This window comes from Solea senegalensis, linkage group LG15 (genome assembly GCF_019176455.1).
Source record: "Solea senegalensis isolate Sse05_10M linkage group LG15, IFAPA_SoseM_1, whole genome shotgun sequence".
NCBI classification, from domain to species: domain Eukaryota; kingdom Metazoa; phylum Chordata; class Actinopteri; order Pleuronectiformes; family Soleidae; genus Solea; species Solea senegalensis.
In genome coordinates, this window is record NC_058035.1 from 2,973,371 (window position 1) to 3,032,608 (window position 59,238).

General features: G+C 40.9%; 3 protein-coding genes and 1 non-coding gene across 6 annotated transcripts; all 4 read left to right on the forward strand.

Moving 5' to 3' along the window:
• The first annotated feature begins 3,919 nt into the window (after positions 1-3,919).
• Positions 3,920-9,703, forward strand: minpp1a (multiple inositol-polyphosphate phosphatase 1a). Its single transcript, XM_044045140.1, has 5 exons — positions 3,920-4,529; positions 5,132-5,326; positions 5,748-5,845; positions 6,403-6,533; positions 7,307-9,703. The coding sequence occupies exons 1-5, from the start codon at positions 3,959-3,961 to the stop codon at positions 7,689-7,691; spliced, it is 1,380 nt and encodes a 459-aa protein (XP_043901075.1). The 5' UTR covers positions 3,920-3,958; the 3' UTR covers positions 7,692-9,703.
• Positions 9,704-11,604: 1,901 nt separating this feature from the next.
• Positions 11,605-25,900, forward strand: LOC122782259 (bifunctional 3'-phosphoadenosine 5'-phosphosulfate synthase 2-like). Its single transcript, XM_044046546.1, has 12 exons — positions 11,605-11,797; positions 16,138-16,252; positions 16,664-16,899; positions 17,238-17,376; positions 17,508-17,626; positions 19,884-19,997; positions 20,598-20,709; positions 21,164-21,369; positions 21,492-21,627; positions 23,011-23,279; positions 23,927-24,156; positions 25,011-25,900. The coding sequence occupies exons 1-12, from the start codon at positions 11,771-11,773 to the stop codon at positions 25,150-25,152; spliced, it is 1,845 nt and encodes a 614-aa protein (XP_043902481.1). The 5' UTR covers positions 11,605-11,770; the 3' UTR covers positions 25,153-25,900.
• trnaf-gaa lies at positions 23,445-23,517 on the forward strand. The gene has a single exon. It is a non-coding gene; the product is annotated as a tRNA-Phe (tRNA).
• A 2,392-nt stretch (positions 25,901-28,292) lies between the features above and the next one.
• LOC122781753 (phosphatidylinositol 3,4,5-trisphosphate 3-phosphatase and dual-specificity protein phosphatase PTEN) lies at positions 28,293-44,625 on the forward strand. Of its 3 annotated transcripts, XM_044045736.1 has the most exons (11): positions 28,293-29,133; positions 36,155-36,239; positions 36,377-36,421; positions 36,510-36,553; positions 36,692-36,930; positions 37,820-37,961; positions 40,494-40,562; positions 41,159-41,325; positions 43,006-43,182; positions 43,213-43,377; positions 44,395-44,625. In XM_044045736.1, exons 1-11 carry the CDS (start codon positions 29,055-29,057, stop codon positions 44,578-44,580), a joined length of 1,398 nt encoding a protein of 465 aa, XP_043901671.1. In that variant the 5' UTR covers positions 28,293-29,054; the 3' UTR covers positions 44,581-44,625. The 3 variants fall into 3 exon arrangements, with proteins under 3 accessions (XP_043901671.1, XP_043901670.1, XP_043901672.1); XM_044045735.1 differs by having other exon boundaries at positions 43,006-43,377; XM_044045737.1 differs by lacking the exon at positions 40,494-40,562 and having other exon boundaries at positions 43,006-43,377.
• The last annotated feature ends 14,613 nt before the right edge of the window (positions 44,626-59,238 follow it).

Below are 59,238 nucleotides of genomic sequence, written 5' to 3' on the forward strand. Positions count from 1 at the left end.
TTAACAACAAAAAAGATAGAAATCATCGTTAACAACATTATTTCCTGAAACTAAAGGATCTTGTTGGAGAGGCAGAAGCATCTGGATGTAGCTGTTTCGACTTTACTTTATGCAGATTATTTTATTTCACTTTGCTGATTATGTGATTTTTATCTTGTCAAATCTTTTATCCTCATGAGGGACGTCAGAGGCGGCGGGTGGGGTCAATCCCTGCTGACGTGTGCCACATTCCATTTACATCGGAATTAGGAAATTGGACGTCAACCTGCCGTTGAGAAATGCAAACGCATGCAAAGGTTAGTCATAGAAACCTGACGGACGTGATATTTTTGCATTAACAGCTCAGCAACATCACGTCCAACATGTCAAAAATTAAAAAGGTACTGTGAATCAGAATAGTGCAAACTCAATTTCTGAGAAAACCGCATGAATTCTGAGATTAAAATCAGGGAGTCAGTATTCTGAGAAAAAACTTTGTATTTGTACAGAATTCCAACTTTAATCTCAGAAATCTGACTTTGATCTCAGAAGTCCGACTTTAATCTCAAAATTCCGACTTTCGATTTTAAATTATGACTTTAATCTCAGAGTTATGACTTTAATCTCTGAATTATGACTTTAATCTCAGAATTATGTCAGAATTATGACAATACAATGAGTTAGATTTGGTCAAAAAGTAAATAAAGTGCTATTTCGTACTTTGGAGACAATATAAACTCAAATTAAAGACATAATCTGTACAGTATGAAATGAAATATTTGTTCACGTCAAAAGTAAAAACATAGGAACTGTACAAAAGAGGACAGACTCTGGTCTGACTGAGGATTTATTTAGTGAGGACTTTAAAGAAGCAGCACCTCCACAGAGGTTTGTACCGGGATTATAATTCTGTTCAGGCTAAAAATGACTGTATCGGTAAAACATGACAGGACAAAGAAAGCAAACACTCAGATATACCATTATTTGTGTGTGAGGCAGGGACTGAGGGGATTATTCACATTATGAACAAGTGTTAATGTGTCTTATGTTACAAACTGACCCTGAAACATAATCCTCTTTCACACCTTATAACTACATGAATGATGTGCACTAACAGGTTATGGTGTGCATGCAAATGACCACAGGCGCTGGATATTATATCAACAGCAGGTCCAGCTGCATTCTCCCCTCTATCCTCTCCTGTCTCCTCTCTCCTCTCTCCTCTCCTCTCTCCTCTCTCCTCCCATGATGAGCTGACATGGCTCTGGTATAAAATGTACTTTTATGTTTTAGGAGTCAACTATTGATTATATATTATTATAGATTATACTACTAATTATATATTATATATACTACTGATTATACATTGTAGTATTATACATAATACTATTGATTATATATCATATTATTATACTAATAATTATACATTATATTATTATACTACTGATTATATATTATATTATTATACTACTTATTATACATTATATTATTATACTACTGATTATATATTATATTATTATACTACTGATTATATATTATATTATTATACATTATTAGACTTTTCAACAGGAAATACCTGTTGAAACACAAGAGTAAAAGGAACAATGAAGGGCAATGTATAAACAATAATAAAAGCACCTGTCGTGTGAGTGAAAGGTTGTTGACTTTAATTCTCTCTCTCGAGGTTTATATTTGACAGATGTAATAGTTCTTTATACCCATTGAAGAACCTTTAAAGGGCCAGTACAACTAATAAAACAGTGCTTACAGCTCCTGTCGTGTGAGTGTAAAGTTGTTATGTTGGATTATATTTGACAGATTATATCTCACTCTGTGTTATTTCAACCTGCAGAAATATTCTCCACTATTGTAACTTAAACAGACTAAGAGTGAATAACAATATTGTCAGCGATTATAATCATGTTTTAGATTCTAAATATGAATTATTACCATCAACTACCTTAAACTTAATGAAAAACTTAATTAAAGGTCAAACAGGAATATTTTATCATTATTTTTCATTGACTGGCCACATGTCAATTTCCTGCGGCCCCCTAATTTATATCAAGTTATTTCTGCATGTTTTTTTTAATCAAAGGATTAATTTGGCACCATAAATATGTTTATATTATAAATGATGATTTTTCCGTATCAAAACATACTTTTATTTTGAAATTTTGAGATTAAACAAATAATTAATGTTAATTTCTGCATGTTTTTTCGTTAATAGATTCATTTTGTTATCATAAATATGTGAATATTGAGAACTATTTATCATTCCATATCAAAACATACTTTTATTTTGAAATTTTGAGATTAAACAAATAATTAATGTTAATTTCAGCATGTTTTTTCGTTAATAGATTCATTTTGTTATCATAAATACGTGAATATTGAGAACTATTTATCATTCCATATCAAAACATACTTTTATTTTGAAATTTCGAGATTAAACAAATAATTAATGTTCATTTCTGCGTGTTTTTTCATTAATAGATTCATTTTGTTATCATAAATACGTGAATATTGCGAACTATTTATCATTCCATATCAAAACATACTTTTATTTTGAAATTTTGAAAAAACATTTAATACTTTAGTCACCTTACGTCACACTACGATACAATGATAACATTAATAAATACAAGTTTGCGGAGTGTAAAATAACCATAAACAGATGGTGATTATTTACGTCCGGCCTTTAATCTACAGAAAGTTTCTCTGCTTCCTTTTTCAAAGACCAGGGTCATGTGACTCTGCAGATTTGTGGACTGTGTTGACCTGGAGTAACCCTGAGGCCATGTGGCCCCTCTGAGCACCTGTAATAACCCAAACCTTAGTCAATGTTCAGAGTCCACGAAATTTGCTGTGTCACTCCAGTGTGCACTTTTTATTTGGCTGCCAACGTCTGTTTTTATCTGCTCAATAGTTAAAAATTAAAGATTAAAGTCATGCTGTTTTATTATTTTTGTCTTGCAAAGATTGTATTGTGTGTTACCAAAGGACTACAGCTCTTTTGCTAACTCATTTAAATTGAAATGCTGATTCATATGCATTGTCTCTTTTAAATAAACAAGAATTTTTTAAAAAATAAAATAAAATAAAAACATGGCTGGAGATCAATTATGTCAACAATATTGTTAGAATGTGTTAGCTGCTTTATCTCACGATTAGACAGACTTTTCTGACCAGAAACTTGACTTTGTGTCACTTGGTGTAAACTGTCTACTCCCACACCAAAGTCCACAGAGAGGAAATCATTGATTTCATCACAACAGCAAATAAAATGGACTGTGTGCTGTTGGAAGTTTAAATAATTGTTGGAAATGTTATTACAAGGGAACGCAAAATATTACGAGGAAACGCCAAAAGTATTGTGAGGGAACGCAAAAGTATTTCAAGGGGCCGCAAAATATTGCAAGGGAACGCAAAAGTATTTCAAGGGCTGCAAAATATTGCAAGGAGCATAAAGTATTTCATATTGCAAGGGAACACAAAAGTATTTCAAGGGGCCGCAAAATATTGCAAGGGAACACAAAAGTATTTCAAGGGGCTACAAAATATTGCAAGGGGCTGCAAAATATTGCAAGGGAACGCCAAAAGTATTATGAGGGAACACACAAAGTATTGTGAAGGAACGTCAAATATTGCAAGGGATTGCAAAATGTATTGTGAGGGAACGCAAATGTTCAGTCTAAAATATTTCCAACCATGACTCTGATTTTCATACCACTGGAGGAAGCTTGCGTACCACTGGTGGCACATGTGCCACAGTTTCAGAACCGTAGCCACTGGATAAAATAAAATTAGTCAAAATGATGTTGAAGACATCTAAAACGTTCATTCCAAACGTTAGCTGTTGAATGTTTTCCAAACTGTCTTTCTGAGTGGACATCCTCTCTAACTGTCCTGTCACTGTGACGTTACAGTGTCTCTTGTTTGCCATTCGCGGACACAGAGCTGTTTGTCCAGCTGCATCATGTCGACCACAGTGTGGAGACTCGTTATTGTCCACTTCTCCGCCATTGTCGGTTTTTCCTGCTGTGTCCCGAACAGCGGGGACATCCCAGCCATCGCCAAGTACTTCACCACGAAGGGGAGATACGAGGAGGTGAACCCGCACCTCATCGAGGACATACTCGCGGTCAACAGGTCCGTCCTGCAGCCTCCATTTCCACGATGCCGAGAGATCCATCTGACCGCCATCATACGACACGGCACCAGGTACCCGACCTCCAAGAACGTCAAGAAGATGCAGACGCTCTACGACATCGTCAAGAGCAGCGCCTTGGGCAGAGAGAGCTGGCTGCGTGAGATCCAGAACGAGTGGACCATGTGGTACACGGAGGACATGGACGGCAGACTCGTCCAGAAAGGCGTGAGCGACCACAAGAACCTGGCGGTGAGGCTCTCGAAGCTCTTCCCGTCACTGCTGACCGAGGAGAAGTTGCGAGCTGGACTCGTCAAGTTCACCACCAGCTCCAAACACAGGTGTGTCAACAGCACGCTGTCCTTCAAGGCAGGACTGACCGAGCTGTGGGCCATCAAAGGTACGACCACGGTCCACCACGCTGTCTCCACCGGCGTCCATGAACAGGGGTGGTTCAAGGCACTTTGGGGGCCCCTCAGGCTGAAGGGACCTGGGGGGGGAAGTGGAAGGGATTAGCAACCCGCTACCGGCTAACTAGAGCAATGTTCGACACAGTATTTTGTGAATACAAATTTGAATCAAATGAGTTAATGTGAATTAACTAAGACAGAAGTGAAAGTGTTTTTATTAATGATTATTAATAAAGTGGCAGCCATCTTAGAATCCCAATGTTGGGATTCTAGAGATTGCTCCGACTTTTGAAGATCATAATCCGACTATCGGAACTTGGAAACTCTGTCTTCAAACTACAACTGGAATGCACCATATTCTCCTGAAAGGAATAGTTAAGTGTGGTTTTACTATTAGGCAATAACAAGTAACAATAAAGCGTGCATTTAAGGCGAAGTTTACTTTGCGTCATGGTTCTCATAAAACTGTTTTTGTTGTGGATTAGTGGGCCCCATCTCAGCTCAGGGGGCCCCAGACAGTTGTCTGCTTTGTTTGCCCTGATGCAGCAGTGCCCCTGGCGATAAGCCGTGTTTTCTCTCTCTCTCACCACAGACATGGAGTTTGACCACACGGTGAACGACGCTCTGATGAGGTTCTTCGACAGTTGCCCCAGGTTCGTGGAGGAAGTTGATAATAACCCCTCAGCTCTGACAGAGATGGACCGGTTCAGACAGGGACCAGAGATGAGGAGGGTCACGGAGAAGATTGCAGACCGCCTTAGGGTCTCATATGAGAACATCACAGATGGTCAGTGGTGGAGCGAGGATCCAGATCCTTTTTAAAACTGTTGGGCTCAAAACATTAAACTGTGATGATTTGCACCTGGATCAGTAAATAGACACACTAGACACATATACACTGGTTTACGCATGAAAAAATGTGGTTTGTTACACTTTAGTATTAAATAATATGCCTGAAGTCTTATATGTCACGTTCCACAGTGAGTTATCTTATGCCCGCCCAAGATTTTGGACCCAATCTGGCCTTTCCGACAATTGTGGGGGCCCTGAGTAGATTATATGGCCAAATGATCCTGTAGTGTGAGGGGTTCCGAAGTCACGTTAAATCATGCGGGTTTCTGCGAGATCCCAAATCCCTGGAATGTCCTCCCTGAGGTTGTTTGATTTCACGACGCATGAACATTTTAATGTGTCGTTTTCTCCCACAGATATGGCCGAGGCTGCCTTTTATTTGTGCGCATATGAGTTGGCCATCAAAACTGTGAACTCCCCCTGGTGTCGGCTCTTCGATGAGGTTGATGCACAGGTACAATAGTTCTCCCACCTACTGAATCAAATAGCTGTGGCATTGGTTTATATTATAAGTTGTGGACAAGTCGCTTGAGTCAATAGAGCTGTTGTGTGAGTGTATCGCAAGTATTTTGCAGTATTGTGATAATATCGTATCGTGACCTATTTTTCTCTATTGTCTCTGTTGTGGGACCACTAAAGAACTATCTTATCTTATCTTTAAGTACATTTGAATGTATTGTCATTTTTGAGATAAAGCATTTTTCACCCTTTTCTGACACTTTATGAAGCAAGCAACCAATTAACAAAATAATCAGCAACAATAATCAATAGTGACAATGTTGGTTAGCCATAAAGCATTGCATTATAAAGTTAGAGAGAGACATTAGTACTTGTTTTTAGGCATAAGTAGTAGAAAAAGCTTTGGTATCATCCATGTCACAAAGAGTCTTTTGTGTTTTTTGTGACTTCCCTCGTCTCAGGTGTCGTGAAAAGACCCTTCGGATACGCCCACACTTTTTACCCTCTCCACACCCACAGCAGCAACAATGTACATCTTATCTGTTTCAACAGGTTATGGAATATTCAAATGACCTGAAGCAGTTCTGGAAAAGAGGCTACGGTCATGATATTAACAGCAAGTCGAGCTGCATTCTTTTTCACGATATGTTCAGCCGACTGGAAAAAGCAGCCAATGAGAACAAGTGAGTAAAAACCTCATTCAGGGGTTTTCTAAAATGTGGTTGGGATTTTGTTGTTGCTACTACTATTATTTGGTTTGAGTGTTTTTTTTTAAGTATTAAAACAACATCTCAAGACTTTTCAGCTTCTTAAATGTGAATATGTTCTGCTTTCTTTGCTCCATATGACAAATAAATCATTAAAACTGAATCAATTTGGTTCAAGACACTTTCAGAACATCATCACTTTCAGGTTTGAGAAGCACTCTCAACATTTATCGGCATTTTCTGACATTTTATAGACCAAACGATTACTTGATTAATAAATTGAAAATAAATCGACAGAATAATTGGAAAATAATCGTTATTTGCAGTTCTACTACGCTGTTAACTTAAATACCCTTAGCTTTGCCCTCTCACTCTTGGGTAGATGTTCTCCAAACTTAACAACTCACTGGATCATTTACTTGAATATTTAGCAGACACTTTTATCCCAAGCGACTAACAAAAGAGGAATAAGCTACATAGAAGTAGTGTTGGAAAGAACTTCACTAGATAGAAACAGTGGACTGATAGAGAGAGTTGGATCCAAGTGTAGAAAGAGATTGTGCAGGGTAGCGGGTAAAGGTAAGTGCTAGGACAGAAGATGCTCTTGGAAGAGCTGGGTTTTCAAGAGATTCTTGAAGATAGACTTGGACGCCCCTGTTCTGGTAGTGCTCGGTAGGTCATTCCACCTACCTGGCGCTACCAGACCTCAGTCCGAGTTAGACCTGAAACCAGTGTGTTGTATGTGTCAGGTCTGGCCAGCAGGTGACTGAAGCTGTGACAGTCCAGATCGGACATGCAGAGACCCTCCTGCCGCTGCTCACCCTGCTGGGCTTCTTCAAGGACAGCGAAGCCCTGACGTCAACCAACTACGCCACTCAGTCCGGACGCTCTTTCCGCACCAGTCTCATGTTGCCCTACGCCGCCAACCTACTCCTGGTGTTGTACGACTGCGGGCAAGGCGACCTGAGACTGCAGCCGCTGCTCAACGAGAAGGCGGTGACTTTCCCTGGTTTAGGTGACCAGCGGGCCTTGATCCCACTCTATGTGGACGTTAGAAATCACTACCGAGCACTGCTCAATGGCTGTGACTCTGAGACTGAGTGTAAGCTGGCCGATCGTCCTGCTCACGGTTAGGCAGACGAGACGGATTGTGGGAAAGGTGGCGATATATTGGCTTTATTGTGTTTTAAGTTTTTTACCTAATTAATCAAATTTGCACCTGTTTGCTTAATACCAAAGAAAAGGTAGTTTTGACTTCCAGGAATGACATTTAAATTTAAATTCCTTTTTCCTGATAATTAAACAAATACTTTTGCTGTGTCTAAATATGTTGTCTTCTAGATATAATATGCACTATATGTATATGTATGTATATATATATTCAAAGCATTTCAAGGTCCTGATTTGTGCTGACTCATATTGAACCACACCCCACTATTTACTTTTTTAAATATCTACATTTAGATTTACTTCCCCGTAAAAAGAGCAGGCATGACACTAAATGTGGACAAGTGTGAACTCTCAAAAACAGAGGTTGCCTTCCTGGGCCACATAATCACAACCGCAGGCATCCGCCCCGACCCCCGAAAGACTGAGGCGATCTCAAAGATGAAGGAGCCAACAAATGTGATTGAGTTGAGGAGTTTTCTTGGAATGGTCAACCAGCTGGCAAAGTTTATTCCGCAGCTGGCAGAAAAAAATAAGCCACTTTGTGATCTTCTCTCAAAGAAAAACTGCTGGGTTTGGAACGTGGACCAGGTTACAGTGTTCGAAACACTGAAGCACTGTCTTCTCCTCCTGTGCTGGAGATGTATGACCCGAACACAGACACCAAAGTGTCAGCTGATGCATCATCTTATGACTTGGGTGGTGTTCTTCTCCAGAGACACGAGGAAGAATGGAAGCCTGTGGCGTACGCATCTCGATCACTCACTCCCACAGAACAACGGTACGCTCAGGTAGAAAAAGAGGCCCTGGGCCTCACATGGACCTGTGAAAGGTTCCGGGATTTCCTCATAGGGAAACATTTCTGATCAGATAACGGGCCTCAGTTTTCTGGTCAAGCTTTCATCACCTTTGCAGCTTCCTGTGGCTTCTGGCACATCACCAGCAGCTCGAGATTTCCACAGAGCAATGGTGAAGATGAACGAGCGGTCCAGACCGTGAAAAACCTCCTGAAAAAGGCGGAGGATCCCTATCTGTCTCTACTCGCTTACAGGGCCACACCTCATCAGAGTGGTTACAGCCCGGCGCAGCTCCTCATTGGGCGACGTCTTCGCACCACAGTGCCAAGTTTTTCTTCATAGCTTGAACCTGCTTTGCCTGACATCACCATATTTGCTTTGAAAGAAAGAGTGAAGGGACTGTCAGATGCTGAAAATTACAACAAGCGACACCTTGCCCGAGCTCTCAGTTGCCTGCCACCAGGAGAGCTGGTGTGATTGGTGGATGCAAGAGCATCAGGAAGAGTGCTTCAGAAACACTCTGCTCCATGGTCTTACTTGGTGGAGCTACCTCAGGGTGTTGTGAGACCCAACCACCAGGACCTGATACCTCCACACACACCTGCTCATGACAGTGGTTTTTCATCACCGCAACAACCACCAGAGCCATTGCCTACACATGCATCCATGCCACCTTCCAAAGCTCCCCTACAGAGACTCCTGCAATTAAAACTAGATCTGGGAGAGCCATCATAAAACCTAATAGGCTTAATCTGTAAATTAGAAAATGGGACTCTGAGAACTGATGTTTAGTTATGATGTTTTATTATGTTTGATAAGTTTATAGTAACACAGGTGGGTTAAAGATACAGTTACCTGATCACAGTATACTGAATATTCACCAAGTGCCTATGGTCACACTGTTTTGTTAAAAGTTAAATAGGAACAGACCTTTCAACAAAAGAGACAGAATAATCCTCTAAGGTCTGAAGAGACAACGGCAGTCTACCCTTTGTTCTCTAGAAAGGGGAGACGTGGTCTTAGCGTTTGTGTTTTATAACGCTTATTCAGCGGCACATTTTACACTGGTTGGAGGTCTAGCAGGGTGGGACACACAGGGGCGCTGTGAGGCCACCTGGGACAAGGTTAAGGTTGACGAGTGAGAACGAGAGGAGTTGAATAAAGTTTTTCCTGATTCAGACATCGTTGGTCTCACGCTTGTGTTTAATATCAAGGAACACGACAAGAAGAAGCAGCAACACACAAACAAGTTTGGCGAGGGCAGAGCACAGTAGTATCCGTGACAAGTGGTGGATTAGTGTAACAGGCAGAATAGAAGGTCAGCAAAAGATAAAGCAATTCATATGTATTGTAATAACATTATTACTTCGTAGCCAAGCACACGGGATGGGGTAGCTCAGTGGTTAAGACCCTTACCCTTTGTGCAAAAGATAAGACAAGTTCAACTGCACCCCTGGCAGGTTGTACTCAATTCCCATGAAAGTCGCTTTGGATAAAAGCATCTGCTAAATGAAATGTAATGTAATGTAACATGGAAAATGAAAATCTATACTCGTGTAATTGACTTGAATTTAGTGTATTAATCTAATCACACAATTGTTTTAACTTATTTACTTATTAAGGCTAAAGATACTATTTACTAACCAGCTGTAAAATTGCTATCACAGCCATTGTTCGACTGTGCGACACATTTACTGGAGGCTGTGCACAGAGGACTGCATCGGTGCTCTTGAATTCCTCCCACGTTCCATTGGAGCTCGGAAGTCGGAACTGGGAGTGACATTATCTGCAAGTTCACCGGGTTCTAGTTAAGATATCGGAAACGCAAACCGTATCTCGAGCTAGCCGTCGTTAGCAGTACCAGTCAATAACAGCGCTCTCCGTGTTATTTTGCCCACACAGACAGTGTCGGAACATGTATGTTAAAAATGTAATATGTGTACGACTGATTCACTGTGAATGACGTACTGTTAACGCATAAAGTTGTAGTGTTTGTATGGTGGCAGAATTCCTAAGTTCCAACTACACACCATTAAAGACTACATGTTTTCAATCAATATTGGACATTTTAAGGCCCATTTATAATCTACGACAGAGCCCTTTGTACTTTTTTGTGTTCATTTTTAGGTTACAAAGACGGACATGTGAAGAAAAGTCATGTCCGATTCGAGGGGCTATCCGGCAAAGCATGTTGTCAAAAGTCATGGTGGACATACGGAAATATTTAAAATGACACCCGTCGTCGATCTCGCTCATCAGCAACGCCAACTAATAATATTCCTGATTAACGGGACGACTTAGATTCAGTGGTCTTACTTTCCACCGCTGCAAAATCCACTATTTAGGATTAATTCAATAAAAGTATAAAAATTGAGTATTAATTGGCCTTTAATCACTGAAGTTACCTTAAAAGAATTTCACATTAGCGACAACTGACAGGAAGTTTAAGAACTGGTTTTACATTTTAAGTGATGGATATTTTAATTGTTTTGTTCAATTTGACCAGTAATAACTGAATTGTGGAGACCTGTAATTACATATCCATAAAGCTATTGAATGTGGAAACCACTTCCCACTGAAACACACAGTGCTTCCCTTTAACTGCCGTGTTCACCCACTCTACTGTGGGTGTTTAACCCAGCTGAATATCATGTGAAGTGTCAGTCTGCCATTTATGCTTCGTCACAACTCAACTAGCTTAAAACTAGCTTAAAAAGTTACCGTCAGAGCGCTTTAGCTCGCTAGTGCGGGGCAGTGATTATTTTTAATGAATGGGTTTATAACGCTTATAGGCTTCGGACCGGTACACTGGACCGAGTTGGTGGTGACGTTGCTGGGTAAACTGCCCCAAACAGCTCGGTTCAGCTCGGCTTAACCCGGGGGAAAAGCTGTCCTGCGCAGTGAAGGCGAACATTCTGTGCTCCAGTCTCCGACAGAAAAAAACGACAAAAAACGCCGATGTCGGTTTCAGCCTGATCCAGGACTTTTACGCTGAGTATGGGCTAGTATCCGGTAAATTATGCAGATTTGTGGAGGTCGGAGGAGGAGAAGGCGGAGGAGGAGGAGGAGGAGGAGGGAGGCCGGGCCAGCGGAATGCTACGTGTCTTGAAAGTGTCTCATAAAAACCCTCCGTCTGCCTGTGCGACGAGCACCGCAGCCGAAAGTTTGGAGCCTCGAACCGCAGCAGCGTGAAGCAGGACTCGTTCCCCTCCGTTACCCCCTCAGTGTGTGTGTGCGGATTTACACGAAATGTCCGGCGTGAAAAAGCTTCGTACGGTAAGCAAATAGTGAAGAAAGAGGCGTAGCGATAAGTGTCAAAGGTGGCAGCGTTTACACGACCAGCGATGTGGACAAAACTGCTGTGTCGCTAATGTCTTTTTCATGACTGTAATTTCATTGACTATTGTCAATGTAGTGATTCACACATAAGTACATTCAGATGCTTGCATTATTCACAATTAAATTCAACCTTGTTTTGGTTCATTTGTACTGAACCAGCGACTACCCAAACCATGATTTTATAAAACATTAATCTAGCTATTATTTTTGGGGGGGTGTTTTTGTACAACTATTCTAACCCTTGTACATTTTTTAGCACTCAACAACAAATTATTATTTTCCCATTACTTATCAATAGCATCTATGGCTGAAATTAACAATTATTTATTGTAAAATCTGACCATTTTTCATGCAAACTACCTAACTTCACAGGTACATATCACTGTCTTGCTAAGTTGTACTATTGTAACAGTACATAAAGCAGAACAACTCTTGTTATGTACTATTATAACAGCAATTAAAGCAGAAAGGACTCTTATTTTGTACTATTAAATCATTATAACAGGACATAAAGCAGAAAAGACTCTTATTTTGTACTATTATAACATAGCAACAGAACAAACAGCAGAAAGGACTCTTATGATGTAACGACCATCAGCTCAAGTAGATTTTTTGAAAAGTAAACACAGCAGCGACCCTCCTTGCTCTTCAATGTCAGCCCCTTTTAACCATTTAACTCTCGTTTTTTGTTCTCTTTCATGCCTCTTTTTATTGTAGCTGTCGCCTTCACTGAATAAGCAGCTCGTTGTAGTAATTAATATTGCTAAACACATCAACATGTGCCATATACAGATATACTTTACAGTAGCAGAAAATGTTTTTATGGGAGGCAATAAGACCAGTAAGTTGGAATGGAAATAATGCTATTAATTTGAGTGTCAAGTTGTACTCTTTAGAAAAGTAAAACTTTAAACCCGTCAAAGTTGTCATTTCTGTCCACTTTTATGCCTCTTTTATTTACTGTGTCACTCGCTGTAACGGTTGCCTTCACTGTGAATAGGCTGCTTGTTGTAGTTACGTCTCCATGTCTACTTATTTAATGGGTCATTCATAACATAGTAGTGTGCCTTGTGTGGCGGGGTTGATGTCGGGCAGAAAGAAGAAGCCAGTGTGAGGCGGCTGGCTGACTCAGCGAATTGCCTACTGAACATCCACTCACTTGATGAGGTATAAAATGTACTTAATGAAGTGGCTGGGTAAGGTCTTCTGCTGCTGTAGCACATCTCCATGTTGTCGTGTTTTCAGGTCCTTCTCCTCTGACCCCCTGGTGTCAACAGGGCGTTTTCATTCAGAGAACTGCTGCTCACTGGAGATATTTCTCTTTTTCAGACCATTCTTCATGAACTTTAGAGAAGGCTCTACATGATATTCTTAGTAGATGAGCAGTTTTTGAAATGCTCCATGCCACATTCAAAGTCATCTTTATTCTCCATTCTGATGCTCGCCTTGGACCATGGACACCTTGACCATGTCTACGTGCCGAGATGCATTGTCAAAAAATTAAATTCATGTAAAAATCACAATTCCTGCCCTTGATTCAAAACTTAGTAGGCCCTCAAATTAGCAGCCTTGTGTACTGAATCAACTTTGAATGAAAAAGGCTTTTGAATCGGACACCAAGCAGTAGAATAGGTGCAGCTAATGATAAAGTGTCTTTATCCTGCACTGTAATTTCCCCAATTATCATCTTAAGTGGTTGATAGTAACAATGATGTCTGGTGCAGGGAAAAAAAGATATTCACTGTCATCTCTGCAGGATCGTTGCTTTAAATGCATTATATACCTCTCTCTCTCTCTTGCTCTTTTTTTACTGTATCAGGGGTTCCTTTCGTTTGTGAATAGGCTGCTTGTTGTACTTATGTCTCCATGTCTACTCACTCACTTTGTCATTCATAACATAGGTTGCCTTGTGAGACCGGTTGAGCGGGTGGGGGGGGAGAAAGAAGAAACCGTCCATGGCCTATGTCCACTTGTACCCTAAGTGGGTACAAGGTGGGCATGGGGCAAGAGGGCAAACAATGCAGGTCCCATATGGTTGTAGTAACATGGGTCGGGCCACCATGGAAACCATGGACAAACCCTCTTGGGACCCTGATTGTCAGCCCGAATATGACCCTTATGGGGCCCACATGGAAACCTCACAAACCTGGAACTCGATTCTCAGAGGTGACATTATTTTCCAATTCCGTCTTCCGATGTAAATGGAATTCACCATTAGTCTGAGCTGAGTACTTCACTTTGGCACAGTTAAATATATGTATTGTGGTACAGTTTTGATATAGCTGTCAGGCTGCGTCATTCTCCGTTTACACATATTCTCTATCCCAGTTTGCTTTATTGTCACCCATTCTTTGACGTTGTTTTTGTAGTTAATAATAGACGGCGCTTTTGTCATTGGCTAGTTATGTAAATGCCACCAAACAGGTTAGACGTGAGTGGAACCCCAGAGTTTTTTGAGACCGCAGACAATTCAATGCACGTCACTGATATGACACGTAAAACAGAATACACTCGAGTGTCTGTGGATATTTATGACTCAACAACAAGACCGAAATTACGTTTTTGAGTTTTTATGTTGCGTTACAAAGTGATCCATTTAAACAGGATTACAGTTGGGGCCTCTTAAATTATCAGCTGTTATTGGAGCCATACTGCTGGTCAGCACTGTCTCGCAGGAATTTCACAATACTCCCCATCCTCATAGTTTTGTATTATCTGGTGTGATTTCCTGCGAGAGAGAGAGAGAGAGACAGTGAGAGAGAGGATGTAGGCAGAAATGAGAGCAAATGGGAAGAGTTACACAAGTTCTTTCAGTCAATTTCTTACACAGGAATTCAGCAAACAGAGCTTTCCAACATGTGAGGAAAGTGAGGAAAATTCGGGGCGAGATTTATTGTAGTTGAAGTAGTTTGGCAGTTTTGAAGGAGGGAGGATTGAAAGAAGAAGGTGTGCTTGGAATAACAGTCACACCAACATAGTCTGGGTGTGCTCATGCACACAATGCAGTGCGTGCCACGAGTATGTTTGGATAACCTGACCAGTCTCACCACTGGGTGTCACTAACACTTACATAGTGGACCTTTAACATATATATTAGTTTGTTAGTCTTGTCAACTTGCATTGGCTGACTGATTATTATTTTTTTTTTTCATCAAAACATTGTTTTTTAAGTTTTTTTGATGACCTGTTTCATATATTTAATATTTAGTTTAAACATGTATACGTGTACGTTGGAGAGACAGACCATTAAGTTAAGTAATTCTTATTCTATTTGTTGTCATTAAACACTTGGCTGTAAAAACGGCTGCAGTAAAACTCGTATCAGTCGACCTCTAATGTATAGCTTGGTATATAAACCCAGCAAGTTTATGGAAGTTTTTGTCCACAGTGGGAGTAAAGTCATAAAGTAAAACTTTATGTGGTAATTTTCCCTCACCCCTTGACTGAAACACACCCTCTATGTGTGAGACGTGTCACAGAGCCATCACATTTTACAGTCACCGCATTACAAATTTTGAAGAAATGAAGCCACTGAATCGATGCAGGGAAGTATAGTGGGAGTGGGTGCAGAGGGCAATTCTGTGGGCACAACACTGCCACATCATCACTGGGCTGCAGGCACTACACTGGACACATTGTCCACAGTCAGTCCTCTCCCTCCCTTCATCCCTTCCATGTCCCCCGCCCCTCCCTCCCCTCCAGATGTCAATACAGCCCCATTCATCCTCATAGGGCCACATAGTCACTTTGAGCAGGACATGTAGAACCAGTCGTGCTACGTGGAGTGTCATGATGTGTCACATTGCAGGATACAGTAACGTGTCCTATCAGAGTGATAGTTCAGGTTTTTTTGGCACGTGGTTCCCGGCCCTGCCTGAGGCATGGATGTTCACACAAGGAAAAACAAATGCTTGCTTAAGTCTATGATATTATATAAGCTCAGATGAAAAATCATCATTTTTAGCTCATGGGGGATACAAAGCTGCTGGTTTACTTGTGCCTTGTTTGGCAAGTTTGTGTCGGTTAGAAAATGTATCAAATGATTTTAAACACAGTCACATGTAAAATCGCAGATTTTCTCAATGGACTTTGGTGCAAGAGAATATGTGGACTACAAAGCGACGCAGACTTAAGTTTCCAGTCAGAAAAGACTGTCTGTTTGAGCCATGAGTTTTTCCTGGTGTCACGTCTGGCAGCCACATTTCAAGCGATCTGTATTGACTTTAATTACCCTCAACCACTTCAGTTTGTTCCAACTGTCTGACTTTCTCTTACAGGATTTCAACAGGTCGACGAATGTGGTGTACCAGGCCCACCATGTCAGTCGGAGCAAGAGGGGTCAGGTTGTGGGCACCAGGAGTGGATTCAGAGGCTGCACTATCTGGCTCACTGGTACGTCTTTATGCTGTCACATGATTTCTAGGGCGGCAACTGACAATTCCTTTCATAATTGATTAATCTGTGGATTATTTTCTTGATTGGTCTGTAAAATGTCAGAAAAGTTTGTTTAAAATGTCGAAATGGCAGTGTTCTTAAATGTCTTGTTTTGTCCACAAACCGAAATGATTCAGCTTTAATCTTTCCTTTGTTATATAGAGCAAAGAAACACACAGTCTCAGTATATGCTGATGACACTATTATAAATATGCGTCACTACGTAATAGAATATTCACATTTTGGAAGCTGAAAAATCAGATAAACTTGTTTCAGTTGCGGCTCTGATGATATCCACCTTCACGACATCCACCTTCGACCCAGTGTGATGCTCATGCTGTATGTTTTATCACATTTTCCCCACATCAGGTCTGTCCGGTGCAGGGAAAACCACCATCAGTTTTGCCCTGGAAGAGTATCTCGTGTCCAAAGCCATCCCTTGCTACTCACTGGACGGGGACAACATTCGCCACGGCCTGAACAAGAACCTGGGCTTCACGGACGAAGACCGCGAGGAGAATATCCGCCGCGTCGCCGAGGTGGCCAAACTGTTCGCAGACGCTGGGCTCGTTTGCATCACCAGTTTCATCTCGCCCTTTGCCAAGGTCAGAAAACATCAGTGGTTAGTTAGATGCGTTTGGCTCAGTTTTGGCCATAAAATAAACCAAAAATTCTCATGAAGGTGAGAATGAGACATCCCGGAATCGGCATTCTAATGGCCTGTGCGAGTTCAGGACAACTCGCGTATCAGCTATTAATCCTCACGTAAACCGGTTGTTTTGAGAGCCCTAAAAATACACTGATATGCAATTTAGTGACGTTTTGTGTGCTTGAAATGATTCATTTTAAGAATGAAAAGGAAAAAGATTGTGTTGGGAAAGTCCTCTTTCTGTGTGGATAAGGTCTAAAAATTGTATTTAAGTGAAATGGTTCTCCTCCACAGGATCGTGAAGAGGCAAGAAAGGTCCACGCGAGTGCAGGCCTGCCCTTTTTCGAGGTGTTTGTCCACGCTCCCCTCGATGTGTGCGAGTCCAGGGACGTAAAAGGTCTTTACAAGAAGGCTCGCGCCGGAGAGATTAAAGGTGTGTGTGCGATAACTATTATCCGTCCAATAAAGCCGTTAAAAACTGTTGTTTATGTTGTGGATTTCATCAGTGAAATGGAATTTCACTTGTTGTGAGGTTTCAGTGACTGGACATTTCATGTTTCTCAGGATTCACTGGTATAGACTCCGACTACGAGCGTCCCGAGGGACCAGAGCTGGTGCTGAAAACTGGAGAGCTCACGGTGAACGAATGCCTCCAGCAAGTGCTGGAGCTCCTCAAGGACCAGGTGGGTGGGACAGATGTTCCGGATGACTAGAAAGAGAAAAGAGAGTCACAAACATTTGAACACAGCAGAACAAATAACAAAAGACACGTGGACACGTCAGGAGAGCCATTATGAGAGTTTGTGTAGCCGTGAAGCGTAAACAGCTTTGAGACGCTTTAAACGCCATGTACACATTGTCTCCTACGTTAAGAGGCGTCTTTTCATAAAGCTGAGTTATTTGTTGTCAAGGAGGGGCCACGGTGACTCTCTGATCTCAAACCAAACAGTGGTTTAGATTAAACACGCAGAAGATCCTGGATCTTTTATTTTAAGTCCTGATGTTTGGTAAACAGCGGTCAGAGCCAAAGAACATCATCACGTCATCATCGCGTTTGGTTGCTTACAACGGGTGGAGGATCTTCAGGGGAATGTGACTTTCTTCCGATCTTTGTGGCTCCGATTCCGTAAGACGTCGGAAAATTCAGTTCGATGACACGGCGCAAATTTAGCAAACCTTTTAGACGTTATTTATATGCTTTCATTGCCACATCCCCATGCGACAGGGAGTAGGAAGTGCTTAAATAAATAGACACAATAAACAGAAATTAACTGTTAACTGTTAACGCTTACAAACTTGTACCACCAATTGGTACACAAGCTCCCTCTGGTGGTGCTACTTAGCCGTAACTAGCAGTTATGGTGTTCCGCCATGAGTTTGACTGCACTGTCCGCAAATTCCCATCATGCATCTGTTAATGCAAGGAGTTTGAGAAGTTGGTCAGCTCTTCTCTACAACGTAATTGACCCAAATAAAAAAAGCCAGACAGTAACAGACGCACATGTATCTGAAAGCAGCTGTTGTTAGAAGAAGAAATTCTGTTTGTTTTTTTTCTCAGCAGCAGTAGCTGAGTGTCTACTAATCTAATAATCATACACCGACTTGTGTTTGAGAGAATTCAAGTAAAACCCCCGTCAGTCTGTGTAACAGACTGTGCAATTCCTTCCTTTCCAAGGAATTGCACAAGTGACACGCTTCGTCACCAGTTTGTGTTAGATTACATTCACGTTATGACGTGAACGTAATCGCGAGTCATGACAGGAAGATCACTCACTCATGAGTGTTTGTCAGGCAGAAATAAAGTGTCAAATATTGAACTTACTGTAAGCCGGCCCACGCTCTGTGAACCAGGAGTTATGTCAGCCTAAGGATGACGTAAAAAAAGACCAGTTCCAGGAACTGCTTTTGTCTCTGAGAGCAAGTCAAGCCAGACTGTGTCACCTTAGGCTTCAGCGGAGTTGAAGAACGTGTTCCAAAACGAGTGGAGTGGTCCAACATTTAAGTCGTGCCAATATGTGTCCTCCTGAGATAATTGGCGGTGTTAATATGTCGAATCACACATGTAATGATGCATTGTAATGTAAACAGAGTGTAGTTAGTGTGGTATGTGGAGGAAAGGAAGAGGGATTAGTGTCTCTCTCCCTCCCCCTCTCTGGGGGCCTCATATCTTTTCATCACCACTCCCATCTGAGCCGTCTCGTCTTTTAGCAGTCGCCCGTTTACATCTGATGTAACTGGTACATTTTTTTATAGTGAACTGTAGTAAAAACTCTGGAGGACAAATGAAGTAACTGATACTACATAAAGACAATGTTCTGGGTTTTTTTTTACATGACAGGTGGATCTTCAGGCGTTATTGAAAGGCCTCTGGAATTGCTTTATTTGAAGCACGTTCAGTCGCCTTTAGCTAATTCCTGACACTACCTTGACCTGGATAATGAAGAATGCTCTCAGACATGTTGAGTGTGTGCGATATATCATTCTCATGGAGACCCATACTTGGTCCATAATGAGGCAGAACCTCATTTTCTGAGGAACTGGTTAGCGTTAGAAAAACCAAAAGGAAGTGAGGACATTTTGGCTGCTTTTCATATTCAGTCACACCTCAAAAGAACTGTTCAATGGTTTAAGTTAACTTTAGATTAAGCCCATGATCCTCAAAACCACCATTTGTGCTACAATTCATACTTGATTGATAAGAAAACATCTGTAATACTTCTTTTTATGGACATACCAAAAATAACCTGGTTTCCATCTTCTGTAACATGAAGAGTTGACACTTGTTCTCCATCACCCGTGACAGTAAATCAGATATCTTTAGCTGTCACAACTGCTTATTTCCTAATTTTTCTCTCCTCTTGTCAAAACAAAAAGATAACCTGGGAGTCGCTCAGCTTCCTTCTAACACTTCTTTTACCCTTTCCTTCTTTTCGTGCGCAGAGCATCGTACCACATGAGATCACGGAGGAGGTGACTGAACTCTTTGTTCCCGAGAACAAGCTCGAGCTCGCTGTGGCTGACGCAAACACGCTCCCCACCATCAGCATCACCAAGGTAACCCCACCACTCCAGAATATAGGCTTCTGTTTTTTTTTATCCCACAGCAAATCGAAGAGGGTGGGGGAGGGGGTTCGATACTGAACATGGCAGTGAGAGAGGCTCATGATGAGCCCATAAACATCCCGTGTGCTAATGAACTGCACTGTCTTCTTCCCTGGGCGCCAATAAAAGCCCACCATGCAAACACACACACACACTCACACTGGCGTCTTATCAAATCAGCCTCCAGTCTGTGAGGATTTCTACCAAAAGTAGAATGCCACTATACCTCCTTGTGGCCCACAGAGCAACAGCTGTATTTCGATTGGGTTACCTGCTTTCCCACCATTACTAGATAACCATTGCTCGGGTTTCGGGGACAATATTTCTGCAGAAAAGACCGATAATACTGTATGCGTCTTGCGCAATGATAAAGAACAAGAAACACAATATTGACACTTCTTATGATCATAAAAATGTCAACAGTGATATCTTGTTCAAACAGCGCAGTGGCATGTTTGTTTGAACGCTGAAGATCTAGAGATTAGAAAAGCTGTTGATTCTCCCAACCGTCCAGGATTCTGGTTTCCACATTGTTTTATTCTTCGTCCACAGCTGGATCTACAGTGGGTGCAGGTCCTGGCTGAGGGCTGGGCGAGTCCCCTCAAGGGTTTCATGAGGGAGAGGGAGTTCCTCCAGGTCCTTCACTTCAACAACCTGCTGGACGGTAAGAGTCCACTCCACTGTCCGCTGTCGCGTCTAAATCCATATTTTACTCCTCGTCCTTACCACTTAGGGCTGAGTCATACCTCTCTGGTGTGGTGTTGTGTCCACAGAGATGAACATGTACTGCTCCATTCAGTCTATCCTTACGTGCATGTGCACTCGTGGTGCTTTCCATTTATATTAGATGTCTAAAGTCTGGGTTTGTGGCTTTCAGAGTAACTGACTGTAGAACTAGGAACTTGTACATTCTGACTTCTGACTACAGCTGGAATGCACCTTTTTAATTATTTCTTTTTGCAAAAAAGTTCCAACTTTAGAGGTAAAGAGAGGTAAAATCATTCCTGTATCACCCAAACACTTGGTGTGATTGTTTCGGTCTCAAGCCTGGATGAATGGGAGGGTTGCGTCGGGAAGAGTCAAAGTCTTAACTCTCGCTGCGTCCTCTTCTGTCTCAGGCGGAGCCATCAACTTGTCTGTTCCCATCGTGCTGCCCGTGACCGCTGAGGTCAAGCAGGAGCTGGACGGCTGTGCGGCTGTAGCTCTGGAGTACCAGGGCTTGCGCGTGGCTATTCTCAGGAACCCGGAGTTTTACCCACACCGCAAGGAGGAGCGCTGTGCCCGACAGTGGGGCACCACCTGTCCGCAGCACCCTCACATCAAGGTAAGGGCACAGGTTTCACGCCAGTTCTGAAATAATTTGGGGGATCAAACCCCGTCCCTCTGTTTGACGGACAGCCTGCTTTTCCACTGAGCAATATCTGATATTCTCTGTCCTCGTTGCAGATGGTTATGGAGAGAGGTGATTGGCTGGTGGGTGGCGACCTGCAGGTGCTGGAGCGAATCAAGTGGAACGACGGGCTTGACCAGTATCGCCTCACGCCGAGGGAGCTCAAGCAGAAGTTCAAAGACATGAAAGCAGGTGAGAAAGTCGGATTATTGCTCGCAAAATTACACAACTACTCAAAGTCTGTAGCAGGTTTGATTGTAATAGTATTTAGCACTTGACCGTTTTTCTTTCAGAGGAACTTGACCAAACACCAGATGAAAAAATGAGAATGGTAAATTTGAAGCTGCATGACTTTGAGTTTTGCTGTTGTGTGGTTTCCTATAGTGTTTGTTGTTCTTTTAGTCCAGGCATGTTAATGTGACGTGCCTCCGGGCTCCGGGCTTGCAGTGTTCAACGATAAAACACACAAAACCACATGAAGAAAAAAATGTCAGTTAGCGTCTGTTTATTCTCCCCGAGCCGCCTGCGTCCCACACCCACGAGCATTTGTTCCCTAAAGCTGCTGCTGCTGCTGCCGCCACTGTAGTTGAATGCATGTTAGATAATGCAGCAAACTGACAGCTATCACTGATGTTTCCTCAGGGCTCGCTGACAACTTTTCCATAGGTTTTTTTTACAGTTAGTTAGATGATAAACACATGTTAATACTTTTAATTCTGTCAGGAAATCACTCACTAATGGAGAGTATGATTATAAATCCCTTATTATGTTTGTAATGTCTCATTTCTGACATATTCCCAGGTAATAACGGTGTACTAGTGTAATAAATAATAATATTATACTGTTTTCACAGAATCAGTGTTTATTTACGATGGTGTAAAGTAGACTTTCATCCTCCCTTTATGTTGCACACACAGGCTTTACTTACAAAGGAAATAATGACTTCTTACCTGGAAACTGTGTGTAAAAACTATTAATCATCTACCAGAGTGGCAATGATTCATATATTAATCAATTACGCCAAATTAATCTTCAACTGTCAACTCTGTATTCTTAAATGTGAACATGTTCTCATTTCTTGCTCCATATCACACATAAATCAACTGAATTTCAGACCAATAATTACTTAATTAAATAATTAAAGTTATTACCTGCGAAAGAAATCCAAGAATAAATAGATGATTACATGTTAAAGAAGGGTGTTTAATGCAACATTAACAGATGCCAAGTGGTTAAAACCTTTGAAACTGCTCAAAATATGAATGTTCAGTGTCCGAATCTATCTATAAATGCAAGGCATGGCGGTCTGACTTTTAATCAAATAAGTGTCCAATGGTTTGCTTGACAGGCTTCAAACTTGGCGCGTTCCGCGGTGCGGTCACCAGTGTGTCAAGGGCCGACTTTGATGTCGTTTCGATAAGAAATGAGACAGCTATAGCTCAACACTGATGCCAGATCTGTAAAAGGCATGACGTTTGCTGTGACGACTAAATCCTTCCCATATGTTAATCACTGCATGCACGTCAACATGCTGCTCTAACATTCTCCGCTTCTTCTTCTTCTTCTTCGCCACAGATGCCATATTTGCATTCCAGCTGCGAAACCCGGTGCACAACGGCCACGCTCTGCTGATGCAGGACACCAAGCGCCGCCTGCTGGATCGAGGCTACAAGAACCCCGTGCTCCTGCTGCACCCGCTCGGCGGCTGGACCAAGGACGACGACGTGCCGCTGGACTGGCGGATGAAGCAGCACGACGCCGTCCTGGAGGAGGGCGTCCTGGACCCGGCGTCCACCATCGTTGCCATCTTCCCCTCGCCGATGATGTATGCCGGACCTACAGAGGTGAGTGTGAGGGGAACGTTTACAACCAACCAAATCATCTGTGGGGAATTATGTGTATGTGAATTAATGGAGCATTAATTGGTTGAGAGTAGTTTCCTCAAGGAGAGGAGGAAGAATATGAGGTTGTTTTTTTGTAATCATAGAAGAAAAAAATTCAATAAAAATGCCGAAATAGCTCAGTTGGGAGAGCGTCAGACTGAAGATCTGAATGTCCCTGGTTCAATCCCGGGTTTCGGCATTTACGAGGGGGTTAACTTTGGCCGAGTGGAAAGGGAACTTGGCTTGTAACTGGAGGGTTGCTGGTTTGAGTCCTCACAAGGTCAAAAAAATAAAGGATTGGAGCTTGACTGATGAAGGACTACTTTATTTAAGATGGCAGTAATGCAGCGTCATGGTTACAAGTTGCCGTTAAACCCCATTGAAGAAGAAGGAGACAGCTTACTCGTGATATATGTATTTGACTGACTGTTCTGCTGTACTTCCATCATGATCCGGTTTGGCACAGTACAGTAACAGTGTGGGCCAACAAACGAGTTTTTTACTCTGGTACCTCATGGGAAGGGTGCCAAAAAATGGAGCGGTAGAGGCCGTTCAAACTCGATGAAAACACGGCTTTAATCTGCATGTTTTCCCCCTTTTCTCAACAGGTCCAGTGGCACTGCAGAGCCAGGATGATCGCTGGAGCAAACTTCTACATCGTGGGCCGGGACCCTGCTGGTATGCCTCACCCAGAGACGAAACAGGACCTGTATGAACCCACTCATGGAGGCAAAGTCCTCACCATGGCCCCGGGCCTCACTTCTGTGGAGATCATCCCCTTCAGGGTAGCCGCCTACAACAAGGATAAGAAGGCGATGGACTTTTACGACAAAGAGCGGTGAGTGATGATGTGTACATGAGGTGTACACATGGTAGGTTTGCAGAAAACTTGGGTTGAAAACCCGAAAATCCTGGTGCAGCTTCACATGAGATTCTCATAAACACGTTTGTGGTTTAAGAGATGTCTAGAACCAGCATAACCTCAAATGTGTGTCTAGTTAACCTTTTGAGAAAAAGACAAAAAGATATTACACAAACCTTCAAGCTAAAAGTGTTTGTTTTACACAATTTTCACAATATAAACAAAATATATACAAACTGAATCTATTAATCGAAAGAAACATACAGAAATAACTCATTATAACTTGTTATTAAGTGGCGGGCCGCATGAAATTGACTGGTGGGCTGCATGTGGTTTGAGACCTCTGAGCTCGAGACACAGATGCTCTGTCTCAATGAAAACGCGTTTGCCATCAGGAGAAAAACAGATTTTAGTCACATAACAAAAAGGTTCACCTAATCTAAAGAAGATATAGTCTCCTATACCAAAGTCCATAGAGAAAACCAACATTTTTAACCTGTGGGAATCCAGGAGCTGCTGGTCTCTTGCTGCCTCGTGTGGTCAATTTGTGTCATTGAGGTTAATCTGAACAAAGACTTTCAAACTCCTAATTCACAAAATAACACATTTAAACTCACTGAAGGAGGCAGCAGTGGATGAAAAACCCCCTGTGTGCATCATTGTAAAATCGCTGATTTTCTCTGTGGTTTGGTGCAGGGAGTGAGCCGTGTAGAACGTGTCGCAAACCTCGATTTCCAGTCAGAAAATGGTTGTCAAATTATGTTTAGTAGTTTTCCAAAGCGCCACAACAACATGTGACCCTTCTCTCTTCATCCCGCCTTGCCTCGCAGACACGCCGAGTTCGAATTCATCTCTGGAACCAAGATGAGGAACATGGCCCGGAGCGGAACGAACCCTCCCGACGGCTTCATGGCCCCCAAAGCCTGGAAGGTGTTGGTGGAATACTACAGTTCTCTACAAAAGGACCAATAATAATAATCCTAACCTGTCAGTAAACAAAACCATATGGTTAGTTTTTAAAAGGGGATTTATTAGACATTACATTATCCTAAACTAAATGAAATGTTTATGTAGAGTGGAGAATTTAGATTGATATGAATAAATAAATAATAATAATAATAATGATAATACTGAATGATAATGAATTCTGTCTGGGATGGGTATCTTCCCTTAAAGCATTACATTTGTACACTGCTTTAAATCTACTTGATTTTATAACCCGATTGTATTTTTATATGATAATTAACTTAAAAATATATATATGTATGTATTTTAATAAATAACTTTTTTTTTTTATTTTATTTTTAGTTGAGGTTTTAGGAAAACTCATCCCAAGGAAACTTAAATCAAATAACATAAACACGCAGAAGTGAAGGAGCGCGTGTGGAAGAGTTACGCGGAGGTTTTAAAACACGCTCTCGCGGGTGTGGACGTTAACAAGCTCATCGCGGTTAACATTTCATGTCACTGTGTGAAAGGATGCGACACATAACTTTGTTTGTACATAGGAAATATGAAATAAGTGCCTTTCTCTCTCAAAAATGTCAACGTTTTACACAAATGAGGAAATTGTTGAATGTCTCCGTCGTGGAAGGTTTTGTTTTGCCCTGAAAAAGTGCCTCAGATTTCACATTCATGTCGTGTTTTAAAGGTGGGGTGTGTGTGCATTCATGTAGAAAAGAAGTCTTAGGATAATAAAGTTGGAAATTTTAGTTATAAATGATTGTTTTCACTGTCCTCATTTTTATCTGTTCTCTACTGGTTGTGAAACATAACCGCAGTCTGTGCAGGGTGCACAGTGATCAAAGTCAGGGGTTAAAGTTTGCAGTGTGACACTCTGAGGGCTCTGCTAAGGCAAAAGTGCAATGCTGCCCTCTGTTGGCGGTAAGTGGTCACAAAAAGTAACTACTTTGAGTCTAAAGTCATGTTTAAAGGCACATCCTGCTTAATTTTTTACATGATTTAGTCATGATAACTGCACCTAATGTGATAAATTCACTCACTGAGGTCAAGTAATAAAGGTTTCCCGCACTTTAATCTAACATTTCTTAAGAAAACAGGTCAAAATTTACTGTATATTCATTTGACAGAAGACTTGGTTGAGAAATAATGAGGTTTGTCTTTAGTTTTTGAACATGTTTTCGCACAAATGCTTTAAAAATGTTGTTCAAGATCTTAATTTACACTTAATGTACACTTCTTTCAAATGCCTTCAAATGTTGTTCACGCCGAATGTGTTAGAATTCCCTCAAAGGCCCTAAAAGTGAGTTAAGCATCTTTAATGTCTAATTTTTTCTTATCGACACCAAAGGCTTTAACTTTCTCCCAAATGCCTTAAACATTTAGATTTACATATTTATTGACACATGTCTCAGTTTTCCCCTCAAATGCCTTGTCAAATATCTTTATTTACACTTAGTTTCTTGATTTTCCCTCAAATGCCTTGAAATCATATTTACACTTAACGTCTTAGTTTCACTTGAATGTTTTAAAATGTCGTTGAATATGTGTCTTTATTTACACTTAACTCAAACGTCTTTACTTAAATGCCTTAAAATATTGTTTAACATCTTTATTTATACTTACTATGTGGATCAAACTGAGATCAGACCTAAGTTTCTAGCCCCTTTAATTGTTAAGTAGACTTGTTTAAGTAGTAGTTAACAGTGGTGAGTTTTGGCTCTGAACTGGTTTTACCGTCTTTAATCACAGATTAAAATCTTCAGGTGCTTTTCAAATTACATTTAAGAGGTGGTTGGATGAACTTAAAACACTGATTAATTTTTGCCAGTCATTACGTATTAAGGGCTTACGTTGTTATGGGATGAGTGGTCCTTAGTAAGGACTACCTGTCCTTTATAAAGAAGCAGATTCTTAATTAACCTTTACGTGGGATCAGATCATTTAATCTGTGATGCTCCAGTTAACCCCCATTTTAATCTGATTAACTGTACCATCGCTGCTTTATAAGATCTGTAACTACTGTACGTGCAGTATGTCACATCCATTAGAAATGACCAATATTCTCTCCTGCTGGCTTAATCTTCTTGAATATAATCTAAAACTGTTGTTACACCCCATAACATGTCATGTACTAAGGCACAAAAATCACATTATCTACTGGTTTACTATGAAAATTAAACATGGATCTATTATAAAAATTCCTTTTAAATATGACGTGTTACAGGAATAAATCGGTAAATAATTGTCAGAGTATAAGCACAAAGTAGCTCCTGTCACTATGTATACTGTGAATTAGGATGTGATAGTTACATTTAGATTTATTTTTAGTTTTATTCTCAACCCTTTTAGACTTGTATGTGTTTACAAATCATTAGTAGACGTACGCTTGCATGCTTCATTAATTTCAGAAACCTAGTTTTTTTCTTATAAGTTTTACTGTGGTACCATTACAAAATAATAATCATAATACTAATAATAATAATAGTTTTTATACACAAACCTATGTTTACGAAGTGCTTTGACAGACTAAGCAAAACAGAACAGCAAACATAAACACCAAATGTCAAAGTAAATAAACACAAAAGAGAACAAAAAACAAGCAAGTAAGAGAGAATAAAAAGATTAAAGTACAAAAAGCAACAACAAAAAAAGGTTTATAAGGATTATAGGGGTTAAGGGAATAAAACAGTTAACTGACTGTGCAGTTAACAGCATTTTTTACATTCATATTTAATTGTTTACCATATAAATATTTCATTCTCAGTGTAATAAACGTGTTCTGGAGCGAGGTGAGCTCAGCGACAGCCTTAAATGACAGTTGAAGCCGCGAAAAGTGACATTTTGTTGGAAACTTCCCTAATTACAACCACACGTGATCACTTTGACAGAAGGGAGCGTCGCGAGCGGACTCGCTGTGTCCTTCCGCCGGGACCACAAAATAACTCGAGTGTAGCGTTTTCGGGCACAGGTGGCTTTAAATCGAATATATGCGTAAATACAATGGTGATAACGTGTGTCTAATTTTACTTGACGAAACACGTGTATTGATACTACATGTGTCTATTTTTTGTGTGTGTCTTTTTTTAAATGACTGTGTGGGACTATGTGGTGAAAGGCGGAGGGATATTTCATCTAAAATCCCAGCCTGCTCTACCTTCTTTTTTTCCCTCGGTGGAGGCCATGATGGGAGCCTGAGAGTTCAGCTGGAGCGAGAGCTGCGAGAAAAGAAGATGATTCCCCGGGACCGAGCTGTCAAACCAATCCCCGCCGATTCCCGAGCGTTGTAGATTCTATATACATTCAAGGTGGAGCCTGTCACTTTATTTCCGCGTGTGTTTTTTGGCAATCAGTCGATGACAATGTTGAATCGTTAGAAGGCTCTCGGCGTTAAGAAAAAAAGGAGGCAGTGTTAGCTATTGTTGCTAGCTGGCTAGCTGCTGCGCTAGCTAGCTAGCGAGGCTAGCTCGCTCTCTCTCTCGCTCTGGGATCCAGGCTTCGGGAACCGGTGAGTCCGTTCTCCCTCGCTGTCAAAAGCGGCCGCGGCGGCTGCTGCCACTGAGCCAGTCGGATATATTTTTTAATCGTTTTCGACACCTTATGAGGTTCACCCGAGGACAACTGCATGTATTTAAATCGGGCGCGTTTGCAAGACGAATCGCAGGATTGGAAAAGTCGGGCCTGCGCGGAGGAGCAGAGCGAGGCCCGTCTTTATGATCCAGAGGAAGCCTGTCTAATCCGACCCACGGCCACGGCTACTTGTGCGGGCTAGCACGTCTCTGCAGGGACCTGGGACAAAGAGGCAAAGACTGTCACTGTTAACTGCGACGGACACGTCCGCACAGCCAGTGCTAGAAGACATAAAAGCCCCATTTTCATTATTACCCCCATATAGACTCCTGTCACCTGCTACAATGGCTGCGATTATAAAAGAAATGGTCAGCCGGAACAAAAGGAGATATCAAGAGGACGGCTTCGACCTGGACTTAACCTGTATCCTTTCCATGTGTTCCCTGTTTTCACAGCAAACCCCGGACACCGGTTTGTAACGCGGTAGTAAGTGCATTAATGTGTGAGGAGCTCTGGAAGCATAGATGGTGAGGGTGTTAGCCGTTGCTGCTGCCGCTGCTACTTAGCTCGCAGGCTAGCTGCTCAGACAGCAGCAGCAGCAGCAGCAGCAGCTCCGCTGTCAGCCAGCATGTTTGAAAGATGGTGGATCTGTCAAAGCAGCGCGCAGACATGTCACCGTCATGTTACAGCGGCACAAGAGCGTCCAAACACGCCGTGCAGTCTCAACACGACACTGCGTTTAGCCCGTAGATGTTGCTTTAAATGTAGATATGTTTTAGATTTTTAAATGAGTTGTCGGTTGAACACAGGTAGAGCTTGTCTAGTATGTATGACGAAATAATTATGTACTCGTGTGTGTATGTGTGTGTGTATATATGTGTGTGTGTGTGTGTATATATATATATATATATATATATATATATATACATACACACACATGCATACATATAGTACATAGCAAATAGGCTATATACACATTGGCCACTTTATTAGGTACAAAGGACACCTAATAAAGTGGCAGGAGTGGCACTCAGTGTGGTCTTCTGCTGCTGTAGCTCAGCTGCTTCATGGTTTAGAGATGGCTTTCTACGAAGCTTGGTTGTAATGAATGGTTATTTGCCTTCCTATCGTTTAAAAAAAACGCCCCCAAAAACTGCAACTCATTTGATGTTTACTAATTTTCTTATTTAATTTAACTATTACCTGTGAACCCTTGAGATAGTTGTGCGTGGTAATACCTGTAGATGGTAATATTTTTTCATTCTCAGACAAGCACCTCTTTTACTAGCAAAAATTCACATTTCAAGTAACTTATGTCACCTTGCTTTTCCATGCTGACGCTCTGCAAGTCTTCTTGACCACCTCTACATGCCTGATTAGATATTTGTATCAAATGTGACAGATAAGTGTATAACTAGGTTGTATGGAATAGAGTGTCTTGTTTTGTGTCCACAGACTGAAATCTTTCAGTGTTAAGGATTTCTGTCAAACAGAGCAAAGAAACCATAAAGTAAACACATTTAAAAAGCTGAGAAATCTGACAAACTTTTAATTATTTAAAAAAAAACAAAAAAAAACAAAAACCGAATCGATCATCTATCAAAGTAGTTGCCAGTTATTTTAGTAATCAATTAATCAAATAATTGTTGCAGCCCCAATGTTGAAGGTCAGGTTTATTGGGGACTTAAGTGTGAAAGCAGCTAAACCCACAGAGTTTACATCTGCATGCTTTTAAGTCGCATTTTCTGTTTGCATTTGAAAAAACTTAAATGGAAACACAGAAAATTAATATTGAGAAAAGGTGTATACATCTGAGATAGGTGAAAGAATATAATGTGATTGTGCGCAATGATAAAAGATATTGTTAAAAAAGCGGTAACAGATCACTCACGTGACTCAAGTATTACGGCAGGTCACTGTAAAAATTGCATACGGGAGTTGCTATGCGTGGACTTACGAGGAAACTACGACATTCCTCGATATTGTGCAAGAATCAAAAATTAATTATGATGACCGATGTAAGCAAATGAAATGTGCCCGTGAACCAACAGCTACTGGTTTTTTGTTCTTTTTTTACTCGCATCGTCAAGGTCTGTTACGGCATGTACAAACTCCCAATATTCACTTAACACCACTAGATAAAAACAAAAAATACACTTTCTTTCACAGAATTTTTAGAAATTTGTGATGCATTTTATTTGTAAACAGGTGATTTCTGACATGCCTTTGAAAAATCTGATTCATTTGTACTCCTTTATTTAAACCATTTGAATATCTCTGCTTCAAGGCCTTGTATCTCCTCTATTACCACTGGTAGTCGTTGACCTGGTTCCCTGGTGCTTGTACAAATTTGGCTGCAGATAAACTAGATGAGCAGCTGATGTTGACCATGGCCAACTAAATGCTAAAAACCTTTTGGTACCAGTGATGAGACTGTGGTTGATGTTTGTGGTGGTTGTGCACTTGATTTTGTGTCAGGATGTCAGCCCTTGTAGTCACGAGTTTCATATTTGATCAGTTGTTAGTAACCTTTTTATAATATTTATGCCTGTGGCGTCTTAGATAAAAGTAATGTTTGGTTTTGATTTGTCGAATGTGTGGACTGTGTGTTGGACAGCTCAGAAAATGTGTGATGAATAATGAACAACTCAAGAACAAGCATACAGCTGGTATAAAAGTTTAAAACGGCCTGGATTTGCCCCGGTTGTGTTGTCTTTTCTTCTAAGAATGGAAATGTTTAGGCAGTAGGAGACGAGTGAGTTACAATGATTCAATACGGGACCACCTGAAATAGAAACATATTGAACAGACCTGTGATCTATGATGCAAGTGTGAGTGCAGACAATGCAGCGTGCACATCACAGCGGCGCCTGATCAGGTGTTCTCTCGTGGTGTTATCATGTGGTAAAAAAGCTTGCGTCTTGTCTGTAAGTGGCAGCCTTTTGTGGTGTGCAGATGTTAAAGGGGTCACACCACTTAAAAAAGAAAATGAAGAAAAAAGAAGTGCCATATTTTATTCTGTCACAGTCTCGTCTCATTCACATGAGGTTAGATTGTCTTTATTATGTTTTTTGGCATAGTCTTATAACAATATGGACTCTCTGCTGTTATGTAATGCAGTATCACAGTTCTGGGAATTGCCCTTAAAATAGAGTTGCCAGTGATCTTATATCAGTGCTGCTGTCTGAGAGCTCATTCTCTCTCTCTCCCTCTCGCGCTCTCTCTCTCTCTCTCTCAACCCACCACCTCTCCTTTTCTCTCTTTTTTTTTTTACTACTCCCACTCTAATTCTCCCTCCCTCTGCTTTACCCCCTTATTTCACTGCTCTCCTCCTTTCCTGTCCTCTCCACCCCCTCCTCACTCAGCACTGGCCAGTTCCCACTCTCCCTTTTCCTCTCTCTCTCTCTCGTTCTCAGTCATGGATTTGGCTTATATGCATCGAGCTGATTCAAGGCTAGCTTTAAAGAAAAAGGCGTGCCCGAAACAGCAGATTTTCCTTTTTTTTTTCTTCTTTCCCCCCCTCCTACTTGGAGCTTCCGTCGGGGGTCCCGCATGTGTGTTTCCTCCCAGCTGCAGAGACCAAGCCCCCCACGCTCTGTATCGAGGTTCTCCTGGGAGCTCTGAAGCTTTTTAAAAACACTTTAGAGCAGTCTGACTGGGATCACGTTGCCAGCAGGTCCAAGGGTTAGATTGGCCCATTACGTCGCACAGAAAACCTGTGTTTGGCTCTAAATTAGGTCTTTGAGGCATTAATGGAAGTGATTACGGCACCGTGTGTACAGATAGGCAACAGTGGTGTGAGCTACGGGGAAGGAAGCTCAGCAGTATGCAAATAATGGCATAGATTTGCTGTTGGGCTTGTTGTATTGCTGTGTTTCAGCTTTATGAAGCGGTTTTAAAGAGAAAGTGTGTCGTATTCAGGAGGGTATTTGTCCGGAGCTGATGAAAATCAGTGGGTCAGAAGTAAATGTCCCAAAATATACTTTATACAATGATTTAAAAGCAGCAGCAGCATTTAACCTGAGTCATATTGTGGGCTCTACGTTTATTATTTATGGAAACAGGATATTAGCTGCACCGTTTATGTTAATGCAATGCATCAGCACAAATGTGTTTGTAAATCTTAGCTGCATTGAACTGATATCAGGAGAAACTTGAGCTTCCGGTGTCTTGTATGACGTGAAAAAGAGGTATTGCCTTAGAATCTGACTTTTGGTAAGTGCTTGCTGGCCAGAGTATGTGTTTAGGGTTTTTGAAATGGTAGCTTAACTACAAAAACATCGAAGAACGACATCCTTTCTGGTATGCGAAGGCCACCGTAGTTCCCTGGTGTGTCTGAGGAAGGGAGGGGTCACCAGAGGAATCCTGTACTGAAGTTCATCCTACAACCATGTTTGAAAATAGTCCTTTTGTATGTGTTTGTCCGTTGTCATACAGTTGACGGATTTTTTTCCGTTGCTAGTAGGGCTGCACTGATTATTCAATCAATCTATTACGACATTAATTTTCACCTGTTGTGATAATCTTTAAACTTTCACATATTCAGACATTTGAGAACATCATCATTGGCAAAACCCAATTTTATGGACCAAACTAGTAATCAATGAATCGAGAAAATATTCGCCATATTAATCAATTATGAAAATAATCGTTCGTTGCAGCCCTACTTGCTAGCAGATCAACTGATCGAATGACGAAGTGTGTGTGTGTGTGTGTGTGTGTGTGTAGACTTTTTAGGACATTTTCTGTCATAGACACTGACCTTGTCAGGACCAGTAGTACCTAATTTCTGAGGAAGTGGTTAAGTTAGGGCTGGCGACGAGGCTTTTTTTGGGCTTTTCAAATGAATGGAAGTCAGTGCATTGTCCTTAAAAAGCTTATTCTTGTGTAGAGCTAGTCTCTCTCATTCTCACTTGTCAGATGGATGTGTCGAATTTTTCTAACCAGTTTAAAAGTGATTTGACTCTGAAGAAAATGTCTTCACAAAGTGAAGCAGAAACGTCCAGTTTGACATATTCAACCCGTCTATTTTTGACACCGTGGTACAGGAAGTGTTCGCAAAGGTTGCCCTTTAGTCTGTGGTTTAAGTTTGAAAACCTTGCAGACTTGTCAGCGCCAGGTAGGCGTCGAGCACAAACTCAGTCATTTGTTTCTTTGTGTTTTAAATTTAAAAAAAAAATAAAAAATGAATGTCTGTCACTATATAATTGGCCCACAAAGTTTTCCACCACTGTTCTTGCTCTGAATAGTGGAGCCAGGTTTGATGTAAGACAAGTGTAAACTCACACGAGGTAAAGATGCATGAGCAGACTCCTGCTGGAATCTGGTGCGTTTGGTTTCTTACGCATCTTGTCTGGAGCTGCAACTAACCATTAGTTTCATTATTACCTGACACAAGGTGGTTCTGATATTCTCTGTTTGTTTGGTTGTGGCTCACAGAAGGAATGAATTGGTTTTTAACCTTGAGAGATAGAGGGGACTGTACTAACCCTGTGGAGAATTGAGGTTTTTGGTTTCTTCTCAAGTTGATTAATCCGTCACATATTTGCTCAATTAATCTTATCAGTTATTTGGTCCAGAAAATGGTAAAATTGTGTTCATTTTTTACCAAAACTCAAGATAATTCTCAGATTTTACCAGATATTTATTGAACCGTCCTTCATGGAGGATCAAAGAAACATGTTTTAAAAGCACAGTATTTATTTTCGTTAGTCTCAGTTAAAAACAATAACAAAGGACAGAGTTTAATGACATCGGGGAAGCAGTGTGGAATCATGGGAATTCTTATCTTTACCTCCATTTGATGGTTAAAGTCCATCTATGTGACGCACGTGGGTTTTCCCCTATAAGTTGTAGCTGATGATTTCATCATGAAACCGAAATGGAAAAGTGTATGTGGAAACGTTTTAGTCAACGTAACTACGCAACTCGTCAAAATAAACCTAACCTTTATTCTTGTCTTTAGATGGTTTTATGCAGCATTGTAAAAACAAGCCTCGTGTTGAATTAATCCATAATAAGAACACCAAATGATTACTTTAACCAATATGCACTTCTAGTCTGGTCTAGGGCTGCAACACCTAATCGATTTTTAACCAGTCACGAAATTAATTGTTGATTTAAAGCAAGGTCTTTCATGTTTCAACTCCTTTTGAAAAGTGAGTATTTTCTGTTTGTTTTTTTTTGCTCCATAGAACAAAGAAATCATTAAGATAAAATCGTTTTAGTTTGCAGACAAAACGGGACATTTGAGAACATCATTTTGATGTTTTTTTAGAAACACTGTTATGGACCAAATAACTAATCGATTAATCCTAGTCCTGCCCACTGCTGAATGCTACTCAAACTGGCATACGTGCAAATTGTGACACAAAGGATTCTTGTTTGATGTTTTATTTATTTATTTATACATATATATATATATATATATTTTTTTTTTCTGTCCGTGTATCTGTCTCTGTGTCGCCTGCGCTCGATTGCCGAGATATTCAGATTGGTCTGGCTCAGCCTGAAAGAGATAAGCCGAACATTTGCGATTGTCCCAATATAACTTTGGGCTCTAAAAATACACGCGGGTCAGGGAGCGGAGACTCTCTCTCCCTGTGGAGGCACATGTGGGCCTGGCTCGAGCAGGAGCGCTGTTAACTCCCGTCCTCTCTGCCCGCTTCTCACTGTCAAGGCCATCTGTCACAACACACACACACACACACACACACACACACACACACAGACTGACCAGCACACCTCCTATTGACATTGGCTGAAACTTTTCCATGCTCTGCTGCTCATCTCGTCATTCTTGTATTTGTGCTGTAACTTTGTGAATAAGTAGCGATGCTATCCCTTCTAAGCCAAAATGCTTCTCCAGTGCATGCAAGCTAGTGAATGTAACGCAGCATGTTGAGCTAAGAAGAGCAGCTAACAAGATGCGTTCAAAGACCCTGGTACCCTTCTGACCAAACATAATTACAAATGGTCACATTCACGGATCGACTTTTTTTAATTAAATGAATAATCAAAAAATCTAATCTTCATGCTCTTCCATACTATGCATTGAACAGACACTGGAATAATCAGTTTTATTTTGTTTATAGTAGCCTTACAGATACAATAACTAGTGTCTGGCCGATATGTGCTTTTCTTTGGCCAATACCAATCTTAAGAAAACAGAGCAGCCAGTGGCCAATGTTTGGTGTCTTTTTCCCAGCCTTCTAGACGTTTATTATCTTTGTTAAATAATAATCTGAAGATGTTGATGGTATGAAATTTACAAAAATAGAATATTATTGGAAATAAAACGTCTTTTTCTGGATTCTAAACTCTCAGAATGCACCATTAAAATGCTCTGTGTGGTGTTTGGGCTCCGCAGCACCTTCACCCTCTCTGTTTTGTAAAGGCTTAATCTCCATGCACACATTTCCTTGACCCCCTCCTGTCTGAACAGATATCTACCCAAACATCATTGCTATGGGCTTTCCAGCAGAGAGACTTGAAGGCGTGTACAGAAACAATATAGACGATGTAGTACGGTGAGTTCTGCTTCTGCTTTGTGGTCACGGGGAAAAACAGAAGAGAAAGACACTTTACCATTATAGAAAATGATTTTTGCTCGATGACCTTTCATGGGTTTGATAACTAAATGTTCTCTGTGGTTCTGTTTTCTCAGGTTTTTGGATTCAAAGCATAAAAACCATTATAAAATCTACAACCTGTAAGTGTGCACACCTGAACTTCTCATTGTTTACTCACTGAACTTCCTGTATTTGATCACTCACTGCGTTTTGTTCTTTCCATTTCAGCTGTGCAGAAAGACACTACGATGCTACCAAATTTAACTGCAGAGGTAGGCTGCGTTTTTTTCTCTCTTTTTTTTACTTACATACTCTGTCTAAAAATGTCTCGTCTAACTTCTCTGCCGCCGTGTTCTTCCCTCCCTCTGTCGTCACATCTCTGTGTGGACCTGCGTCCCGTCACACATCAGTTGCACAGTACCCTTTTGAAGACCACAACCCTCCTCAGCTGGAGCTAATAAAGCCGTTTTGTGAAGACCTGGACCTGTGGCTCAGTGAGGACGACAATCACGTGGCAGCCATCCACTGTAAGGCCGGGAAAGGCCGAACAGGAGTCATGATCTGCGCCTATCTCCTCCACCGTGGCAAATTCCAGGAGGCCCAAGAAGCCCTTGACTTCTACGGCGAAGTCAGGACAAGGGACAAGAAGGTACAGTGTCTTTGCTACAGACCACCTCATTTATTTTCTTAATCTATGAATTTATTTAGTACATACAATGTCAGAAATGTGTGAGAAAGCATGTTTTCTAAACCTCAGAATGAAGATTTCCCTCAAATGTGTTGCCCACAAACCAAATATCTTCATTTTGCTGTCCATAGAGCAAAGAAACCAGAAGGTTTCATGTTAAAAAAAAAAAAAGTCAAAAGTGAACGAACAAGAGCTGAATGATTCAGGTGAAATGTTTTAATCATGCTTTTCCTCACACACAACTGCAACTGGAGTTATGAGTTATTGAATGCAAGCTTAAGCATGATACTGTATTTATTGTTATATTTTTTCAAACATGGAGCAAATACTACACCTCTACAAGGATGAGATCTCATGATATGCATTTGTGGCATTTTTTAAATTGGCATCAAAACTAAACCATTAAATTGTTATGGATTGCATTTTGAAAACAATAGTTCAGTCCTGCAGAGAAAAAGGGTGATCATACCTGTAAATGTTCCCAGATGTCTTTTTTTTTTTGTCCACAAACCAAAATAATAATAATAATAATTCAGTTGTATAGACATTTCTGTTATATTTGAGCAAAAGATAATATTCTTATTTAGGCAGCTGAATAATCAGAGCTAGTTTTGTGTGTTTACCAGTTGCTGATTAATTGTTGCAGTCCTATTTGCTGCTTATGCTCTGGAGTCATCATTGTGTCTGTTTACTGTCAGAAAATCTTGTTGCTGGAAATGTCCGATTTTTTCTATGACTGATCATCACGACGGTCTATTCCACTTAAAGGTGCTAACACTTGAACCCTCACAGAAGAGATGACGACATTTCGCGTTCGCTAACATCTTTTTTGTTGTCGTCGTTGTTGCAGGGAGTAACAATCCCGAGCCAGCGCCGCTACGTCTACTATTACAGCTACCTACTGAAGAACCAGCTCGACTACAAGCCGGTGGCGCTGCTCTTCCACAAAATGGTGTTCGAGACTCTCCCCATGTTCAGTGGGGGCACCTGCAGTGAGTCACACTCATGTTCAACTTTCACTCCACACCAGGGCGTAGGCAGGCATGTATGCATGCGTGCGTGTGTGTGTGTGTGTGTGTGTATGTGCACGTTGCTGTTGCTGCTGCAGCAGCAGCAAACCAGAGCCGTGGACGTGATGTACATTACAGTTCCTCACCCACGCTGCACTTAAGCCACGATTTTAACATTCAGGTTTGAAGAGCAGCTTCTTATTGGTCATATCTTATTTTTGGTGTTGCAAATTAAAGTTTATTTTTGTAGGACAGGTAAAATTAAACTTCACTAAGGTAAAGAAATAAGCAACAATAAAAAATTTATTTATTTGTCACTGAATGAAAACAAATCCAAGAGCAGAACCTTTTAAACCAAGTGAATTGTTTTAGGTATTTATTTATTGGACTAAGTTCAATTATTAATTTACACTACAGCCCTGGTTCTCAAACTGTGGTACGTGTACCACCAGGGGTACGCAGGCTTCCTCTGGTGGTACTTAATCAGAAATGCTATGTGATCAGAGTGTGTATAAAATTAAACGAATACCAAAACATTTAAATATTAACAATTGGAGTCACCTGATCTCTCACTCCATCTTAATCTAATGTCACTGTACTTGTGTGTGAAGTATATGTGATGAGGAGGAGGATGTATTTTAATGTTACTGATAGTGGTGTCACTTTAAGAGCTCAATATTTTCTCAAGTGGTCTAAAAAGTTTGAGAACCGCTGCTTTTGAGGTTATTTTCTTTTTTACAGTCAGGACACATGATCTCAGTAGAAGCTTCATCAGTGTCTACTTAATTCACACACAGCCAGAAATTTATTAAAGGTGAACTAAAGGAACTACATAATTTGGTGAATGATTGTTGTGTATCGAGTCACTGTGGCTCACTGCATGTTTGCTTGGAGCCTGAATGTTGTGACATTATTGTAAAATGTGTGTGTTGTGCAAACGGTGTCGGAGTGACACAGACACACAGCAGGTGGACGAAGAATACACGTTTTAATGCATAAAAGCCAAAAACATACATAATACCTTTTATTTATTTATTTATTTATTTATTTATTTATTTATTTTTATCTGTACTTTATAACGCTGCCTGCTACAACCGATCGTTTTTGTAATCCATGAAAAAGTTGCAAAACGTCAATCTGCGCTTCTTAACTTTAAACTGACGACATCGCACGCCGGTGCGTTGGTATTTAAGGAGCAAAAGCACTCTGACAGATTGATTGTTTTGAAAAAAAAAACGGGTGATATAATGTGATGTAGTTAACTGTTCTCATTTGTCATCACTGCTCTGTTTTAGCCTTCAGAGGCTTCAAAGTCAAACAGTGTTTTTTTTCCCCACCCTCTCTCTCTCTGCTCAAATGTGTCTGAGTCACACAGTTTTGTGCTTTTTTAGTATCTGAATTTGTCCATTTTTAACTGTCGGTCAGAGAAAGACGGGGGGAGAGAGTGTGTGTGGAAGAGAGAGAGAGACACCTCCTCTTGGTTCTTTTCTCTGGCTTTTTCATATTAACACCTGACTGAAAAGCTCTCACTGTATTGAGCATTCTTTCCTATTAACTCTCCCCTCTTAATTAAAAAAAGAGGCCCTATTCTGAGTTTGACGTCTTATTACACAAACACGTCTCCGGCTAAGCATAGTTTCACTTTAAATGTTGGTTTTTAGGGCTGAAAAATTTGATTTCTCTGTTTGCAATACAACAGAAACCTTCATATAGTGTATCAAAGTTTGTGTCAAAGATAAAGAAATCAACCTTTTTAATTATGTGACATTTATCCAGATAGTTTCATTATGATTTAATTCACCATAATTTGTTTTTTAAAAAAGGTTTTTCACTTTGTCATAGGTTTTAAATGTGGTGAATCACCACGTGAGATGCCTTTTTAAAATATCAACTGATTTCCAGTGTGTGATAACTGGTGAAACTGTGGATTGTAACAATCATAGGACGAAAGAATGTCGTTTTTCGGGTTTTGTGAAGCAAGTTTTCGCTTAAAAATGCCAAACGCACACTCTGGCTCTTGTTTGTCCCTTTGGGCCACTGTAGAATCATGTCACCACAATCAAGATGGCTGCGTCTGTAAAGCAAGGCCCTTGCCCCCTGCATACGTAGAAAAGCCAATAAACTCTCCTAAATGTTACACAGTGGATCTTTAAGGATTTGAATTGGCATTAACTGTAAAGTACAAGTCCCATTTTCACATTTTGATTTGAAAACAATCAAGTTTTCAGCCTTTATTTAAAAAACACTTTTTTTTTTTTTTTAAATCCAGTATTTATTTATTTATTTTTCATCACACCGACACCTCAGGTCCCGTGTCTGATGTATAAAATGTACGCCTCCACGTTTTTTTACAAAACGAAACCAAAACCCACACGCATACTGTATGTTGTTTGTAAGAGAAAGCTATGTGGATGCAAAATACCTGTAAATATTTGTGTTAGCGGTCTTGTGTTTGCCCTGACGGGCCAGCCTGGGCCCTGTGTGTGTGACCATCTCCTTCTCTCTCTCTCTAAGGGGACAGTACAGTTAAAAACAGGAGCGAGCCGATCCCTCAGGGCTTCAAGAAAGGGAATTGGCACTGGGGTAAATGAGCCTTTTATCCATTATTGTCATTTCACTCATTTGCTTTTTTTGAAATGGGGCCCCAGAGATCCACCAGGCGGGAGCAAGGCTGAGGTAGTAGACATGTTGCCGAGCAGGATAGGACTTAGCTTGCAGGCATAATGAAGTCACCTCCCAACACAACACAACCCCCCCCCCCACCCTGACAAGAAGGAGGATGGATTCAACTTCTTGTATTATGTGCAACATTATTGCGCTGGTCCAACACCAAACTGTCAGAATAGGGTCCTGTGTCTCTGGTTCTGGGTCTCTTTGGGTGTCACATCTTGCCATCTATCTCTCCTCCCCATTTCTGCTCTATAATTTAAATGTTGTGTTGCTGTTATTTAACCAGTTTCTTGTGTAATAACACGTGTTTCCTGTCTGGCTCTTTGAATTCACTCCCATCTCCCTTTTTTTTTGTCACTCCACTTACCCCTTGTTTTTTTGTGTGTGTGTGTGTGTGTGCTTCTTTTAATTTATTTAATGAATTTACACCACATCCGTCTCATAATCCTGTCCGTCCCCCTTCCTCTCTCCCCCCCCCGTGCAACATCAACTTCTTGTAACCTTCGCAGATCCCCAGTTCGTGGTCTATCAATTGAAAGTGAAGATTCACACGTCGAACCCCGCTCACACGCGGCGCGAGGACAAGCACATGTTCTTCGAGTTCCCCCAGCCGCTGCCAGTTTGTGGAGACATCAAAGTGGAGTTCTTCCATAAACAAAACAAGATGATGAAGAAGGTGAGTTTGTGTCTCTTTGTGTTTGTTTGTTTGTTTTTTTCTTTCTCGTGTCTTCCATTGTTTCCAATTTGCTCGGCTCTTGTGGCTTGACCGTAAAGAGCTCTATTCTGCTGCTGGTCGCCGTGACGTCTGCGTACTCAAAGATCAATACACTGGCATGTGATTTCTGTTCATAAATTTCGTGAAGAGCCAAAAGTGCAGCATTTTCTTCTTCTTCTTCTCTTCTGTTTTTTTTTTTTTCTTTACTGCTCCTGCCTCTTTTGTTGTCCAGAAATGATTAAATCAATGAGCCTCGCTGTCGTTTCAGTCGACATGTTCCCACAGTTGCCGTCCTGCTGACGTAAATGCTCACTAACGCAACAAATGTGTATCAGAGCTGCCAACAAATGCTCTGTTTTGACAGATATTGGAAAAATCTAGCAGCCGTTTCCCACAGAGTTGAGTCGGCCTGTGTTGAACATGCATCACAGAGGCCGAGTGACAAGTTCAGACTTTTGAGGAGGGAGGGCTGTCACTTTTTCCAGAAAATATTACCTGACATGAGCTGTTGAAGAAGATTGCTTTCTTGTCCCCTATTTATTAATACATTTGCTAGAGGTAGCCAATATTTGACTTGTTTTTTAAGATCATTTGTTGATTATTTATCAGTCAATAAGAACTGCAACTTATTGTTTTTATCAATTGATCTGATTATTTTCTTATCAATTAGTTGTCAGAAAATGTTGAAAATCTTAGATTGGTGTTTGCCTAAAAAATCCAAATAATTTATTATTCCTGTAGTTATGTGGAGCAAATACTCAAACTTGTTTGACTCATTAAAAGAAACTCAACCTGATTGTGATTAATCATCTATTCAGTTAATTAGTGCCTTTTGTTCTTGTTAATTTTTTTTTGATTGAAAATACATATGTATGTAATTTTGTAACATAACTTTCTGTTCAATAATATATGTGCAGAAATACAGACTTTCAGCTGCATTGAAGGTTTTTTTTTGTTTTTTAGTCATTAATAAGCGGAAGTTAGCCACAGTAATCTCGTGAATCGTAAATTCTCTTTACCAGCATCATCCTGAAATGATGTTTTTGTGTTCATGCCGAGCGGCAGGACAACGCAAACATTCACCTGCATTTGTGCACGTATTTATTGAAAGCTTTCAGTTCTGAATCTTTCAAATGGAAACTACAGAAAATAACCACAGTAACGTCATATATCGTGATTTATTTTTTCATCAGGTTCTTGAATAAATCATGTTTTTGTATCCCAGAGAGCAGCAGCAGGACAAATGAGACTCTGGTGAGCCGCAACAGTCGAGATAATTAAAACACAGGAATTATACCAATCACTTAATGACTGAGGTTATTCCTCATTTTGAATAAACTATATTAGTTTTTACAAATCTTACAGAGGAAACAGACATGGTTCAGAAATTGAGACGACGTCATGAGTCAATTTTTTTTACATGCATGCATTAAATCAAAAACCTCAAAGGGTTTAAGGTTAGGTAAGGGTAAACTTAACTGTCCACAAGGTGGAAAATTGTCTTTGGCTTCACATCAACAGCCACAACATAACTGTCAAATAAAATAAAATAAAAAGAAACCTGTTTAAATAGTGTTTGGAAAGCTTGTGAGTTAAATTAAAGCTAATTAAATTCTCTCTTCACTTTTTCCTCTTCCAAAGGACAAAATGTTTCATTTCTGGGTGAACACCTTCTTCATCCCTGGACCAGAGGAGAGCATGGACAAGATGGAGAACGGGGCCGTGAACAACGTGGAGAGTCAGCAGCAGCAACAGCAGCAACAGCAACAACAACAGCAGCAGCAGCAGCATGGTGGAGCCGGGCAGATACAAGGGCACCAACAACAACAACAACAACAACAACAACAACAACAACAGCAGCAGCAGCAGCTACAGACGCTGCGCGCCAGGAGCAGGGACAGCTGCAGGGACAGCGACAGGGACAGGGACGATCTCATCCTGACGCTCACGAAGAACGACTTGGACAAGGCCAACAAAGACAAAGCTAACCGCTACTTCTCGCCAAACTTCAAGGTAAGCTGTGACACAAGCTGCCGGTCGTCAGATCAACAGTGATTTAACAGGGCTGCAACGATTATTCCATTAATCATTTATTAATCCAGAGTTCCCACGGGTCCTTGAAATCCTTGAAAGTTTGTGAAAAAATAAATAGAAATGGTTCATTGAAAGAGCTTGAATTTTGTTCATTACTAGTAGTGTTGTGATGTTTGCAATACATCGTCCACGATGCCAACAACACATTGTCCATAATACAATAATATTGCGATACAGCGATTCTGTGATAATAAATATATTACGTATAGCGATACATTGTGATATCTGTAGAAAGAAGAAATCAAAATGTTAATGGTAGTTACGGTAATGAGACGTATGCATGCCAAACAGAATGATATCAGAAGGGTTATAATATGTATACTTGCCCTGGTGTATCAATTATCGTGTTGCATGGGAAAGGACCATGATATTTTGACACACCCCTACTCTCCACTGTCTCTCCGCCGTTGACAAGAGAGCAAATGACGACGTGATGCCTGAGAAATGCAAAGTCCAAGATCTGTCTCACCAAATAAAAAATTACAAAGACTGACTTTCACCCAAGATCCCAAGGACAAATCAATAAGTTGTCCTCCCATCTTAAGCTGTGTCGGCCTTGAAATTTAAGGGAATTTTGGTCCTGGAAAGTCCTTTTAATTTGAGCTTAACCAAGGTGTGGGAACAGTCAACTATTTTAATAATTGATTAATCGGTTTTAGTGGGGGTTTTCAAATGTTCAGCTTCTTAAATGTGAATATTTTCTGGTTTCTTTGCTCCATATGACAAAGAAATAATTAATACTGAATAATATTGATTAACTTCCGGTTTTGGTAAACACACTGATCAACATTTTCTTACAATTTAAGGAGCAAAAAGTGATTAATTGAGAAAATAATCGTTAAATGCAGCCCTACTAATGTCACTATGTTTGTTATGATACTTTTTCACTGCACAGACTGAAATCCGTTGTCTTTTAATTCCCCCCTGATTTCCCAGGTGAAGTTGTATTTTACGAAGGCCGTGGAGGAGCCTTCGAATTCGGAGGCGAGCACGTCGACATCCGTCACCCCGGACGTTAGCGACAATGAGCCAGACCATTATCGATACTCTGACACCACTGACTCTGATCCGGAAAATGAACCTTTTGATGAAGAGCAGCACACGCAAATCACAAAAGTGTGAACTCTTTTTAAAAAAAAAAAAGAAAGGAAAAAAAGAAAGAAAAATTATACACCAGAGAGAGAGAGAGAGAGAGAAAGAGAGAGAGTGAGTGAGAGAAAAAAAGGAGAAAACTTGAATATGAACTCAAAAAAGAAGAACCTTTGTCCCTTCCTTCCCCCAGACGGCAATAGAACATCATCCTGTCAAATGCCAATTTTAGGGAAAAATTTAAAAAAAAGAAAAGAAAAAAAAGATAAATATCCTGACCAATATGTTTTTTTCTTTTTTTTTAATTTTCTTTGGCAAGGCCATGTACCATGTGTGCGAGGTATTGACACTGTTGCCCCATGGGAAAAGGTGCTGTAGCTATATGTATACATATATATGTATATGTGTGTATGTATACATATATATGTGTGTATGTACATGTGTATATATAATATATATGTGTATATGTGTGTGTATATATGTGTATACATATACCTACATAGATGTATATGTGTATATATGTACATACATACATAAGTATACGTATATATGTGTATATATATACACATATATATTTATATATACACATATATGTGTACATATATAAACCAACTTTTTTTTTCGTTTTTTTTTTTTTTTTAGTGTCAAAGACAATGGTAAGAGTTCCACAATCAGGAGACGGGAGTTTTGAAGTGTGGGAGAAGTTAGAATGAAATACTAGGACTATGCTGCTCCTTCTCCTGTCTAAACCAAGGCCAGTGCTGCAGTCACTTTGTTTCACTCCCTCTCTCCTCCTCCTCCCTTTCTTTCTCCCCCTCTCATCTTTTACCCTCCCCTCCATCCTCCTCTCCTCCTTTACTGTGAATGCTTCTCGTGCTCTCTGCAGGCTGTCTCTCTCTCACGTGACTTTTTGGCCTTTGTGCAGTGCAAACTGCATGCGGGCAGTGGGTTTGGGGGAGGGAAGGGGGCAAGGGGGGGGTGTCCGGGGGATGGGCGGGGGGGGCGAGGGTGTCTTATGAAGAGGCTGTGATGATGATGATGTCTAAAAGCATTGCCATTCCTGTTCCCACTGTGCATACGATAAGTTATGCAGAACAAGGCATCCCATGTAATTGTTAATGTTTTTTTTTTTATCCTAAGATAATAAAAATATAATACACAAAAACAGCAGGGAGACAAGTGTTTGCAATAATGTCGACACTACATTTAGAAGACAGTGGTGATTTGCATGTATTGGAAAATTGGCGTCCATCCCTAAATAAATGTATGCAATGTTGTCTTTTCTTAAAGAAACCCAGCTCTGAGGTGTGTCTTGTGCCCGTTGAGGTTTACTCCACAGCCACTTTATTAGGCACACACCCATCAAGGAGTCCTGCATGGGAAAACTAGCACCTGACCGTACCTGTTTAAAAATAAATGCCCTACGACCCGATCTCCAACTGTTGATTTATAAACACACTGTCCATATACACCTTTTAAAATAAGTTTTATTATGAAAAACAAATATATTTTTGTTATCACCCGCTGACCGCCCAACTTAAGTTAATTTTCACCCGTGAATTCATGTGAATATTTTTCACATTTTCGTACCGGTCACCCTTCGGGTACCCGATCCCGTGCAGGACTCTGCATCTATCCATCAACTATGTTTGAATTTAAGAAAAAACAATAATTCTGCTGCAGATGTTCCTGTAGTCCACGATAGCTTTCAGTGTCCGAGGGAAGTTCAGGAGAATCTATGAAGGTTTTGCATTGTTTTGGCTGTTTTATCCACACAGAACTGGCATTTTATGAGTCCTAAAATGCTACATTTGGGTAAAAAAAAAAAAATCATGTTTTTGTGTGTACAACCACTACACAACTTTGGGAAACCCAACAATGTCATTGCTCGACATCTGTCACCTTTGACTCCACTTGATCCCTAGGCTTCACCTTCTATACACTACCCCGCTTAGAGTCATTCGGGGGGCGGGATATAAATGTCAATCAAAGCTTTACTCACTTTGTTGTATAAATTAAGTAATATTTGTAGTTGTAGATGAAGAAATCTGGTTATAATCGTAGATATTGTGGCATGAGCTGCAAATTAAAGTATGAGCATAAATTAGTCTTAAAGGTACAGTGTGTTGTGCTCTGGGCCAAAACTAGTCCGCCATCATTAATGTCCAGCCCGGTAGTCAAATTCAAAAGTCAGACTTTATCAAAGTGTTATTTTAAATGACTTGCTTCTCTTCACATGAACGACAAAATCACACAGAATTCTGTGGCTTTTATTCTGAAAGGATGAACTAAGTCAAAGAGCAGATTTAAGACACAAATTTGTGGCCTTATTCTGCATTCAGTTTCTGCCGAATGTGAACTATTTAATCCAAATCTCACACACTGGCCCTTTTAAAATGAACCACATCCGTTGGTATCAACAAGAACGCTGTGTTGAAAGTCATTTAAATCACAGTTGTCTTTGACTCTGATGCTCGGTTTAAACTTCAGCAGTTGCTGTCGAGTGGATGTTTACATCAACAGGTGAACCTAATAAAGTGGCCTGTGAGCGTACACGAAAAGTTCAATTCTTAACGCCGCAGAAATGAGGGGTGAGGTGAGAGGCGGTGGAGAGAAAAATGCTGTAAAGCAGGTTGATGCTGTCGACGTTGTGTCGCAGCTGCTGGATCTGTGTTCACTGTGACTTCCTGCTTTAAAGGTCAGCACTGCAAATAGCAGACGGGACCTGAGGTAGTGAAGTGAAGAAACGGCTTATTATTATTAAAAGTTCAACTGAGGATGTTAAACCCACATAAAGCAAATAAAAATGTACATATAAATATATATATATATATGTGACTGATGTTAAGCCTTGAGCTGAATATTTACATTCTTTACAGATCAGATGGAGAATTAAAAGCTTAAAAAAAAAAAAAAGATAGGCTTACAATATTTGTCTAACGTCTTTAAAACACACAAACAAGTGTTTAACATAGTTGAAGCTGAAACTACAAAGCAGTTTCGTTTGATAGCGACAAAACAAGCAAGAGATTACGGGAGTAAAACCAGCAGAAAGGGAGTTTTTAGATCTTAAAACTGTAGCAGCAAAATGTGCTTTATTATTGTTAGTGCAAAAACCCTTCATCGTAAAAATTCTTGGTAATAACCCTGGGGCAAAGCTATGTATGGGCTTTAAATGTCGGTGATAAAAACTTATAGCCAATCCTGGAAAGGTGATAAATAATAAGTTGGAATTAAATCCAACTTTCTTACTCACTTTAAGAACATTTTTTTAATTTTACAAATCTCCGCTACAGTCTCTAATTTTTCTTCTTTTCCGGTCGAGACATTTTTCTTTTAAAGGGAGTCATCGAGGCTTTTTACTTTCAGGTATTTCGCAGCTAGTTGCTAAGCATCAAAATAGTGACAGCAGCTAGCAGTAAAGTTGCTAGCTGCTCAGCTAACGGAGTGAGCAAAGAAGCCGTTAGCTGCTAAGTTATTAGCTAGCTGACAGAATGAGGAAAGGTGCAGCTATCTCCTAAGTTGCTAGCTACCTGGCTAACAGAGTGAGCAAAGAAGCTTTCTAGCTGTTCCTTTGCTCACTCTGTTAGCTGGGGCAGCTAGCTAGCAATTTAGCAGCTCCTAATTTGCTAGTTGTCTGGCTAACAAGAGTGAGCAAAGAGGCTCCTAAATTGCTAGCTAGTTAGCTGCTTAGCTAGTAGAGTGAGCAAAGAAGCTGCCTTCTGTTAACTGCTGGCATCTCGTGTGCTAAAATGCTACGAGCTGCACTCTGTGGTTCGCAGAAGGTGACTCAATAGAACTAAACTTTAAACCAATACATACACATTTTATGTCAAACTGTAAAAAATGTATTTTGTGAATATACAAACTGTAGCAGAGTTTCTTTAATCTCTGATGACATGTCAGGATCATTTTATGTCTCAATATAATTACCTTTTTTTTTATACATATAGCATCTTTAAATTGTTTCCTGACAACAAACACAACATTTTCCTTTCAAAGCAAACGTGACCTCTGAACTTTTGACCAAAGAATAAATAAAACAATCCAAGCGGCCAAAGTAGCCCGACGTCAAATCAAAGCATGAGCAGCAGCAGCAGAGAGGCTGGAGCCGCTTCATCAACGCAGCATTCTTCACCAGAAATGAAATGAGCAGAGGAAGGAAAGGGCAACACCAGCCCAGGAGGAGGAGGAGGAGGAGGAGGAGGGAGGAGCAGGAGGAGTCGGAGGCCTCGGGCAGTCGAGTCCTGCTCTGCTCTACGGGCTCGTACGACTCCAACCTCCAAATGAAGGAGTAACAGGATTAAGCACCATATCAGTGTGATAGGAGAGTAGAGAGTGATGAGACTGTGGCTAAAGCACAGCCCAGTGAAAGCCTGAATTTAGCATGTATATTTTAAATATATATACATGTATATATATATATATATATATATATATATATATATATATATATATATATATATATATATATATATATATATGTACATATATATATGCTATACCCACCCCCCCAGAGGCAGGCAGTCACATAATCCTCTTCTGCTCTATTAAGACTGTGTCGTCAGCTCTTTGGTGATGATAGAGACATCAAAGCTGCAGCAGTGACACGAGCACAGCTGTAACTGTCTGAGTCAAAGTCAAGGAGGAAGAGACGGAGCTCCATTAATAATAAATGTGCTCAAAGACCAGAGAGTGAGGAAGAGTGAGAGCTTCAAAATAAAGCCAAGAGCTGGAGATTATACATCTTTACCTCTGAATGCCCTCTTCTTCGTCATCATCATCATCATCATCGCACACTAACACAAACAGACGGCGCATCTGTAAAATACATCAAATCAATACAAGTCTCAAACTTGTGGCGAGTGGGCCTCATGCGGCCCCCTCAATCTGTTTCATGCGGCCCACCACTTAAATCAACTTTAATTGTGTTTAACCTCACATGTTTATTTATACATATATATTTATGGCTTTTGTGTCATTTTATTTTGAAATTTTGAAGAAAACTTTACTTTTTGCACTTTACTGCCCCCTACTGGCCATACTACTTGCGTAGTAGTAGTCTGAGAATTCGATAGACGGCTTAATTTGTATGTTTTGTGTGTAAGTTTTATCTCAATTTTTTCAAAAATCAAGATCTCAGTTAAGATAATGTTGCTTTGTATGTTTGAAATCTGAACTTTGATTTAAAGGTACAGTGTGTATAATTTAACCACACGGAAACAGAACTTTCCCGACACAATCTTTGTCCAACAAAGGTTTCCAGAAGAAATGTCTTCAAACACACAAAACCAAAATGACTATAAACGTGTGTAGTACATATGCCAGGCCTGTAGGTGGTGCTTTAATAGAAACCCATGAAATTCCAAGAAACATGGAGAAGAAGATGGACCATGTGCCGAAAGTTAACATATAGTGAAGAGACCGAACAATCTCCAAACACAAGAAGAAGACGGTGATGATGAAGATGACGACAGCAAGAACAAGAGAGCGGTGAGTCCAAGATTTTATTATTTTCCCAAAGTTGCATTTTAAGGCTCTCAAACGCAACGATACACAACAATGATACACAATTTTTGTTTTTCTTTCCTCCTAATCTCTAATCCTAATCTTGCTCCTGTGTGTACGAGCCCTGATTGGTTGAAGTTACATGTTGCAGAAGTGTGTTGTTGAGCCTTTGTTGCCTTCAGTTTGCAGCATAACTCAAAAGATGCTGAGTTTGTCCATTGTGGGCTCCTGTAAAAAAAAAAAGAAGCCTTGAGATTTCTCCACATGTTTAAACAGATGTTCAGTGACCTCACCTGGGACCGGGCTCTTATTGGACGATACCAGCTGTCAATCAAACTCATATGTGCCATACTTTAAAGTCTTCTTTGAAATCATGTTTTATTGAAAAAACACCAAATATAGTGATTTAAGGCTTGGGAGAGGGTGAAGCAGTGTGTGTGTGTGTGTGTGTGTGTGTTCTTGTATGTGTCACTTTGTGAGGACCAAAAGAACAAGCCATGGGAGTGAGGACATTTTGGCTGGTCCTCATATTCTGTCACCCCTTAAACTAAAGGGGGTCTTTTTTTAATGGTCAATACTTAGTTTCATGGTTAGAATTGTGCTTGTGTGTGTGTGTGTGTGTGTGTGTGTGTGTATTTGGTACATTTTCTGACAATGTCCTAATGAGGCAGAACCGCATTTCTGAGGAACTGGTAATAGTTTGGATTAGAGTTTAAGGTTAGGGTTAGGCATTTTTAGTTTAGTTTATCCAATTTACTGGAAGTCAATGCAGAGTGTGTGTGTGTGTGTAAACTTGTATTTATATCTTTGTGAGGTCCAGAAAATGTAAAAACCTATCTTTGTAGAGACATTTTGTGTCAGGGCCCCCCACATCTTTAAAGGGCTTTTTCAGGGTTAAGACCTGGTTTTAAGGTTAAGGTAAGGATCTAAGGAATACATTATGTCTATGATGTGTCCTCACGAAGATATAAAAACATATATATGTGTGTGTGTGTGGTGGAGGTTTTGGGGGGGGGTCCGTCTGGCCTACAAAGAGAGGATAAGCCCAAGCTGGTAACCCCATTTCCCTTCCATCTGCTGGTAGCAGTTGTAGAGCATGGCTGCTCTCACCAGGACCTGGCAACCCATCCCCCAATCTCTCTCTCTCTCCCTCCCTCTCTCTCTCTCTCTCTCTCTCTCTCTCTCTCTGGCTGACTGCACAGCTGTGTTGCGTTTGGATTAGGCCAAGAATAAAACAGGAAGTAGAAATTAAACAAAAGCTTGAACACACACACACACACACACACACACATACTGTAATTTACCAAAGACTCAGCAGCAGCAGCAGCAGCAGCAGCAGCAGCAGCAGCACTGAAGTGACAGCCTGTGGAAAAAGTGCACACACCCACACATGCAGACCATGGTGTTCGCACAAATATACCAACTCCAGCATGAACAAAGTCGTCCTCTGCCTCCCACAGACGCACATGAGCTGAGGCAGGACCACAGGCATATCTATCGTTTCTCTGTGCCCACACTCGTGCTCACACATATGGTCGTTTTACATGCTAAGTGCTTCTCTGCCTCTGCTCGCCTCTTCACGGTGGTCTGACGAGGGAAAACCAGCTCAATCAGTCTTGGAGCATGCCAGTGTAATGATGCTTATGTGGAGGGATTTTTTTTTTTTAGGTTATGAGATGTCACGCGAGTGTTACGCTCGCAAAAAACTAAACCTTGTTGTGTGTGTGTGTGTGTGTGTGTGGTAGTGACTAAATATCAACGTCTGATAACGTGGCTGCCAACAGGGTTAGAAAGAAAAACACATTTTAGCCTCCGTTTGTCGCTTTGTCTCACTGTTTTCCACCCGAGAACTCATGTTCCTAAACCGGTAACTCCTCTGCACCAAAGTCCATAGACAAAATCAGCGATTTTAGCTCACAAGGACATGGCAGCTTTGTTTGTTTGTATCCTTTAGCTCAGGGGTGTCAAACGTACAGCCCGCGGGCCAGAACCTGCCCACTAGAGGGTCCAATCCGGCCCACAGGATGAATATGAAATACAATATTTTTCACTTCCAGGTACCTGTGACTAAATGTTTATAGATCCAGTGTGACGTGTAAACTAGGGCTGCAACTAACAATTATTCTCACAATCCATTCATCTGTCGACTATTTTCTCGATTCATCCAGTAATTCATAGTCTGGTCAATAATTTGCTAGAAAATGTTGATCAGTGTTCCTCAAACCTGGAAAGGACGATGCTCTCAAATGTCTGGTCTTGTTGTCTTGTCCAAAAACCCCTCAAAAATGGATCAGTTTGAATGATGTCTTTGTCATACAGAGCAAAGAAAGCAGAGAATAATCACATTTAAGAAGCTGAAAAATCTGAAAACTTGCATTCATTCCTTAAAAACACTCAATAACACAAATAATCGCTGGTCAAAATAGTTGACGATTCATTTAGTAATCAATTATTAACTGAATAATTGTTTCAGCCCGAGTGTAAACAGTAAATCTAGGCATAATATCTTTGGAATTTGGAAGTTTTGTTTCATTAAATGTAAAACAATTGTTGTTCATAGGTTATGATGCTATTATTTTACTGGTTTGGCCCACTTGAGATCAAATTGTGCTGTATGTGGTAAACCCAAACACAGGATTACAATCTCCCAAAATCACAAAAAACGAACACATTTAAACTTAGAAATAGAGGCAGCATTGGATCAACAACTCCTGTGTGCTGTGACGTAAAAGTGGTGCAGGACGATTTACAAAGCGGCACAAACTTCAGTTTCTAGCCCAAAGAAAGTCTCCATAGACGATATATATTATCATTTTTAAGATATGTGGAAAATTCAACTCCTCTGCACCAAAGTCCAACGCAAAAATCATCAGTTTTAGCTCACAATGACACGGCAGCTGCTGGTCCACTACTGCTATGTTTCAATGTTTTGGTGCAGGGAGTTGTGCGGTTAACGTAAAAAGATCCACGCGTACTTACTACGTTCTCCACGTATCTGAAGAATATGTTCACTGCTAATTCTTAAACAACCTTTTTTGACTAGAAACTCAAGCACACAGATCTGTGTGTAAATTCAGACGTGTCCATTTATGACTTTTGTGTTTGAAATCATTTGTTCGGAATTACCAAAGTGGCAAACACTTAGCACACGAGGCAGGTGAACTGTGTCACTGCAAGGGTAAAAACACTGGTTTTCTTAACGGACTTTGGTGTGGGAGACTATTTTACCACTTTACGAGCTGTCGTCGTATGATTAACCGCGCGTTTACGCATTTGAGCTTCCATTCATATTTTAGTGAGGGCCGGCCCTCACTAAAATATGAATGGAATGCTCAATCTCAGATTAAAAGTGGCGATGTCTCACGAGGAAATGTGTTTCCTTGTATTCTGAGTTGTTCACATACACGTGTTCGCCACGAGATTTCCTCAAACGAGTTGCCATGGTTACCCCTTCTCCATTGCCACTATTGTTGGTTCTACCAGGTGAGAATCAGACTGATTATGAAATGCGGACCTTTACACACACGTGGAAAGTCTGACTTGGTTGCGGAACTTTTTGTTAAGTGGCCAAAATGAGTTTTAGCCCTTTTAACTTTCAAACATTTAACCACTTTAAAACTATTAAAACTGGACAAACTGAACGACTACTTGCTAAAAGAAAGCGAGTTTTCTTAAGTTTGCATTACCTGCAGTCATTTTTCTCTCCGTTTGTCAGTTTGTTTTTATGTTTTATTGAAGTTGAACCTTCATCAGAACACATTTTGGTCTTTTCTTTGCCAACATTTTGTGCTTGTTAAAGTGTCAGGCTGTGGAATTCTTGCCACTCTCCTCTCTGCTGTAAACTTCCAGCTCAATCCTCTGCGTAGTTTCTCTTTTGTGTGTGTGTGTGAATGCACCAAAATAGCCGCAGAGATAGCGCACAGGAACTACGGTGAATGAGGAAGTGGAATTGGGACGGAGAAAGCGATGTTTGGGAAACGCACAGCTGCTGCGCGTTCCCGTGGAGTCGCTCTCTGAGCTGGCAAGTGGCAGAAATTTGATGGAAACGCATGAAAGTGCTTCTCGTCACGAGTTGGACCAACTGTTAATGAATATACGGTAAATGTTTTCAGATGTTATTTTTACTGTCAGGGCTTGAGTCACCTCGTGAGTCACCGGCGTACGAGCTCAGTTTCTCTCGCCGTGTGTTTTTGTTGACATGAATATGCCAGCGTGCTTGTCAGTCTGTGTGTGTTTATGTGCGTCTTCAGGAATAAGAGAAGCACATGGAAACACTTACTGTGGTGCTGTCGCCACTGACCCCTCCCCATTCTCAGCACACACACACACACACACGTACCCCTGTCTTTGTTGAAAGCTTTTCCTGGCCCTTTAACCAAACCTGAACCATCACAACTGAGTGTCTAACCATAAAAGCAAGTCTTGGAGGGATATTTCAATGTTTTGGAAGTGTCGTTGTTGAAGGTTTGGACACATTTTTTGGCCTCTCATGCTGTGCTGTGATCATCCCCTGCACCTAGAACCCACAGGAGACATGAGCTCAGTGAAAACACGGCTGCCAGCAATGAGACATAGATTTAAACCACAAAAAAAAAACCTCATCTAAAAATCTGTATAAAAGTGTATATTATACTGAAGAAACTTTATATTGCCGTTAAACAGGAAACTCACTCACCCACACCAAAGTCCATAGAGAAAATTGACGTTTTAAGCTCTCAGGAGAACATGAGTTTATAGTCTCCTGCTGCCTAATGTGTTCAATTTGTGTCACTAAGTTTAAGATAAATGATGGATTTCAAACAGCAAAGTCGCCAAATAACACATTTGACCTGACTGATGAAGACCGCAGTGGATCGACGACTCCTGTGTGCTTTGATTTAAAACGGTTGATTTTCTCTATGGGCTTAAGTGGTTATAAACTGGGGGATGTCCCCACTGCCCCCTACTGTCTGTTAGCAGAATACCAGGGCCACGCATGAGTAAACATCAGATCGGCTTTTTCTGAATTGCGAGAATTTAAAAATGCAGAAGCAACTCCATGACTTCCAAGACAGTCGGGATGAATGTTTTTACGGTGGTGTCGTAAAAATATCTACTCCCTTGCGAAACTGTAGGGGGAGCTCTGTAAAGAAACACTGACTTCCTACACTGTATATGGACAAAAGTAATTACGTCTTTAAATACATATACGGAATTTTAAGATGGAGCTGGTTCCACCCTTAAATCTTAAAGGAAGACTTTCCTTTAAGTCTTTCTATGTGAATTTGTGTCCATTCATTCTTTAAAGCATTGGAGGTCAGGCACTGATGTTGGAGACAAGAAGGCCCTGGATCACAATCTGTGTTCCAGTTCATCCCCAAAGGTGCTCAATCATGGGGTCGAGGTTAGCGCTCTGTGCGGGGGCCGCTCAAGTTTTCCACACCAAACTCCTCAAAGTCAAACTATGTCTTTATAGTCCTCGCTCTGTGCACTGGGACACAGCTTCCTCAAACTGTTGACTCAAAGTTGGAAAGCGTCGCATTGTCCAAAAACGTCCTTGTTATGCTGAAGATTGTCCTTCATTGGCGATCAGTTGGACCTCGAGCCCAGAGGCCTGATTGAAACACCTGAATTCAATTCTTAACAGGTGTGGCATAAATACTTTTGTCCACATCGCGCGTATATGTGTCTCCGTGTCTCTTCAAACTATCACTTTAAATTCCAAACGGAAAAAATCACAAAGACACTCATAACCCACAAAATCGACTCCAGGTTTTCAGGCTTCACGAGTACGACACACACACACACACACACACACAAGCACTTAATATGACTGCGTGATCAATGAGGAGCACATATGTGTCCATTGTATTGAATAATAGTCAACATGTAAAGCCAGAGGCAAAAAACATGGAGAGAAGCGTATCGGCTTTACCATAGACCTTCACGCACACACACACGCACACATTTGTACAACAGGAACTTGCATTGTGTTCACTTTGGCCCTCTGTTGCAGGAACAGTGCAGAGCAGTGAGAAGTGTTTCTGCTGCAGGGCTTTACACAGTATATCTGTGCATATAGTAGTGTTGGATCACACACACACACACACACACTTTCTGTACATTTGAAAAGACTTTTACGTTGACAGGCTCTGTTCTCTACCTGACTTCTACTCTGAAATCTTAGAGCTGGCGTAATCCTTCCCCCGAGCCTCCTCCTCGCCCTCCTCCTCCTCCTCCTCCTCCTCCATTTCGTGTCATCAGGAGGGTAATATGAGGCATATGGCTGCTGATGACAGTCCCTAATCCTCGCGCTGATAACTGATAGTTACCCACAAACTCCTCATCCTCGACCAAGAACAAGGGAGGGGAAAGCGAGGGAGTGCGCGTGTCGCTCCCCGATACTGTGAGCGCATGCCGCTGAGAGTTATTATCTGAAATGACTGATGTGGAAAAAGGCTGATGGACAAGACTGATATTAAAGAAGTTAGGAAGATAAACGGCTGCTGGGGTTTCTAAGCTCGTAAGATTAGTAATAATTTAAAAAAGTATGTTGCATTTTTGAGGATAAAAATCCTGATACAGTGGAGACTCGCTGTCATACAGTCCTGGTGATTTACGCAGTGATTCTCAAACCTTTTATACATGAATTATTTGACTTATTTCTTGAATTAACACCATTATCGCCAGCGTTGAAATACAGAGGTGTAAACAGCTCGAGCAAAGTCAGCTACAGAAATCGCCAAAATACGTGGCGAATGGTCAGAATTCGCCAAAAAAAAGAGGGTATATGTATGTATATGTATATATATAATACAGTATTTGTACATAACAGTGGTTAGTGGTTTAGTGGGATTGAATTGTATGTTTGAGTTCTCGTAATCGTGAGAGAATAAATATTTTATTTTTCCCTGATTGCCAAAAAGGTCACTGCACAGACAGCAACAAACATTTCGAGCCGGAACGCGTAAAAAGCAACGGTTTGACTTTGTTCTGATCCACTCCAGTATGGTATGTGCATTTATTTAAACCCTCTGACATAAACGTCTGGTCTGCAAATGTTTATGGGCGAAGCCGTTTTCACCCTATTGGATGATTCCTCTGGAGAAGCAGAAGTGCAATGGAAAATTCTGCTTGCTCTGTGTGTGTGTGTGTGTGTGTGTGTGTGTGTACATACATAGTACTTGTACAAACAAGTGACATACTTCTCCGTGAGTCGAGTGGATGTCAGTCACAGGAGCGAGGATACTCGCAGTCTGCCTCTGGAACCAGCCAGCCAGAGATTTTTAAAGGGCCTGTGATTTGACAGAATCCCATAGGGAGACACGGGGGGATTAGGATTAGCAGCTGTTTCCCCTCAAACACTGGGGAAGATAGGCCTATATAGCTACACCACGCTGATAGCAAATTAATAGATGAATAGAGCGTGCATGCGCCGCCTCAGATAAAGTGCGAAAGCTCTCCATTTCATAAATAGCGAGGAAGGTGTCCTTTTCTTGAACTCGGCTGTGTGGATCTGCTGTCACACACACACACACACACATATATATAGTGAGTGGCAGGGAGGGAAAGCAAAGGCATATTGTGGCCGTGAGAAAGGTTTAAAGCATCATCGCTTTAATCTGGGCGCACAAAGCCAGCTACAGATTATGCCCGTGCCTCTTAAGCGATTCTGCTGCAGATCCGGTTTAGATGACCCCCGCTAACACCCTCAGAGACATGAGGCTTTTAACCCCAAACAAACGCGGATAGGACGACGCGGCGCCAAACACGCGCATTAACCGCATACATGGCATGCTCGTTGACGTTCCCCCACCCACAGCTTGTGAAAAACACAAACACAAACACACACACACACACACACACACGAAGAGGCTTATGTTGGCTCCACTTTCATTCATTTCAGGCACAAAAAAAAAGCACAAAGTGTTGTGTCACTAACAGGTTTTTATAGGGAGAAATGACACCATCGCTGGTGTGAAGAGGCAGCAGATGTTACACTGAGGTCATTTACAAACCTGAAGTGAGGATGACACAGCTGTGAATGATGCTGCCTAAATAAAAAAGAAGAAGAAATGCTCATGAAGATGAAAACGCTCAAATATGGCTGCCAGGAAAAACAGATTTCATCCCCTCACACCAAGAAGACTCACCTAATAAAGTCAAGGCCGGCTTTAGTCTATGATATAGACTTTATTTCACTATTTGACGGCACTTTTATGTCCGGAAATTTGTAAACCGCTCTAGCTCCTGCACCAAAGTCAGAAAATCAGCGATTTTAGCTCGCAAGTTAGCAGTTAGCAAAGTGACTCTAACTTAATTTTCCGGTTGAAAAAGGTGGTTTAGCAGCAAAAATACATAAGATAAACTATAGTTAAGAAACCATAGACTCAAGTTGGCATGGATTTTATTTGGTGAACCTTTTGTTAAGTGGCTAAAATCAGTTGTTTTTCCTTGTGTCTTCTCCCGGCAGCCATCTTGTCAGTGAAGGTGAGTGTAAGGCTAGCCTTTGTTAGCGATTACGGTCACTAACAGCGCTCTATGTGGTATTTTTCGCACACAAGCAGTGTATAGCAACATGTCTGCGGTTACAAGTTGAACAGTACTGTGTGTACGACTGATTTACCCCGAAATAAATATGATCGCGATGAACCTCGGTAAATCCGAATAATTCACGATGAAAGGAACGTCACTTTCCTTATTGTGTTCTGAGAACGTATGAAAAGACTTATTTGACAGGACTTTGAGTGAAATGCTGCCTTTAGCATGCTAACATGCTACCACTAACAACATGGCCCAGTCACTGTCCCTTTAAAGGAGCTGAGGCAACACATTTAGCACATTTCTGCTCAGTCTCTCTTAAAGTGGAGTGGCCACCGCACAATTAGCTCCCCACAAGTTAACGACTGTCTTTCTTTCATCGTTTCACTGAATGAAGGCGCTAAACCAGGGCTATTCAATTATACAAACTCAGCTGGGCCACGTTTTCAAACCGAATAAAGCAACTGTACATGACGAGAAAACGTGCACTGTAAAATAAATGAGTTTGCCATATTTAACCCAGGTGCAACTCACAGTGCATAACAACATTCTCTTCTTCTTTGGTAGGATTGTGTCTTATTCCCTGTCTCCAGACTTGTAGCGCCACCCGATGGTGAAGTGTGATACTGCATGTACACCAGGGCCTAAAGTGGTTGCTTTGAG

What these genes read in the sequence shown, in the direction of transcription:
- minpp1a (XM_044045140.1), top strand. Translation starts at nt 3,959, where the DNA reads ATGTCGACCACAGTGTGGAGACTCGTTATTGTCCACTTCTCCGCCATT. An exon ending in CGAGCTGTGGGCCATCAAAG is followed by an intron (nt 4,530 to 5,131) that starts GTACGACCACGG and finishes CTCTCACCACAG; the next exon opens with ACATGGAGTTTGACCACACG. An exon ending in TCGATGAGGTTGATGCACAG is followed by an intron (nt 5,846 to 6,402) that starts GTACAATAGTTC and finishes CTGTTTCAACAG; the next exon opens with GTTATGGAATATTCAAATGA.
- LOC122782259 (XM_044046546.1), top strand. Translation starts at nt 11,771, where the DNA reads ATGTCCGGCGTGAAAAAGCTTCGTACG. An exon ending in CGCAGCACCCTCACATCAAG is followed by an intron (nt 21,370 to 21,491) that starts GTAAGGGCACAG and finishes TCCTCGTTGCAG; the next exon opens with ATGGTTATGGAGAGAGGTGA. An exon ending in GTTCAAAGACATGAAAGCAG is followed by an intron (nt 21,628 to 23,010) that starts GTGAGAAAGTCG and finishes TCTTCGCCACAG; the next exon opens with ATGCCATATTTGCATTCCAG.
- LOC122781753 (XM_044045735.1), top strand. Translation starts at nt 29,055, where the DNA reads ATGGCTGCGATTATAAAAGAAATGGTCAGCCGGAACAAAAGGAGATAT. An exon ending in CTTCGACCTGGACTTAACCT is followed by an intron (nt 29,134 to 36,154) that starts GTATCCTTTCCA and finishes CTGTCTGAACAG; the next exon opens with ATATCTACCCAAACATCATT. An exon ending in TACCAAATTTAACTGCAGAG is followed by an intron (nt 36,554 to 36,691) that starts GTAGGCTGCGTT and finishes GTCACACATCAG; the next exon opens with TTGCACAGTACCCTTTTGAA.